Here is a 72,089-nt window from a genome sequence, read left to right as displayed (position 1 = left end):
GTCCAAGACTGTATAAAATTTAAGATTAAATTATCAACATCAGTAGCGTGATCAAAAGTCATCTGTTGTTACCAGACATCGTTAGGAACTGTTGTCCTACACAAGCAGTCCAGATTATTATTAGCAATTTATGCATTTCGTAGTGTCAGACTTAATTTAGCCACACTAGTTGTGGTCAGAACTTACAAAATTTAAAATTGTGTATCAGTGCACTGGCATTGGCTTCCTACAGGCACCATTTTTTTGTTTCTTTATTGTTTAGTGCAGAGTGCAGATGCTAATACCTGCTTGATAATTGTAATCTTCTTATTGCTTTCTCTTCTTTCATTGAATAATTATTATTATTTATTATGTATATTCAGTAGCCATGAGTTGTATACATTCTGGGCCATCCCACCCCTTCTATTCCTATACTACATTTACATGGATCAGAGTAGTTCTTTGGAACCACTGTACAGTTCCAACACTATCACAAACAAAAACCGACTGTGCGATGATGTCACTTTGTCCTTTATCTTGAAGGTTATAATGTTATTCTTTTGATGAAGTTTGTAGATTGCAAGTACAGGGGCAGTACAAGGTTTAAAATGCATTTTATGCAGACATATGCACCAAAGTTCTTACCTGTGCTGTCAGTTTTGCATCCTTCCACAATTATTGAAACAATTTAGACTCTACTGCAGAACAAGAGCCTCATTAATGATGAGATTTACCTCCATGCCATGATGAGAGGTCTGCAGCATCCAATGGCTATGTCTTCTCCAGTTACCAAACACTAATGAACCCACTGCAGCATAGGGTTGATGCCCTTATATTCCTTTTTATAGAATTAACATACTCAGCTCTCATTTTAACTTTCTTGTTGTTTGTACTGCTTGGTGATCCTAAATGTTGGGAGCTTTTGTGTTGCAGTTAGCTAGTACACAGGAAAAATCTATCCACTTGAGCATAATTCTAGAGGTTAAACCTATGTAATGGTGTTTCATGACAGTTGCTGAAATTCACATATAACTTTGTGTGATTGAGGAATGGTGCCAGAAACTGACTCAAAACTCAGGAACCTGGATTTCTCTGTGCATAGTCAGGCATTTCTGGGAGAATTCATTTGGTTGGTTGCTGTTTGGCAATTCCCTGGGAAAATGTGTAATTCAAGAGATGCAATTTATGTGAAGTGTGGTTTGTGAAAGTTCACATCTACTATTGTAGCTGTGTACTTTGCAGCTGCAATTTAGGGCAGAATGCCTAGAAATGAGAGACAGTCTTAAGTCAAAAGGAATGGTCCCTAATGCAAAGCAAAATAAGAAAAAGAAAATTTTGAAGAAAACTCAATTGTAGCATCTGTGAACCTTATGGCTTAGTTGCATTGGTCAGGTTTTAATACAAAATCTCGGGAAACATTCTGAAATGAAATGAACAAACACATTGTATGAACTGTGAGGCATGCAAAAGAATGCTTCAGTTCACTAGACAAGTTCTGGGAAATGCAGCACATTTGTGAAGCACATAGTAAGTTTTGTTTAGTAATTTGCATGTCCCATGGATCAAAATTGCACCCTTTCATTATCATGTAGACTGAGTCAGTTTCACAATTGTAACTGAAACATAAAAGCTCATTTTTCACATGATTTCAAAGCTAATTTGGATTGCATCATTAACTGTTATGTCATTAGGTAGGATCCATGTATGTAATTCCACTTTTGAGCTCTGCAATGTGATTTTCAACTACTTCATGTCAAAGTATTCACTGATAGTACATCCATCCTTTGGTAGGCACATAATCATAGATTCGTTTAGTTGCAGTTGGCACTATTCATGTACAAGCAATTGGATAACACAAAAGGCACCAAATATACTTTGTTAAATTATATTTGAAATCTGAACAATTCTGTTTGTCACACTGTCAACTTGCTACATTATTGTTTAACATAATAACATCTAATTATTTCATTGTTGTTGTTGTTGTGGTCTTCAGTCCTGAGACTGGTTTGATGCAGCTCTCCATGCTACTCTATCCTGTGCAAGCTTCTTCATCTCCCAGTATCTACTGCAACCTACATCCTTCTGAATCTGCTTAGTGTATTCATCTCTTGGTCTCCCTCTACGATTTTTACCCTCCACACTGCCCTCCAATGCTAAATTTGTGATCCCTTGATGCCTCAAAACATGTCCTACCAACCGATCCCTTCTTCTAGTCAAGTTGTGCCACAAACTTCTCTTCTCCCCAATCCTGTTCAATACCTCCTCATTAGTTACGTGATCTACCCATCTAATCTTCAGCATTCTTCTGTAGCACCACATTTCGAAAGCTTCTATTCTCTTCTTGTCCAAACTAGTTATCGTCCATGTTTCACTTCCATACATGGCTACACTCCATACAAATACTTTCAGAAACGACTTCCTGACACTTAAATCTATACTCGATGTTAACAAATTCCTTTTCTTGAGAAACGCTTTCCTTGCCATTGCCAGTCTACATTTTATATCCTCTCTACTTCGACCATCATTGGTTATTTTACTCCCTAAATAGCAAAACTCCTTTACTACTTTAAGTGTCTCATTTCCTAATCTAATTCCCTCAGCATCACCCGACTTAATTTGACTACATTCCATTATCCTCGTTTTGCTTTTGTTGATGTTCATCTTATATCCTCCTTTCAAGACACTGTCCATTCCGTTCAACTGCTCTTCCAAGTCCTTTGCTGTCTCTGACAGAATTACAATGTCATCGGCGAACCTCAAAGTTTTTACTTCTTCTCCATGAATTTTAATACCTACTCCGAATTTTTCTTTTGTTTCCTTTACTGCTTGCTCAATATACAGATTGAATAACATCGGGGAGAGGCTACAACCCTGTCTTACTCCTTTCCCAACCACTGCTTCCCTTTCATGCCCCTCGACTCTTATAACTGCCATCTGGTTTCTGTACAAACTGTAAATAGCCTTTCGCTCCCTGTATTTTACCCCTGCCACCTTTAGAATTTGAAAGAGAGTATTCCAGTTAACATTGTCAAAAGCTTTCTCTAAGTCTACAAATGCTAGAAACGTAGGTTTGCCTTTTCTTAATCTTTTTTCCAAGATAAGTCGTAAGGTCAGTATTGCCTCACGTGTTCCAACATTTCTACGGAATCCAAACTGATCTTCCCCGAGGTCGGCTTCTACCAGTTTTTCCATTCGTCTGTAAAGAATTCGCGTTAGTATTTTGCAGCTGTGACTTATTAAACTGATAGTTCGGTAATTTTCACATCTGTCAACACCTGCTTTCTTTGGGATTGGAATTATTATATTCTTCTTGAAGTCTGAGGGTATTTCGCCTGTCTCATACATCGTGCTCACCAGATGGTAGAGTTTTGTCATGACTGGCTCTCCCGAGGCCATCAGTAGTTCAAATGGAATGTTGTCTACTCCCGGGGCCTTGTTTCGACTCAGCTCTTTCAGTGCTCTGTCAAACTCTTCACGCAGTATCTTATCTCCCATTTCGTCTTCATCTACATCCTCTTCCATTTCCATAATATTGTCCTCAAGTACATCGCCCTTGTATAAACTCTCTATATACTCCTTCCACCTTTCTGCCTTCCCTTCTTTGCTTAGAACTGGGTTGCCATCTGAGCTCTTGATATTCATACAAGTGGTTCTCTTCTCTCCAAAGGTCTCTTTAATTTTCCTGTAGGCAGTATCTATCTTACCCCTAGTGAGACAAGCCTCTACATCCTTACATTTGTCCTCTAGCCATCCCTGCTTAGCCATTTTGCACTTCCTGTCGATATCATTTTTGAGACGTCTGTATTCCTTTTTGCCTGCTTCATTTACTGCATTTTTGTATTTTCTCCTTTCATCAATTAAATTCAATATTTCTTCTGTTACCCAAGGATTTCTATTAGCCCTCGTCTTTTTACCTACTTGATCCTCTGCTGCCTTCACTACTTCATCCCTCAGAGCTACCCATTCTTCTTCTACTGTATTTCTTTCCCCCATTCCTGTCAATTGTTCCCTTATGCTCTCCCTGAAACTCTCTACAACCTCTGGTTCTTTCAGTTTATCCAGGTCCCATCTCCTTAAATTCCCACCTTTTTGCAGTTTCTTCAGTTTCAATCTGCAGTTCATAACCAATAGATTGTGGTCAGAATCCACATCTGCCCCAGGAAATGTCTTACAATTTAAAACCTGGTTCCTAAATCTCTGTCTTACCATTATATAATCTATCTGATACCTACTAGTATCTCCAGGATTCTTCCAGGTATACAACCTTCTTTTATGATTCTTGAACCAAGTGTTGGCTATGATTAAGTTATGCTCTGTGCAAAATTCTACAAGGCGGCTTCCTCTTTCATTCCTTCCCCCCAATCCATATTCACCTACTATGTTTCCTTCTCTCCCTTTTCCTACTGACGAATTCCAGTCACCCATGACTATTAAATTTTCGTCTCCTTTCACTACCTGAATAATTTCTTTTATCTCGTCATACATTTCATCAATTTCTTCATCATCTGCAGAGGTAGTTGGCATATAAACTTGTACTACTGTAGTAGGCATGGGCTTTGTGTCTATCTTGGCCACAATAATGCGTTCACTATGCTGTTTGTAGTAGCTAACCCGCACTCCTATTTTTTTATTCATTATTAAACCTACTCCTGCATTACCCCTATTTGATTTTGTATTTATAACCCTGTAATCACCTGACCAAAAGTCTTGTTCCTCCTGCCACCGAACTTCACTAATTCCCACTATATCTAACTTCAACCTATCCATTTCCCTTTTTAAATTTTCTAACCTACCTGCCCGATTAAGGGATCTGACATTCCACGCTCCGATCCGTAGAACGCCAGTTTTCTTTCTCCTGATAACGACGTCCTCCTGAGTAGTCCCCGCCCGGAGATCCGAATGGGGGACTATTTTACCTCCGGAATATTTTACCCAAGAGGACGCCATCATCATTTAACCATACAGTAGAGCTGCATGTCCTCGGGAAAAATTACGGCTGTAGTTTCCCCTTGCTTTCAGCCGTTCGCAGTACCAGCACAGCAAGGCCGTTTTGGTTAATGTTACAAGGCCAGATCAGTCAATCATCCAGACTGTTGCCCCTGCAACTACTGAAAAGGCTGCTGCCCCTCTTCAGGAACCACATGTTTGTCTGGCCTCTCAACAGATACCCCTCCGTTGTGGTTGTACCTACGGTACGGCTATCTGTATCGCTGAGGCACGCAAGCCTCCCCACCAGCGGCAAGGTCCATGGTTCATAATTACTGTAATTCATAATATGGATATAAATTGGGAATGGAAGCAAAGTGTTTATTTGGGCAGCTGGATTATCTGTTGAAATTCTATCTACACTAAAAAAATAACATACTCATGTCTGAAGTAGGAAACATGGTAGGAATACTTAGGATAACGTAGTTTCAGCGCAGTTAGCAAAATTGTGATTAGCATTGTTTATTTGAATAATTTCATTTACTTCTGCATGGAAACGACATTTGTATTTAACCTCGTATCCTATTTCCTGCATTTCAACTGTAACCACTGAATGATGGCATTTTGTCTAATTTTGAACAACTTCCCTGATTGTAATTAATGAAATTACTATATGTAACGATGTTCTGATTGTCAGTGAATGTATATAAGACCCACAAGCAATCACATGAGGGTTCCATGGAAAGTGAGATTTTGAGCTGTACTGTGGGACATAACATAAAGTCAATAAATAAACAACATTCAGAGTTCTAAAGCTGAATACATCTGAATCATTTTTTGACCTTTCATGTTATTAGAGAACCATGGTGTTCTCTCGTCCACCATCACTTAAGAAATTTACTGGATGAAGTAGCTGCATTGTAGCAGTGAAAAGAAGTTAAGATCACACAATTTTTTTAACAATGTGTGTTACACCTGCCCAACTTCAAAACTTTTATTTCCGCTACTTTCTCCAAGATTAATATTTGCAAAGACTTTTTCTTCAATTTGTTTATTGTTTCAACAGTTACTACACCCAGAAAAGTGGTTACACCACATAACACATTTACTCAATGAAAAATATGTCAACATGCCCACCATTTACATTATAGTATTAAGTTTTTTTCTATGGGCAATGATAAGTACTTCTCTGTGTTCTGAAATTCTTCTACAGCACAGAAGAGCTGTCTAACAGATACAATTTCAGTTAGAGTTTTTAGTTACTTTCATTGTTGTTGTAGTAGTAGTCTTCAGTCCTGAGACTGGTTTGATGCAGCTCTCCATGCTACTCTATCCTGTGCAAGCTTCTTCATCTCCCAGTACCTACTGCAACCTACATCCTTCTGAATCAGCTTAGTGTATTCATCTCTTGGTCTCCCCCTATGATTTTTACCCTCCACGCTGCCCTCCAATACTAAATTTGTGATCCCTTCATGCCTCAGAACATGTCCTACCAACCGATCCCTTCTTCTGGTCAAGTTGTGCCACAAACTTCTCTTCTCCCCAATCCTATTCAATACTTCCTCATTAGTTATGTGATCTACCCATCTAATCTTCAGCATTCTTCTGTAGCACCACATTTCAAAAGCTTCTATTCTCTTCTTGTCCAAACTATTTACCGTCCATGTTTCACTTCCGTACATGGCTACACTCCATACAAATACTTTCAGAAATGACTTCCTGACACTTAAATCTATACTCGATGTTAACAAATTTCTCTTCTTCAGAAACGCTTTCCTTGCCATTGCCAGTCTACATTTTATATCCTCTCTACTTCGACCATCATCAGTTATTTTGCTCCCCAAATAGCAAAACTCCTTTACTACTTTAAGTGTCTCATTTCCTAATCTAATACCCTCAACATCACCCGACTTAATTCGACTACATTCCATTATCCTCGTTTTGCTTTTGTTGATGTTCATCTTATATCCTCCCTTCAAGACACCATCCATTCCGTTCAACTGCTCTTCCAAGTCCTTTGCTGTCTCTGACAGAATTACAATGTCATCGGCGAACCTCAAAGTTTTTATTTCTTCTCCATGGATTTTAATACCTACTCCAAATTTTTCTTTTGTTTCCTTTACTGCTTGCTCAATATAGAGATTGAATAACATCGGGGAGAGGCTACAACCCTGTCTTACTCCCTTCCCAACCACTGCTTCCCTTTCATGTCCCTCGACTCTTAGAACTGCCATCTGGTTTCTGTACAAATTGTAAATAGCCTTTCGCTCCCTGTATTTTACCCCTGCCACCTTTAGAATTTGAAAGAGTGTATTCCAGTCAACATTGTCAAAAGCTTTCTCTAAGTCTACAAATGCTAGAAATGTAGCTTTGCCTTTCCTTAATCTTTCTTCTAAGATAAGTCGTAACGTCAGTATTGCCTCACGTGTTCCAGTATTTCTACAGAATCCAAACTGATCTTCCCCAAGGTCAGCTTCTACTAGTTTTTCCATTCGTCTGTAAAGAATTCGTGTTAGTACTTTGCAGCTGTGGCTTATTAAACTGATTGTTCGGTAATTTTCACATCTGTCAACACCTGCTTTCTTTGGGATTGGAATTATTATATTCTTCTTGAAGTCTGAGGGTATTTCGCCTGTTTCATACATCTTGCTCACCAGATGGTAGAGTTTTGTCAGGACTGGCTCTCCCAAGGCCATCAGTAGTTCCAATGGAATGTTGTCTACTCCGGGGGCCTTGTTTCGACTCAGGTCTTTCAGTGCTCTGTCAAACTCTTCACGCAGTATCGTATCTCCCATTTCATCTTCATCTACATCCTCTTCCATTTCCATAATATTGTCCTCAAGTGCATCGCCCTTGTATAGACCCTCTATATACTCCTTCCACCTTTCTGCTTTCCCTTCTTTGCTTAGAACTGGGTTTCCATCTGAGCTCTTGATGTTCATACAAGTGGTTCTCTTATCTCCAAAGGTCTCTTTAATTTTTCTGTAGGCAGTATCTATCTTACCCCTAGTGAGATAAGCCTCTACATCCTTACATTTGTCCTCTAGCCATCCCTGCTTAGCCATTTTGCACTTCCTGTCGATCTCATTTTTGAGACGTTTGTATTCTTTTTTGCCTGCTTCATTTACTGCATTTTTATATTTTCTCCTTTCATCAATTAAATTCAATATTTCTTCTGTTACCCAAGGATTTCTACTAGCCCTCGTCTTTTTACCTACTTGATCCTCTGCTGCCTTCACTACTTCATCCCTCAAAGCTACCCATTCTTCTTCTACTGTATTTCTTTCCCCCATTCCTGTCAATTGTTCCCTTATGCTCTCCCTGAAACTCTCTACAACCTCTGGTTCTTTCAGTTTATCCAGGTCCCATCTCCTTAAATTCCCACCTTTTTGCAGTTTCTTCAGTTTTAATCTACAGGTCATAACCAATAGATTGTGGTCAGAGTCCACATCTGCCCCTGGAAATGTCTTACAATTTAAAACCTGGTTCCTAAATCTCTGTCTTACCATTATATAATCGATTTGATATCTTTTTGTTTCTCCAGGGTTCTTCCATGTATACAACCTTCTATCATGATTCTTAAACCAAGTGTTAGCTATGATTAAGTTGTGCTCTGTGCAAAATTCTATCAGGCGGCTTCCTCTTTCATTTCTTAGCCCCAATCCATATTCACCTACTATGTTTCCTTCTCTCCCTTTTCCTACACTCGAATTCCAGTCACCCATGACTATTAAATTTTCGTCTCCTTTCACTATCTGAATAATTTCTTTTATTTCATCATACATTTCTTCAATTTCTTCGTCATCTGCAGAGCTAGTTGGCATATAAACTTGTACTACTGTAGTAGGTGTGGGCTTCGTATCTATCTTGGCCACAATGATGCGTTCACTATGCTGTTTGTAGTAGCTTACCCGCATTCCTATTTTCCTATTCATTATTAGACCTACTCCTGCATTACCCCTATTTGACTTTGTGTTTATAACCCTGTAGTCACCTGACCAGAAGTCTTGTTCCTCCTGCCACCGAACTTCACTAATTCCCACTATATCTAACTTTAACCTGTCCATTTCCCTTTTTAAATTTTCTAACCTACCTGCCCGATTAAGGGATCTGACATTCCACGCTCCGATCCGTAGAACGCCAGTTTTCTTTCTCCTGATAACGACATCCTCTTGAGTAGTCCCCGCCCGGAGATCCGAATGGGGGACTATTTTACCTCCGGAATATTTTACCCAAGAGGACGCCATCATCATTTAATCATACAGTAAAGCTGCATGCCCTCGGGAAAAATTACGGCCGTAGTTTCCCCTTGCTTTCAGCCGTTTGCAGTACCAGCACAGCAAGGCCGTTTTGGTTATTGTTACAAGGCCAGATCAGTCAATCATCCAGACTGTTGCCCTTGCAACTACTGAAAAGGCTGCTGCCCCTCTTCAGGAACCACACGTTTGTCTGGCCTCTCAACAGATACCCCTCCGTTGTGGTTGTACCTACAGTACGGCTATCTGTATCGCTGAGGCACGCAAGCCTCCCCACCAACGGCAAGGTCCATGGTTCATGGGGGGGGGGGGGGGGGGTTACTTTCATTATCCGTAAGGAATTTTAAATCACTGCGTAGATGGTCAAAGATTTTTATGGCTCAATACTTCACCTCATTACATAGAGTTTTCAAATTACTTGATTTTACATGTAGGACACACATCAAGATTTGCAATAAGAACATCTGTCAAGAAAATGTTTAAACTTTTTATATACAAGTCTGAAATACAGCTATGAAATACTTACTACAGTTACTTGTATACAAAAAATTAAATGTGTAAGTTCTTTGTTCAAACTCTGAAACTGTCCTCAATGAATTCTTCAATAGAGTAGTAACACTTTTCCACCAGAAGAGTAAAGAGCAATCTTTTCAGTGAACCTCACTCTATGTTAAATATAAAAAGAAAGGAGCAATTAGGGGGACAATGAAACAACCTAATAAATGCAGGTATGGACTCAGTACATGAATCCATTATAACAGAGTCCCTGAGGATCCAAACTACTGAGACAACTTGAGGGCAAACACATTATAGTAAGTGTTCCACAATGGCCACCATTCGCTCCTCATTAATGCCGGTACACACACACAAAAATCCTACACACATTCCGAATGTGTTGGCAGCCGCCCTCAATGCATTCTTGAGTTTCATCAATACTGTTGACGGGGTTGGAATACACCAAAGCCTCTAATTATTCCCACATAAAAAAATCCAACAGATTCTAGTCGGGGGTCCATGAGGCCACAGTACTGGCAAGCCACGACCAATACATTTGTCACCGAAGATTCATCCTATGCATTCCCAGTCACGTGAACATGTGGTGGTGCACCACCGTGCATATACCACATACACATCCTTTCACCATAAGGAGCATCATCCAAACAGTTGATTATCTTCGTGTTGCAGGAAATGCAGGTACAAAGAACCAGTCGTTCGGTCAGCAAGGAACTGTGGCCCAGTCAACCAGTCACCAATGACATCGACCCAGACATTAACTGAAAATCTCCACTGATGTGCCATCCCAGAGGTGGTGTATGGGCTCTCATAAGTCCAAATGTGTTTATTGTGGATGTTCATAATACCATGTCAGGTAAAGCATGTTTCATATGAAATAACATGTGCACAAGAAGCTACGGATCATTCTCACATACTACAAGGATCCATTGGTGGGAGGCAAGCCAGGCTGGGGAGTCAGGTGTGGCCAGGGCTCGCATACTTTGTACACGACGTGGGTACAACTGTGTCTTATGTAGTATCCATCGTACGTTGTAGGGTGAAACACGTTCTGCTATAGCAATCCTTCTGGTACTTGTGCCTTGCATTGCATCCACTTATAATACAAACTCCTCTGTTCACGGTATCAACACATTTCTTCAACTGCTTGCACTTTGGGTTTAAATGAACTGGTCTTGTGCATGTACTAATACACACTCTACCGTCTGGCCATCATCTCCGAGTACTCACTTTGTGATACAATTGGTTTCAGTGCATTGACATCAGCACACCTGTACAAGAAGTGGATGTCATCCATTTGTTTGTTTTAAAATGTGTGTGGAGCCATAGCAACCACTTCAAATGCTACACATACATACTGTGGTTGCTGCTCTCTGTGGGAACTCGTTTACAATGCAGCTTCACTGCTTGCCTATCACAGGCACGGCCCAAGCTGTAATTGGTTCCTTCGAGGTCACGCTTCTCACTAACAAAAGTAACATACTCAACTAACTGACAGTGAACTGGCAGCAGTGAAGCTGTGGCATAAACACAGTCTTAAGACATTAACAGTGTTTGAACACTGGCACGACTGCACACGTGCATATATCTTATCTTATTGTTTTCTGGACCTAAGGGTATTAGGATTATTTGTTTGTTTCATTTTCTTTACCTGGCCCTTTCATCTGCATCTGTAACAGTGAAACATGCTGCGTTACTGTCTTTTATTTTAATGTAAATTTTTAACCTCATACATTCAGGCGTTTGGGAGTGGAGTTTTGATGATGATGATGTTTGGTTTGTGGGGCGCTCAACAGCGTGGTTATCAGCGCCCGTACAATTACCCAATCTTTGCTCAGTCCAATTGCGCCACTTTCCTGGATGATGATGAAATGATGAGGACAACACAAACACCCAGTCATCTCGAGGCAGGTGAAAATCCCTGACCCCGCCGGGAATCGAACCCGGGACCCCGTGCTCGGGAAGCGAGAACGCTACCGCGAGACCACGAGCGGCGGACAGTGGAGTTTTAAACACCATGTCAGAAGATTCAAATTCTCTCTGTGTTCATTGCTGTGGTTGTGGCAGAAACAGAAAGTGTCAAGCATATGTTGGTCTTTTTATGTTAATACAAGTAACTCAGCATCGGGAGGGAATGAACGGCATTTTAAGATTTTTTAACAGTGGTTGACAGGATACCCATTGTTTGGCAACACATATGTTTCTAATTATCTTCCATCTCTAATTATCTCATTGTCAATGGGATGTTGAACCATAATCTTCCTTCCTTTTTCCTTCCTAATTATTTGCTTCTGTAATACTGGGAGCCTCATAAAATTTGCTCATTTTCCCAACAAGATTATGCTATAACAAATAACTTACTCAAAGTAGCAGTGATACACTATCTTTCTGGCTTCTATGTTTGTGGTACCTGACAAAACACAAATAGCAAAACTATACAGTTTATTTCCTAAGCAGCATACATGTACGTTGCAATTTATCAAGATTTAGGCCTAATAACTTTACCCCTAGTGTCTTCCGAGCTGCTGCACTGATATTTTGTGGCTCATTACAATTGCTAACACACACATTGAGAGATGGTAATGAATAATTACACAGAATATTGTGTGTCACCATTTTATAAATTACAATTAACCTTGCAAATTGCACTAGTTGAACAGCATACACAGAAAAAAGTAGTTGTTATTATTCGAAAGAGTTGTAAAAGAAGCTGGGTTACATAAGCCACATGGGAAGTATGCTGACTGCACTGTTCAATCTGCTGCAGTATTGGAAAACACCTCCACCTAATTATATTGACGTTTGCCACAGTAGCTTATGGAAATAAAGCCCCATAGGAAGTAGCCCTTGTGAAATACCACAAAATGAAAGAGAGGATTCTCATTCACATCCATATCTGCAAACCACTGATCTCTTCTGTTCCATTTGAGTATAGGCTGCAGTAAGAATAACTGCTTAATGCTTCTGTGGAAACTATATTTAGTCCGATCCTGTCTTCATCAAATCTATGTGAGTGTGTGAGTGATGTGTAGGAGGCAGTAAGATATTGGTTCTTGAAATTTTGTAACTCTCTCTCTCTCTCTCTCTCTCTCTCTCTCTCTCTGTGTGTGTGTGTGTGTGTGTGTGTGTGTGTGTGTGTGTGTGTGTGTGTGCGTGTGTGTGTGTGTCCACTGTAACTGTAGTGAAGGAGACATTTTGATCAGCCATGAAAGTGCTGGGATAAGAGAACCTCTTGTTGAATCAGTTCACTCGGAGCAATAGTTGGGTGTGCACAGACTTTTCTTTGTTTCACAGAGAGTTGGTAATAAAGTGTGTATTATTTACATTAGCTGCCTTACTTATTTTGCTACGAGTATTCCTACCCTGAAACATCTCTTGGTGCGCCCCTTCCACAATGACTTGTTTAATGTTTCAAACTAGTAGGAATAGCCACTATTGTGTGTTATATGCTTTTGGTCACAGATGTCAGAGAACCTGTCTTGAGTGCAGAGTTATTTCCTGCTTCCGTCTCTCTCCATGTATAACAGATGGAACCTTCACACACCACAGCAACAGATAATCTGTGACAGGCATCATCAATGCTCCACCATAATATGCACAGCAGCCATCAACAGATACCAACTCACTGGTATCAAATACTATTACTGCTTATAATAACCATCTGTGACACCTCTGTGACTGCCAGATGATGGAATTAGAGTTATGACAGATCGTGCAGTGTTATGAAAAAGTCAGAAAGGAAGGATGTGCCTACATGAGGAGAATTGTGAACTGCATGCTAAAATTCTTTCGTGCGCAGATCTCAATGCTGCATGTTCTTATCTACACCTCAGTACAGAGATGTTTCTCAGAGTGCCTGAGCATTTCCATGTGTGACTCCCCATCCCTGCTCCTCACAACCCATGTGTGACATTGCAACAGATGCTATCTGACTCAGATCATGCACGCAAGATTAATACTATGCCCGGTTCTCTGGTCTGCCCCAAAGCACAGCCAAGTCGGCTATAAACAAATTACTGCAATTCAGAATCATCAGACAGTGTGGATGTCACATATCAACTATGAGGCAATTATCAGGCACTCAATACTTCTATAATCCCCAATAGCTATCCAATCCCAATCATTCCAGACTTCACTCATACATTAGCAGGTGCTCCTCTGTTCAACACTTTAGGTTGCAGAAAAGCTTACTTGAAATAACTATGGACAAGCATGGACAGCAACTGACTCACCATTTATGAATTTCTGCTTGTGCCCTATAGCCTGAAAAATATGGCACAAACTTGGGCAGCATTTCATAGACAATATTTTCTTCAAGTTTGCTTTCTGCTACACACATCCAGACGATATGGTCTTTCCTTACACAAACATAAGGAGCACCTCATGATCATTTTCAAAGCACTGAAGGACTTTGGCATTGTGAACAATGACAACAAATGCCAACCAAAAAAAACTGAAGTGACCTTCATTGAGCATTCCATTTGAAACAATGGCATCTGACCAACTATGCAACATAAGGAACTCACCAGTCAGCTGCCATGGCTTCAGAACTACCACCAATTATGCCAATTTCTCAGCATTTCAACTTATACCGACTGCACTTACTACATGTGACTACCATTCAGGTTCCACTGATGAATGCACTTGCAGGCAAACGTGTGGCAAAATAAATCTTTTATGGACCCCACAAATGTGACAAGCGTTTGATCAGATTAAAGACAACCTATCTCGTGCTATGACGTTGGCACACCTGCTGCAGGCCATTCCCCTCTCACTCATACCAGAGGTGAGTGATACAGGGACCAGAGCAATTGCACCTTCCCCCACCTACATAGAAACTATCCGAGTTCCATTGCAAGTAGTCAGCATATGACAGGGAGTTGCTGGTGCTTTATGGAGCTGTGCATCATTCAGAGATGACATAATATCAGACAACTTACCATTTACACACCTGTCACTGGCCACTGGCACATTCCATTTGCAACCCATCGAGGGACTGCTCTCCACATCTGGATTATATTGTGAAATTTACAACTGACATTCAGCACCTCCATGGGGCAGACGATGTTGTTACAGACTACCTCTCCTGGTCAAACACACTCTCGATGGATACCGACTACAATGAGCAAGCCAAAGTACAATAACAGGACAAAAAATATACAATCTTCTAGATAACACCACAAATTGGTTGATAATAGTATGTCACACTGAGCCTGAGTCATCTGCACAAGTTTGGTGCAACATACCATGAAACTGCACTTGACCTTTTCTCCAACTCAAAATGTCAACGACTATTTTTGACCGACTGCATGGACTGCCACACTCAGAAGTACATCCAATAACAAAACTAATAATGGCCTGTTCTATATAGTCAAACATCAAATGAAATGGCAGAAATTGGATACAAACTTGTACACTGTCAGATAGGATGGAGTACACAGCCAAAACATGCTCAATTGGCAATACCAAAGGGCTGCTTTCAACTTAACTTAGTTTGACCCCTCCCAGAATCATGAGGTTTCTGGTACATTCTCTATACAGCTGACCATGTCACCCACTTGCTCAGAGCCATACCTCTCCCTAATACCATCGTAAAACTATGGAAAGAGCATTCATACAGTTATGGATCTCACATTTTGGTTAGCCGGCCCCAATCATGACTAATTGAGGTCGTCAGCATTGTTTATAAAAGTCTGTAATCTCTGTGGTATGCAGCACTTCCACATCACAGCATATCACTCTCAAAGCAATGTAGTGGTGGAGCACTGGCATCGCACAGCAAAAATGGCATTCACGTGTCATTGTGGCAACTGGACAGATTCCTTGCAGTGGGTGCTTCCTGGCAGATTAAAACTGTGTGCCAGACCGAGACTCGAACTTGGGACCTTTGCCTTTTACGGGCAAGTGCTCTGCCATCTGAGCTACCGAAGCACGACTCACGCCCCGTCCTCACAGCAAATTTCATATCAGTGCACACTCTGCTGCAGAGTGAAAATCTCATTCTGGAAACATCCCCCAGGCTGTGGCTCTGCCATGTCTCTTCAATATCCTTTCTTTCCGGAGTGCTAGTTCTGCAAGGTTCGCAGAAGAGTTCTGTAAAGTTTGGAAGGTAGGAGACGAGATACTGGCAGAAGTAAAGCTGTGAGGACGGGGTGTGAGTTGTGCTTGGGTAGCTCAGATGGTAGAGCACTTGCCCATGAAAGGCAAAGATCCTGAGTTCGAGTTGTTATAACGTCAAGTTTAACACATATATTTCAGAACGACACAACACATATAAGTCACAATGTAAGCTGACAAGCAAGGCATGTTAGCATTCGAATGAGCACTGAGTCCCAGTCTAGCGGCCGCTGCTCGGCTGGCCGCTTAGGTGGCGCAGCTGCTGCATGGCTGGCAGACAGCGCAGCACGTAGAGGATGCGCGTAATTGCGCTTTGAATGATCGGTGAGTCACAACACTTTTCCCCCCTTTGAAATTGTTGCACTGGTCTTGATGGAGGTGTCCTGGAAATGGCTAAAGTCCATAGGCGTTGTTTGACTCACCGTAAAGTCTTGAGGAGGAGGCTTCCCGTACGGACGGAAGTGTCCCCGGGTCGAGATGACAGGAGACGTAGGGGTCGAATCTGCTGGGGCCCCATGCACCAATCTGCCCGCTGCGGCGAGTCCAGTTGATATGACAGGAGACATGGGCGATGTGTCGGCGTCCGTTGGAGGAGAAGGCGGCGAGTAGATTTGCTCTGACAGAGGATGGTCATCCGGTTCCTGCATGAGCACGTCTCCTGGTGCTGTCCATTCTTGAGCTGGCATCGCGACGATGGTGAGAGGGCTGCGTTGTGAGTATTGAGAGATGCCAAGATCCCGGGCGTCAGGTAGAGCCAAATGTGGTGTAGCGGCATTCGGAACAGGCGTTGCTGGCACACGAGGCCGAAGCTGGTCCGAATGACGCACTGCAACACCCGTGCCCGTCTGGATTTCATACAGGCGTCTGCCACGGTGTCTTAAGATGTGGCCCGGGCTCCATTTTCGCTGCCTGCCATATCCCCGTACCTAGACGAGGTAGTCGGCAGTGAACCGGCCAAGTGAAGGCACCCGCAGCCATGAGGTGGAAGGCCGCAGAAGATGAAGTAGCGTGCGGGGCTGTCGGCCATGTAAGAGCTCAGCAGGGCTGTGGTCCCCGTATTGAGAGGCGTCTATGGCAAGAACAAGATGTTGGCCAGGTCGATAAGTAGCCAGGCATGGGGCCTGTTTCAGCATAGTCTTCAATTTCTGGAAAGCCACTTCGCATGACGCGGACCAGTGAAAAGGCACGTTTTTATGCAACTGCCGATGCAACGGCTGAGCCACCATAGCCGCAGATGGTAAAAACTTGTGATAGTATGCTATTTTCCCCAAGAATGCCTACAGTTCCTTAACAGATGTAGGGCGAGGAAGGGCATCTATCGCAGTGACAGTTTGCTGAAGCGGACGAATACCATCCCGAGAGAGTTGAAACCCCAAGTACGTGATAGATGCCTGAAAAAATTGTGATTTCTGAAGATTACACTTAAGACCAGCAGTCTGTAAGAGATGAAAAAGTGTGCAGAGATTTTGAAGACGTTCTTCAGTGGTGGAGCCAGTGACAACAATGTCATCCATGTAATTGATACACCCAGGGACAGAGAGCAATAATTGTTCCAAGAATCGCTGAAAGAGAGCAGGGGTGCTAGCAACCCCGAATGGCAAGCGTTGGTATTGATAGAGGCCGAAAGGCGTGTTAAGGACCAGAAACTGCCGGGAAGCAGTGTCGAGAGGAAGTTGATGATAAGCTTCTGACAGGTCAATTTTAGAAAAATACTGGCCTCCAGAAAGTTTAGTGAACAGTTCTTCAGGACGGGGCATAGGGTAAGTGTCGATGAGGCATTGAGCATTTACAGTGGCTTTGAAATCACCACAGAGACAAATATCACCATTTGGCTTAGCAACGACAATGACAGGAGAGGACCACTCACTGGAAGTGACAGGAAGCAAGACCCCTGAAGTAGTGAGACGATCCAACTCCGGTTTTACCCGATCACAAAGGGCCACAGGAATGGGCCAAGCCCGAAATAACGTAGGCCGAGCAGTGGGTTTGAGCGTGATATGAGCTTCAAAGTCGTTTGCACGGCCTAACCCAGGAGAAAAAAGGGACAAAAATGTCGTTGACAAGGAATCCAGTTGAGCGTAAGGAATAGCATCAGAGACAATATTGATAGAGTCATCTATGGAGAACCCAAAAACGCGAAAGGCATCGAAACCAAAAAGATTTTCTGCATTGCTCTGGTCGACCACAAATATGGGAACAGTGCGAACGACGGATTTGTAAGATACCTCAGCATTAAACTGTCCCAAGAGAGAAATCTTCTGTTTATTGTACGTCCATAATTGCCGAGTGACAGGTGACAGGAGTGGAGAACCCAACCGAAGATACATCTGAGAATTAATTATAGTGGCAGCAGAACCGGTATCCACTTGCATGCGAACATCTCGACCAAGGATTTGGACAGTGAGGAATGACTTCCCTGAAAGGGAAGAAGTGCAATTGACAGACAACACAGAATCAGAATCAGCGTCATGTTCATGAACATCTTGTATGCAGTCGGATTTGCAAACGGAAGACATATGACCTTTCTTTTGCAATTGTGACACACAGCCCAACGTTGGGGACAATCCTCGCGTGAATGTTTCGTAAAACATCGCGGACATGAAGGAAGTTGCTGGGGGTTTTGCTGCAGTTTCTTAGCGGGTTGTTTACTGCTAGGCCGAGGCTGCGCGTGAGAGCGCACTGCGGCCACGTCGGCCGGCGGGGATGCGCCGCACGCGTCGTCAACAGCGCACAGAGGTTGTATTTCCCCGACATCACCCCACGCCTCTATTTGCGCCCCAGCGATGCAAGAAATTTCAAAAGACTGCGCAATGGAGAGAACATCATCTAGAGTCGGATTCGCCAACTGAAGGGCACGTTGCCGAACTTCTTTGTCGGGCGCCGACCAGATAATAGCATCCCGTATCACGGAATCGGCATAGGATTCTTTGTGAACATCAGTAACAAATTGACACTTTCGACTGAGGCCGTGAAGTTCAGCAGCCCAAGCGCGATAGGATTGATGTGGCTGTTTTTGACAATGATAAAAGGCAACACGAGAGGCTACCACATGCGTTTGCTTTTGAAAATAGACAGACAGAAGTGAGTACATTTCAGCAAAGGACAAAGACGCAGGATCCTTCAAAGGAGCCAATTGCGACAACAACCGATACATTTGAGGTGAAATCCAGGAAAGGAACAGAGACTTACATGGTTGTTCGTCTGTGACATGAAATGCCAAGAAGTGCTGTCGAAGACGTTTTTCATAATCAGACCAGTCTTCCGCCGTCTTGTCGTAAGGAGGAAAAGGATGTATAGCCTACGACGAGAAACGCCCCGCATTTGATGCCACGACGAAATCATGGATCGCCGCTGTTAGAAGCATTTGCTGTTCAAGGAGATTTTGCAATAGTTGCTCGACAGTAGCCATGGGTCAACGGTGAAAAGGAAAAATCCACTACCTCTTCGTCAAGTAACGTCAAGTTTAACACATATATTTCAGAATGACACATCACATATAAGTCACAGAGTAAGTTGACAAGCAAGACGTGTGTACACGTTAGCATTCGAATGAGCACTGAGTCCCAGTCTAGCGGCCGCTGCTCGCCTGGCCACTTAGGTGGCGCAGCCGCTGCATGGCTGGCAGCCAGCGCCGCATGTAGAGGACGCATGTAATTGTGCAGCGGCGCTTTGAATGATCGGCGAGTCACAACAAATCTCAAAGTAACTAAAAATGAATACAAAACAGGAAACTACTTGGACTAATCATAGACCAAAAGCTCTCATGGGTAGGACACACCAATTATCTATGTAGTAAACTAGCATGAGTACTTTTCTTATTGTGTAAACTAAGAAACAATGTGAGCAAGCAATTGCTACTCCACTCATACTATGCTTTTTTTCATTTCCAACTGCAATATGGAATATTGCTTTGGGGTAACTCCCCAGGGGCTGAATGTATTTTCAGATGGCAGAATAAAGCAATCAGGTGCATGGAGGGGTTACCACCCAGAGAGTCCTGCAGAAATTATTTTAAACCTCTTGGCGTAATGACAGTGCCAAGCATGTACATATATAACTGTCTAATATATGCCAGAGAAAATCTGAAAAAATTGAACGTGAGATGTGATGTGCATGCACACAGTACAAGAAACAGTCACCTGCTGGACTTGCCTTCCACAAGACTTGCTGTAGTCCATAATAACTACAAGTACCTCAGCATAAAATTTTTCAATAAGTTACCATGCTCAGCTCGTACCGTACCACTAAGTAAATATAAGAATACATTGCAAACCTGGCTAAAAAACAACGAATTCTATAGACCTGAAGAATTCTTAGAAACTAATCACCAAAATATATGTTTTACCTAAGTTATGAAGAAATTGTTTTGATATTATATAAGCTAGTTATTTACTGTAATTCTTTTCTTATGTGTGTATTTAATTACTGTATAAAACATTGTTTTACATAATGCTGAAGAAAAGGTCTTTAGTTCCTTTTCTCCCCTTTCTGTAACTATTTGAATATCGTACTGAAACTAAAACCCTCTGTAAACTTTGACGAAGCCAATTGTATGAAAAATACTGAAAGGCTAATAAAAAAATATTCTATTCTATTCTATTCATAAAGTCTGGAGTAATCAGTTTAGAAAATAAGTTATTGTTGTAAAACAATACCATCTTCTGTTGGGCATCATCACTTACTTCTGTTCCAGTATTGTGTAACATTCTTTTTCTTATCACTAATAGTGGCATGATATGACAGGTTTTACGGTAGAAGTACAGGTAAGTCTACTTGTATGAAGGTGAATAACCAGCTTGTGTGATGTCTATTTAGCCACCATTATGGCTATCTCACTGAGATTGTTACGAATTGCAGCAATTATTCAGGACCCATTTCCTATTTAATGTTTGAGGTCTGATTTGCTTGCGTGAGCAATATTGGCACACTTGAGATATTCAAAGCTGACACAGTTGCAAAATAAGAAGCCAAGCCAGTTATTCTCAAAGCATATAATATTTCACGCGAACTGGGATTTTCTATTCATTATGAATTTAACTCTCCAGTAGAGTTAAACTGGCAACCGTGTCAAAACTAGTAAAATTGATCATTAATATGCTGTATATGTAATTTTATTTCAAAACATGTGTGTTTCATGATTGTCTGTTTCTTTTTTCACGTATGCCACTGACATTTACATACAGTATTATTATGATCTGTGAGTTTTAAAAGGTTTAAAAACCAATTTAAAAAGAGAATTAAATTCATTTAAAACCAATAAAATCAAAGAAAAAAGGCATGAAATAAAGAGAAATTCTAATCAATAAATTTTCATGAAGACACCGCTGTTAGTGGCTACAATGTAAACTAAGGCAGTATACAGCACTCATTCATTCATAGTAATAGTCCAGGCTTCTGTAGCAGCAAAATCAATTTATCTGAGGTTTATAGCTTGAAAATTTTAGTCAACTGCAAAATTTGAAAATATTATGAAATTGTTCCACATATTGTAAGGAAGACTGCAAGATAGTGTATAATCATAATTAGGCACACACAGCTTGTAGTAAAATCACCATTTGTGTTCCAAAGAAACATTTTATAGTGTTGAACTGCACACAAATACCACCAGTCAGCTGTTAGCTGCAATATGGTAAGTAATAGATTCATCAACTGTATTGTACGGTAGTATAATTAAAACTCATCAGCAATTTAGAAAGATGGCTTCTTAATAGCAGAAACTGAGTCTAATCATATACCAGAAGATGAATTCACCACTGAAAATTCAAATCATATGACAGCTGTGCTGAGTGAAATTATGTCACTGGCTACAGTGACTGAGGTTGCTAGTCAAGTGGCCAAGCTGATGTAGAAACTACAACATGCGAAATTAAAGCTTAATACAGGTTTGAAAAACACCATTACAGGTTTTATGAAACTGTAGAGAAACTGACTGAAAGCCTTAGTACTTTGCAACTAGAGCAAAAAACTTTGAAATCCACCCTACAACAGGTAGTAACCCAAGTAGAAGATCTCTCAAGTGGTCACAGAAGGAAATTAGATGAATTTTTAAAGGAAAAGGATGAACACATTATAGAAAGCTGTGCTGTAAACTATTACCAAAGTGTATTCTGAACAGAGCACTTCATCACAAGCTGTTAGGCATGAATTGGGACACATACAGAAAGCCTTGACACAATATCTGCCTAAATTTCAAGAAGAGATCCAAAGTGACTTTAATGATCAGCTGGGTAACGGGTAGATAAAGAATTGAACACAGTAATGAGACTTGTTAGGAATGACACGTCTCAGGCAGCTAAGGTAGCTGTGACTTGTAATGTTTATCATAATCCCGTACCCAATGAAAATAATTATGTTGATGAAATGCACTGTAGTAATCTATCACCACAGAATCATACAAGTAGGGTTATAGGAGAGTCTATTCAAACAGAGGCAATTTCAGATGTTCATACCTGTTATTTTCATTAAATTTTTAAAGGTGTTTTGTCTAAGTCATGGTTTGATATTTAAGAGAGATTTCAGAAAGAATTATTCACTCCAGAACCATATACTATCAAACAAGGAAGCTTAAGAAAGTATTTTGTGAAGTATCTAGATAAAACTGACTTCTGGGAGGTGAAGTATTGTGCTTTTTGAAAGGTAAATTGCCACACAACATCACAGAAAAGCTAGTCCAAGTCCTTGACTCCTTTCTTGTCTGTGTTGGGCTCAGTTGATTTAATAAATGAAGATGTTAGGGCTAGAAATAAGAATAATAATTACCGAAATTGAAATGGCACAAATCAGGCTGTACCAAACAACAGCAACAAACACAGGAGACTAGCTGACAGTCAATTTGTCTTTGTCACTCCACCAACGGCTCTTTAAAGATTTAATAGTAGTTGATACATGAACAGAAGTTCTCGAACAACAAAAAGAGGAGGAGACCTGATGATAGATATCAACCAGGCTATCCAAATAGAGAAGCAGAGCCTGTCCCTGGAATAACCACAATAGTAATAGTCAGTGGATATTCTGGTACACAAAATCACAGCTTAAGTAACTCATGACAACTAGAGTAACCAGTGGCATCCTAATCAGAGTAGTCAACCATCTCTTAATGAAAATCAACTTATCAACAATACCGGGTCAAACCACGAAGTTGACACAGAGTGATGAAATCAGAATGCAGCGGCCAACATTGTTGAAGTCACAGATGAGACTTGTCCTGTGACTACAGGTCCAACAGACTTGACTTGGCCTCATTAGCTACTCAATGATGGCCATGGAATGTCAATCCGTTAAGATACAATGATGATACAGATACTCAAAAATAATTGACAGATACCTTATGAGGGCAGATTTTGCTGGCATATCATACTGCCAAAATGATTAAAGGACTCTATACCCACAGAAACATCAAGAAATACTTTCACCCAGTCCGGAAGCGGAAAGTGAACAACAGGCTCAGAAATTACATTTTTGTATATGAGATCATATTTATTTCTTGTTCAGTTAGGTACTGTTGTATAATTTCAAATTATGACTGAACTAAGACAAAATAAAAGAGAACAGGTATTATCCTGCTCATATGGAATGAATAATGTCTTAGGTTGCTTCTAATATGCTTTACCTATGTTCTACTAAACAAATCTTAATACTATTTTGAAAGTAACTAGAATACATCGGTGGCTAGCTGCTGTTATTCAGTACGTGCATACTTGTGGTGAGTAAGGATAGGTATACGACCAATGTAATTTTTAGGATGAGTTTGTAAATGGGAAATGAAGTAAAACAACATGGCCAAAATAAAGTGGGTCAAGAGTATGGATGGACAAATGCATTGAACTCCCACAAGAAACAGAATTTTAACAAACAAACATGTACACAGGTGTGTAAGGATTTTTATGAGGCAGATATGTAATAAAACAGACATTGTCTCACATGTGTTAGCTAAGATACTAATACTAGCAGTCTCAGAGGTCTGAATGATTAAGTAAAATATATACTGAGGTATGTTTAACTATGTCACCTGTTGAAATAAAATTAAATAGTCTAGTCTGAAGCCCTGGTCAGAAAAGTTCATGTAGTTTTCATTTATAGCCATTTTTCAAAGCCATTCCATTTCTACACTGTAGATTCAAGCTAGTTTCTCACAACATAATGCTAAAAATGTAGAACTAAGGGTAAAGTGAGGTTAACTGGACATGGAGGTTAACTGAACCACTCTACTAAAAAATGAACACGTAGAGAAATTTTAATCATAAGAGAATTTAGTAATCTTAAATTCACAGCCCTTCATCATCTGATATTATGCTTTGGTGGCTGAAATAGATCATTCAGAGTAACCTAAATTTTTTGATCTTTTTGTTTTCATTCTGTCTTTAGTCACTATCAATTATACAGGGCATTTGAAAAATCCATTACAAACTTCAAAGACTTGTAGAAAGGAGTCAGTACATAATATTTTGCATAGGAACCCATACCCAGAAACCTACCATTTCCAATCTATGGTGGTTTCAGTTCAGATGTTTAACTCTTTCACTTCTCCAGGAACTGCAGTATAATTATTAGGTAATAATTTGAAAGGAAACATACACATCCATTTATCACTTAAGCACAATTTTTTGTATCAACACTTAAACATTATGTGTTTACATCATTCCACAAGAACTCAGCATACTGTACGTGCAGAACAGTAATGATGCATTACAACAGTGGCACGATGTGGCGACCACCAATATGTTACAGACATTGTACTTATGAAGCGTGTTCTGGACTCTTCAATTTCTAGTGCAGTGATGACAACTTGGGCCAGCAGACCTTCCTCTGCCTCTATTGTAGTCTCATAAATTAAACTTTGCGTTAAGCCCCATAAGAACTGGTCCATAGGAGTTAAATTTGGTGATCACGGTGGCCTTACAGTTTGACTACCTTTGCCTATCCATCTTTCACCATTTCCTCTGTTGAGATGGCCCCGAACTGCATGTGAGAAGTGAGGTGGTTCACCATCATGCTAAAACCGCATTTCCTAACGGATACTCAGTGGCACGGATTCCAATAGGGCCAGAAGATTAGGTAGACAGGACCATTTAGCTTAAGTGGAATGAGATCTGGCCCAATCACATGACTATCCAGCAGGAACGCGTATGTGAAGTGACATCAGGTGACTGTCTGACTTAGTACACAGCATCCTATCTACCCTCTGCAAACTGGGACAGCCAACTCTGAGAATTTTTCTCTTTCCCTCAGCAGACGTGGATGTTCTACACTTCTGAATGGAAACCATTGTAGAACAGAAACGGTACATTTCTGGACAAGGGTTGCTATTCAAAATATTACGTACTCACACTGCTCTATAAGTCCTAGAAATTTGTAATGGGAAATTCTGAACACACAGAACTTGTGATTATGTTCTTCAAATACATGTTTTTAAACATTTCATAACACACCTCATTTTCAAATTTTCTATTGGTTTAGGTTCTGCTTTTGCACAATATATTTCATGAGTGCATACGGGGTTAAGTGAACTGCACATTTTGGTCTTAACTAGTCAGTGGTTCAGTTAACCCCACAAAAACATGCCTTGTACATACTCTTATATTCACTGTTATATACCAACCATTGCATTATTATGCATAATGATTAGCCATATACCAACCATTGACTTATTAAGTATAATGACTAGCCATGCTGCGAATGCCAAGAACAAGACAGCCAAACATTGATGTTATCCACCAGACAGCTGAAAGACACCGTCAATCGAGATATCCATAAATAAGTTTCTTTATGGAAATTAGAAAGAATTGAGGGCATTCCTATGTCAACTCTTAAATGATACACAAAAAAAGATTTTATTCTAGAAGCTGATAACACCAACACTAGGGCATAAAATCAATACTTAAAAATTTTCACAAAAGTAAAAGAAAAACAGTTCTGCACACAACAGTCATTAAGGCTTAATCACAAAAACCAAAAGAATCCTGTCATATATATTTTCTAAGGGGAATGGAAAATCTGTATCACAGACCTGGTTAAGCAGAGAACATAACAGGACTGGAATGGCTTGGGGCATCATTAAAGAAAACAGACTTTCAGAATCTGCGCCAGAACAGACAAGTATATCGAGGGCCACTAACTTTCCAGAGTCAATTGTAGAACTGTTGTTGACCAATCTGGTTTTCCTCAAAGAAAACTAAAAGTTTGAGTTGCAAGACGTATACAGTCTGGATGAGTCAACATCAGCCACTTTACAGATGCCAATGACCATACTGGCCCAGTCTGGCTGCAGAGCAATTGCACAAGTTACATCGTCTGGAAGTAGTTGCATCGATTACTGCCAGTCGCACATTACTCATGTTTCCTCAGGTGCAGCTGAAAGGTCAGACATGCAGTGTGCCCCTCATGTCTCTGGGGATGGAGCCACTGTCTCAGGCTGAATAAACAGTGGATTACTTTTACCAGTTCTACAGCACTTTGTCAAATGTGAAAGGTCTGCAAAAGAACACCCAGAACTCACGATTCTGGACAATCACGAAATCCACACAAGCACAGCAGCGGTATCAGACGTCGAGGACAATAGTAATTTTTTCCCCCTTACTCTCTGATCTCACACAAACCGTAAGCTACATCCTCTCAGTTTGGGAACTTTGCTTCTTTCAGGAAATTTCATAATGTAGGATGTTGTGATCTTACAACCAGCACAGAGGTATCAGTTACAGTCTACGGTGTCAGAGAGCTAGTTGGCAGAGCTTTTCTCTTTGCCATCACCAATGGAAATATATCCAGCATGTTAAGGGATTTGGTATTGAATCACAGAACAAATATATTTTTGGATGTTTGTTTGTTTTATTTTAGGGCACAAAAACAACTAGGGTCAAACTCGCCCGTGTCAGAACCGTACAACACAAAGACAAAAAAAAAAAAGAGTTAAAAACGGCTACGCATTAATCCCAATCGACGGAAGGAAAGACAGCTAACAACAGAGACTCGGAGAAGGGTCCCGAACTAAAGATATTGTCCTGAGCCGTATTGCTACGACGGATAAAAAGTGAAACATGATCGACAGCACATGTGTCCTTCACTAAAACAACCAGTAACTCAGATGGCAGGAAATAGTGAACCGTCAAAGGTTGAGGGCAACGAGCACAAAGTGGTGGGGGAGCATCACTTAACAGTCACGGCTAAAAAGATGGTGCCTCATACGCAACCTAGCTAAAATGATTTCCTCAAGGCGGGATGGCTGCTCGGAGAGACATAATTCCCTGTTCCCTGGAGCTCGTTCCCACGAAGGGAGGACAAGCTGTGACACGAAAGTGACACCAGCTGCTAACAGACGGCAACACAGAGATTGTCGGAGGGAATGGAAGAACTAGTGGAGCAGAGTACAAGGACTGCATCAGCAACCTCGTTTCCCATCAGACTTGCACGACCGGGAACCCACACGAACATCACAGTGGCTCCACCAAGAGCGAGCAAGTGACAGCTTTCCCGGACCCGTTGCAACAAGCGATGGAGGGGTACAGCACACAGAGGCTCTGAAGAGCACTGAGAGCCAGAGCAGAAGTTGCAATTGTAAAGCCTGTGATGCCGGATGTATGCAGGGCCTGATACAGTGTGAAGGGCTCTGCTGTGAATACTGAACAGTGTTCCGGAAACTGATACCGTAAATCGTCAGTGCCAATGACGAAGGCACACCCGACACCACAGTCAATCTAAGAGCCAAGAGTGTACACCGAGGGTAGTATTCCGATGCGAAGGTCACAAAACTTACAGTGATGGAGCGTGGCTGGAGTAGTGTCCCGAGGAAGCGATCGAAGGCTGAGGTGAACATGGGCTGCCACACGAAGCAGAGGTGGTGACGGGTTCACACCCTTCGGGAAAGTGGCAGGTAGCGTGAAGTTAAGTTGCCTTAGCAAGAGCTGAGAGCGAACTCCATACAGTAACAGAGAAGAGCGGCATGCCCCATACTCGCGATCAGAGGAGTCATTGAAGGAGGAGGTATAGGTTGGGTGGCCTGGCATAGCAAACAAATTGCATGCGTATATGCTGAGGAGAAAGTCACAGTGGTATGACAGTGGTAGATTGGCAGCTCCTGTGTAGAGACTCTCAACTGGGCTAGCGTAAAAGGCGCCAGTGGCCACACGGATGCCACGATGGTGGATAGTATTGAGATGGCAGAACAGGGACAGACGTGCAGATGCATAAACTTAACAACAGTAGTCTAGTTTCGATCAGGCGAGGGACCGGTACAAATGGAGGAGGGTGGTCAGATCCACTCCCCAGGGAGTACCACTGAGAAACACAGGACATTGAGGGACCACATACAGCAGGTGGCCAGGTAAGACGTATGGGACGACAAAGAAAGTTTCCTATTGAACGTGAGCCCCAGGAATTTCGTAGTTTCAATGAATGGAAAAGCAAAAGGCCCAAGATGTAAAGACAGTGGAATAAACCTATTGTGCCACCAGAAATTCATACAAAGAGTTTTGTGAGTGGAAAAGCGAAAGCCACTGTTGATGCTCCACGAATAAAGACGATCGAGACAACACTCGAGATGCCGCTTGAGGAGGCAAGTCTATGGTGAACTGCAATGGATCACAAAATCGTCAATGAAAAGGGAGCCAGACATGCCTGTCAGGAGACAGACCATTATACGGTTAATGGCAATAGCAAACAGGACAACACTCAGGATGGAATCCAGAGGCACACTGTGTTCCTGGATAAAGGTGCCCAACAAGGCAGAATCCACGTGTACCTCGAAAACTTGGTCTTTTAAAAATTTCTGAAGGAAACAGGGCATGCAGCCGTGAAGCCCCACAGGTAGACAGTCCTCCAGCAGGAGTCACAGGCTTTTTCCAAATTGAAAAACGTGGCCACAGTCTGGTATTTCCGCAGAAAACCATTCGTGACGTGGGTAGACAAAGTGATGAGATGGTCGACTGCAGTACGGCGCACTCAAAATTCACACTGTGCAGTTCTTAGTAAATTGTGAGACTCGAGCCACCGTACTGGCCGGGCATGAATCGTACATACCATCAACTTGTAAACACAGGTGGTGAGAGAAATAGAAGGATAACTAGAAGGAAGGTGTTTGTCCTTACTGGGCTTAGCTATGGATATGACAGTGGCTTCATGCCAGTGCCTGGGAAATGTGCCCTCTGCCCAGATGCGATTGTACGTATGAAGGAGAAAGTGCTTGTGTGCAGATCATGATCTAGCTCCCTCTTAGTAAAGGTGACATGGTAGCACTCAAGATTTTAAAGGCCGCATTGTAGCACTCAAGACTGTAAAGGCCGCATTGTAGCACTCAAGATTCTGAGAAGACAAGGGTATCACTCAGGGCTCCTGCACTCGTTTCTGACGGAGGAAGGCAAGGTGACAGTAGGCGGAGCTCGAAATCTCTGCAAAATTGCGGTCCAAGGTGTTGGAGATAGCAGTAGCGTCCATTATGACATCACCTACTAATGTCTGGCAGGAAATTAAGGAATGGACCTTGATCCAAGAGAGCAGTTGGAGTTTGGCCCATACAATGGAAGAGGGAATGGAACTGTTAAAAGAACTAGTAAAGGAAATCCAGCTAGCTTTTTTCTTACCCCAAAGAACGCGATAACACTGTGCGTGCAACTGCATATAACGAATGCAGTTTGCCATTGTAGGATGACAGTTAAAAATGCAGAGAGCACATCTCTGCACACAAATAGCGTTGCCGCATGCGTCATTCGACTGAGAGACCAGGATACGGTACGGTAAAGAGGAAGTGCGAGGAATGGAACATTCTGCAATGTTAAGGATAATGTTTGTAAGATGTTCTACCTGGTCATCACAACTCAGGAAATGGTGTTCATCAAAGGTCGCCTGGGAGCATTAAAGCCTCCAATTGGCCTTAGAAAGCTGCCTTTTGGGTGTGCACATAGATGGAGTAGGAGTCAGCAAAAGGATAGCACACAGAAAATGGTTGCTTGAGTAAGTGTCAGAGAGAATGGATCACTCGAGATGATGGGCAAGCTGGGCAGTGCAGAATCAGAGGTCCAAATGCGAATAGGTGTGCATGGAGTCTGAAAGGAACATGGGTGCTCCCATGTTGAGGGAAATGAGATTAAGTTGATTGAGAAGATCAGCATAGAGGGCACCTTTCGGGCAGGTTCTGGGAGAGCCCCAAAAGGGATGGTGCACATTAAAGTCACAGAGCAACAAAAAGGGGTGAGGGAATTGCCCAATAAGCTGAAGGAAGTCTGCCCTGGTGACACTGAAGGAAGGAGGGATGTAGATGTTACAAAGAGAAAAGGTCAAATGAGGAAGGAAAATGTGGACTGCAACAGCTTGAAGTAGTCAGGGAGGTGGGTTGACTATGAACATCATACCAGAAGAGTAGCATGGCTCCTCCTTGAGAGGGAATGCCATACTTGGAGGAAAAGAAAAAAACAGACCGGAAAGAAATGCAAGAGATCAGAGCAGTCATGAGGACACAATTTTGTTTGTTGGATGCAGAGAACAAGTGGACACGGCAATTCCAAGAGGATGGTGGACTGAAGGCAGTGAATGTTCCGTTGGAGGAGAGGAATGATGAGGAAAAGGGGGAGGGAAAAAATGGAGGGGTCTTACCTCAGCAGCTGCCACGTGCTGGCCTTCAACGACTCACTGCTACAGGTCGCAGAAGCTAGAGGCTCCTGCTTCACAAGACCTACAGAGGTGTTGGCAATCTCCTTCTGTTGGTCTGTGGAGTCCAGGGCAGAAAAATGGTTGGCACACCGGTGACACGGAGGTCAGCCGCACGAGAGTATCAAGTGACAACATCGCTGAAGAGGATATCCGAGTTGGCGAAGGAGAAGACCGTTTGCCTTTGTTTGATTTCTTCGAGCCTTTCTGGTTGGCAGAGGAAGGCTCAGATGTTTGTTGACTGGAGGGATATAAGAAGTCTCCACAGCCATATCCCTTCTGACCTTTTCATCCCTTCCCTGGTTGTGTAGCAGATGACCTCGCTCCATGAGGGAAAGTTTGGCGGCTTGTTGTACAGCTGGAGGAAGAGACAGGGATGCTACCAAGATGCTGGGCGACTTTACAACCATGGTGCATGGTGCATTTGAGGTTGCATGTCTGCATGGCCATGTCCTTTGTGGAGTGAGATGTAGCAAGAGCAGTACTGTAAGTGCCAGAAGATAGAACACAGAGTTTCTGACTATCCAAAAACTTGTGAGTGACCAGGTAAGACACTTTTTCCTTCACCTGGATCTCCTGCTCATCAAGATACATGGGACAATCTTGGGAGGAAGCAGCGTGGTCGCTGTTGCAATTGATACAGTTGGGTAAGGAGGTGGACAATCGTCCTCATGAGCATCCTTACCACAGGTTACACATTTGGCAGATGTCGACAGGACATTCAAGTGTGGTTGTAACAATGACACTGGTAGTAGCACATGGGGTTTGGATTGTACAGTCGGACTGTGATAGCTTCATAGCTTGCTTTGATCCTTGACGGAAGCACCTCACTCTCAAAAATGAGAAAGAGTGTGTGCAGGCACTAAGGATGCATCTACCTTTTCCATTACCCAACGGACTGCAATGACACGCTCATCAGAGAGCTTGCAATCGTGTGTGAAGTCCATGCACAGCAGCTAAATTGTCAGTGTTTTTCATCTCATCTTTAGAGCTTTTATCATCAAAGTGAATATAGTGAATATGGCACAGTAACTCCGAATACGTCGGGCCCATATTCTATATGTCTCTGAAACAGAGATGGGAAGTTCCTATGTATAGCAGCTCCAAATGATTTGTGCCTTGTGTGTCACGAGTTCTGTGACTCACGCCACGAATGATCATTTTGCATATTAGCATACATAACAATGTCATTCATCAATTTATCATCAAAATAAAGAGAAAAGATCTCTGTTGAAGTCTTTGATCCTATAACAAGTACTAAAGTGCCTGCTTATGAGAAATGATGTTATGGCTTTTGGACCTTTCCCTGTGAGTGACAGGTTTCATACGCCATTTAATTTGTCCATCTTTACTCATACAGCAATATTTACCAACAAATCAATTTGAAGATTCATCACTTGAGGAGGCAACCGCATCTGGATCCATATCGTGCTCCTTTATTTCAGTGTTGTCCTCTCCATCTTCTGAATTTTCCTCAGAGACTGTTTGTCTTCATTTCATAGAAGCTCTGACATAGCACCTGTGACAAACTTGGACATTTTCTGAAAGGAAGCGGGGAACAACACTGGAACGTTCTGTGTATTTAATTAACACTTCCTGGACATATATCTGGTCAGAAAACTTACGACAAAAAACTTACTCACAAGCTGATGCACATGAAGACAATGACAGTGATTAGGAATCAACTATCACATCGGGTCGCTTCATTGAAATACTGAATAGCACATGTGGCCACATCAGGTCACTTAACTGAATTATGGAGCAACACAGGCAGTTGCGTTGGGCCAAACCCACATAACAGCGAAACAATAAGGGTAGCAATGCTATTAAGCACAGCTCAAGAGACCACCACACAACAGAGAAATTTACATGGGACTGGCTACCTTTTTTTCTCTACACATCAAAGATCAGACACAAAAGAAAAAACTCATACTGACCCAATGCAAGCTGTTAAGTGTTAATCATATATTGTCAGTTTACTCAAATATGCTAATTACTTCACAAGATTTTGGACATGATGAACTGTAGTATTAAATTCAATTAATAGTGTATCTGTTAATTAGCAATGAACTAATGAAAACAATGTACAGTTATGAAATCAGGATGATCAAAATATTAATCTGGATAATAAATTCAAGTATGGGGAATCTCACTTAACCATAAGAAACACTTATGTACTTGTCACATGCTATGTAGGCATCGAAACTAGGATAAAATTTAGAAAAAAAATAGTTATTGAAGGGAGTTAAAGACATAATGGGTGACGAGTTTCCAACTTGCTACATCTCAAGTTATGGATGAAAACAGTGAGTAACAAATTCCTACCTGGAATCTAAATTGTGTGTGTTTACAGTAGTAAGATTATCAAAAAGAATAATTTCATAACTCCATTATCTGCTACTGAATGGCAACAAATAATCGAAGACAATGGCACCAAGTGACACATTCAGTTGCTTGTTCCAGACCTTAAAAAAAATTGGTGGGATGTTCCCACTGAAACTTAAGAAAAATCCTGTAGGCAAATCAGAAAGGAAGCAAAAAACTGACAGAGAAAAGTTGTGGTACACCCTCAGACTGGCAAACATAAAATTTATTGTTCAGATACTGAATGATGAGGTGAAAGCAGCTATAGATACTGACTCTAAAAATTCAGTTACCTAGAGGCTAAACGGATTTACAGAAAGGAAGTGAAACTAGTAAAGAAATTGAACAATGTTAGATTCGTAGAAAAAACTCACAGTTTCTTCAAGACAGCATGGGACTTTCTCAATGAATACAGGACAAAACAACCTCTTGTTCAAATATCTGTAGTCCAAATGAATTTAATCAACAGTTTATAAAAATACTGGAAGGAGCTTGTACCTTAGCAGGGTGATTCTACCTACATCTGTTATGTTTTCAAGCCCTGCTAATACCATAATTATTTTTTTTTTTCCTTTCTCTAATTGTCTGCTATATTTTCATATATTATTTATATATGACCCAGTCACATTAATGTGACCCCATCAATGTTCAACACCAACATACACTTACCACCCACAGATGGCAGGTGGCAGCAATAGAAGTGGAGGGTATATAAAGCATGTCGGGTTGGATGCAGAAGACAGTATGGTCGTCGTCATAATGCAGAAATGGAACGATTTATCTGATGTCCAAATAGACACGCTCATTGGCTTTCGGACCGAGAGTGGAACTGTTTCCAAAATGGCTAAGTTTTTAAACTGTTCATGTGCCACAGCAGTTAAAATATACTGTAAATTGCAAAATGGTGCTATCCCAAAATGTCACCAAGGCAACTGCGGTGTGACACAGGCCATAGATGGCAGGAGTGAATGATGGCTGTGGAAATGTGCACAAGCCACTAGATGTGCAACTGCTGAGCAACTGATGACCCAAATAAACTGAGGGGCTGCCACCAGTGTCTCCTCAATGACAGTTCAGCGAATGTTGTTGCACACGGGCCTCTGCAGCAGCAACCTGCTTCACGCATCTGTGCTAACTGCTGCCTGTCAATGATGAAGGTTGGAATTTGTGAGCTAATACTGCAACTGTAAACCTACAGAGTGGTGACAGATCGCCTTTTCAGATGAATAATGTTTTATGGTCCATCATACAGATGGCCATTGGCATGTGTAGCCTTGCAACAATTGTTGGAAAGCTCCAGGCCAGAGGAGAAGTGTTACGGTCAGGGAAACGTTTTCGTGATTTTCACTGGGTGATCTCGTCATTCTGGAAGGCATAATGGAACAATGCAAGTATACTCCTGTACTTTGGAACCTTGTCCATCCCTACATGCAGCTTGTTTTTCCTTGGCATGATGGCATCTACCAGCAGGAGAATGTGACATGTCACACGGCTTGCAGTGCACGTGCATGGTTCAAAGAGCACCAGGATGAGTTTACTGTACTCTCCTGGTCACCATATACCCTGAATTTACATCCAATCCAGAACCTGTCGGACACCCCTCAATCGAGCTGTTCGTGCCGCGGATCCTCGGTTGTCAAACCTAGCACAGGTGGCCGAGACACTGAAGTCGGCATGGCTCTACATATCTGTCCGTACCTTCCAGAACCTCACTGACACTCCTCTTACACATCAGTGATGTAAAGGCGGTTTTTCAGGCTTTAGACTGGTAGTCACAGTAATGCAACTGGACTGTGTGTGGTGTTTGTACTGATATTCCAAAAGTGTAATTTAGCTTTCCCACATTTAAATTTATTGTTCACATATTCCTTTTGGCCAGGCCGATTCGAGAAGTAACGTTATTTTAGCTAAAGAGCATTTTAATTGAAAACTACTTTTATTTAAATTAGCACCATAGTTTGATACATGTAAAACTTTGTGAGCTAATCTGCATAATTCCATATGATGACACATACCACCGTAAAGCTAAGTACTCCAGTTTTCGAGTACCATATTTATTTAGCCTGAAACTACTTATCTTCCAAAATATATCTGAAGTTACAAGCTCCCTACTTACTTTTTATGCCCAGTAAAATGACCATCGTACCAACGAAAACAACTGACAGTGAATAAATGTGCATATCAGTGAAACTAAAATTGTCAACTCGTGTACGTTACTGAATGGAAATCTTGCAATAGTCATTAAGATTTCTGTAGTGCTATTTTTCCACAGATGGTTGATTGCTACCAAAGAAGCAACAAGTGGAGACAAACTGTGTCATATTAGTGACCTTACAAACGGTAGGTGAAGTACCTGACTTAGAAATAGAGCCTGAGATGTCTGTGAAACTTAAAACACAGTGTGTACGCAAAACTGATAAAATATTCTGCTGTGGCTGTCTACTTCAGACACTGTAGCGCCTACTGCCTCCCACCTCGTGTCCAACCAACACGGGATCCCTGCATCACAGGGCGTATATCCATCAGGAAAACCTACAACCTCTATGTTGTCAACACAAATATTTACCGGCAGCCACAACACAACACCAGGTCTACACCAACGGCCGCCAGGGAGTGCTAGCCATTTGCAGAGCCTGCAGAACAGCTTCACCAGAGATCGCAGCTAGCCCAGGAACTACTTTGATATGCCAACCACGGGACTGCGAATAGTTCCTGCAGATTCATCCACCAAACGGGCTTTATAGGGTGGCGCACTGCCGACAAAGGGCATTTCGACGCACCACTTCAAAGTATACAGAGCTGCCATCTGGCAGCCGTGGCCAGACGCCTCTTCTAGCTGGCCGATTTCTTGCGGATAGTCTCGGTATAATCAACTAACATCTTGACGCTGTAGAATTGTTTTATTGGGGTCTCTCCCTGTGAAGAGTCAGGTCTTTTCTGTTATTATATGTTATTGTATATTGGTGATGATCCGCACTTGGGATCGAGTCTGTTGTTCTTTTGGAGATTGTATTATTGCTTCGTTCTGGTGAGTCCAATAAATTGTTTTCGGACTTGTGTTTTCCACATTTCTATTCTGCTAGCACTGATGCTTCAGATTCATTCAAATGATGCTGTAAAACTGTACAGTTCATCAGTGAGTCCTGCTATTTATGGCATGTCCTACACTGTTCTAAAAAGGATAAGTGATGAAATTGTTCCACCACTAGCTAAGGTAATTAACAAATGCTTAACAACTGGAAAATGTTCAGACATCCTAAAATTAGCATGTAAAATACTTGTTTACAAGAAAGCAGAGTGCAATGAAGTCTAAAGCTGCAAGTGTACCTCCATGTCATAGTGCTGGCTAAGGTGATGGAATCTGTAATGACATGACAACTTGCAACATACTCTGAAAACAACAGCCTCTTTCATGATGTATAATACAGTTTCCAAAAGAACAAGTCAATGACAATAGCAGCTCTTGACCTGATTGTAAAAATGAATCGAGCATTTGAAGAGTCCACAGCACTGGTACTTTACGATCTTAGTAAGAACTTTGATTCCACTCCATATAAAGACCTGATTCCAAAGTCAAAATGCTGTGGAATTGGAGGCTCTGTCTTGGCAAGCCTTGAATTGTACCTGTCTAATAGATGTCAAGTCCAAGAAGCAGTCTTATGCAATGTTAGGTTGTGAGATGATGTACCGCATGGATCCATACTAGGACCTCAGTTATTTCTCATATAAGCTCAAATGGACACAGTCTACAGTTTTCAGATGATACATCATTGTTTGCTCATGGGAAGAGTAATATGTAGGCTGCACAACAAGCAGATGTTTTTCAATGAGGCTTTGGAGTGATTTAATGCAAAGAAACTAAAGAGCATTATAACATAACAGCACCCACTAACAGTCTACTAAGCTTTATTTCACAGCGACATCAGCTATGGACTGCTGCTGTGGGGCCACTCAGGAGGTTGCAGAAATAGGTTGTTGCTGCAGAAGGGAGCAATAAGGATTATTGCTTTGTTTTCTAAATTAGAATTTAAGACTGTTTACTGCCAATGTCTGTTCAACTGCCTCATACCCCTGAAGCTGAACCATCACACGTGCAGCAATTCCCCATCGCAACACCCAAAATTAGGACAATTTATACAAGACAAGTTCTCAACTGTAGTCCATTTCCCTAGCTGAGTGGTCAGTGTGGATGGCTGCTACACAAAAGACCTCTTTGATTCTCAGTACTGCCATGGATTTTTCCTCAGTGAGAGGACTGGTACAAGATGCACTCAGCCCTGTGATGCCAATTGAGAAGCTACGTGAATGAGAAGTAGCAGCTCCACAGTACAAAATGTTGGTGAATAACAGGAAGAGTAGCATGCTGATCAAATCGCCCTTCTGTCCTGCACGTACATGAAGCTTCAGGACAGGGGATAACATCGTGACCAGTTGACATCTCTTGTGCCTTCGAGGCCTGGACAAGTAGCTTATGAAAACATTTAGTACTCTACCGAACAGTGTTTTTTCTACCAACGGGAACTGTTTAAAGCAAAATCAAGTGACTTCAAAGAACATTCATTACATTCGGTAAATGAATTATTTTCTAGTGATAGAACAATGACAAACTAACATACTGTTCAGTGCTATGATATGTGCAACAATTTTGATATTATACTTTTAAATACATTATTATGCCTATTGTATTGTTGTAAACACTTCTGCATTAAGGAGACTGCTCACCAAGAAACAGGCACTTTCCAGACCCTTTCCCCTGAGTCCATCTCCCTCCTCACCCCAACGACACCCTGTACACCAACCTTCTACACATTCCCCAAAATCTACAAACCCAACAATCCTGGATGCCTCATCGTAGCTGCTATTGTGCTCTCACAACTGATTTTCCTTTGAAGAGAAGATATACATATAAATAGGCAACACAGCTGTGGGCACCTGCAATCTACATCTACATCTACATTTATACTCCGCAAGCCACCCAACGGTGTGTGGCGGAGGGCACTTTACGTGCCACTGTCATTATCTCCCTTTCCTGTTCCAGTCGCGTATGGTTCGCGGGAAGAACGACTGTCTGAAAGCCTCTGTGCGCGCTCTAATCTCTCTAATTTTACATTCGTGATCTCCTCGGGAGGTATAAGTAGGGGGAAGCAATATATTCGATACCTCATCGAGAAACGCACCCTCTCGAAACCTGGTGAGCAAGCTACACCGCGATGCAGAGCGCCTCTCTTGCAGAGTCTGCCACTTGAGTTTGTTAAACATCTCCGTAACGCTATCACGGTTACCAAATAACCCTGTGACGAAACGCGCCGCTCTTCTTTGGATCTTCTCTATCTCCTCCGTCAACCCGATCTGGTACGGATCCCACACTGATGAGCAATACTCAAGTATAGGTCGAACGAGTGTTTTGTAAGCCACCTCCTTTGTTGATGGACTACATTTTCTAAGGACTCTCCCAATGAATCTCAACCTGGTACCCGCCTTACCAACAATTAATTTTATATGATCATTCCACTTCAAATCGTTCCGCACGCATACTCCCAGATATTTTACAGAAGTAACTGCTACCAGTGTTTGTTCCGCTATCATATAATCATACAGTAAAGGATCCTTCTTTCTATGTATTCGCAATACATTACATTTGTCTATGTTAAGGGTCAGTTGCCACTCCCTGCACCACGTGCCTATCCGCTGCAGATCTTCCTGCATTTCGCTACAATTTTCTAATGCTGCAACTTCTCTGTATACTACAGCATCATCCGCGAAAAGCCGCATGGAACTTCCGACACTATCTACTAGGTCATTTATATATATTGTGAAAAGCAATGGTCCCATAACACTCCCCTGTGGCACGCCAGAGGTTACTTTAACGTCTGTAGATGTCTCTCCATTGAGAACAACATGCTGTGTTCTGTTTGCTAAAAACTCTTCAATCCAGCCACACAGCTGGTCTGATATTCCGTAGGCTCTTACTTTGTTTATCAGACGACAGTGCGGAACTGTATCGAACGCCTTCCGGAAGTCAAGGAAAATGGCATCTACCTGGGAGCCTGTATCTAATATTTTCTGGGTTTCATGAACAAATAACGCGAGTTGGGTTTCACACGATCGCTGTTTCCGGAATCCATGTTGATTCCTACATAGTAGATTCTGAGTTTCCAAAAACGACATGATACTCGAGCAAAAGACATGTTCTAAAATTCTACAACAGATCGACGTCAGAGAGATAGGTCTATAGTTTTGCGCATCTGCTCGACGACCCTTCTTGAAGACTGGGACTACCTGTGCTCTTTTCCAATCATTTGCACCCTTCTGTGCCAACCTGTTTATAGATCTAGAGGAAACCTTCCTAGCCTCCCAAAACTCCCAACACCTAGTCTAGATTAGATTTACTGATGGTGTGTTCACGATCTGGACTCAGGGCCAAGACATCCTATCCTTATTCCTTCATAACCTGAACACTTTCGCTCCCATCTGCTTCGGGTGGTCCTCCTCAAACCAACATGCCAACTACCTGGATGTTGCCTCCACTTCTCTGATGGCTCCCTCCACACGTCTGACCACATTAAACCCACAAACCACCAACAGTACCTGCATTCGACAGCTGCCATCCCTCCAAAACCAGAAACTCGCTTCGATACATCCTAGCCAACTGTGAATGACGTACCTGCAGCAACAGAATTCCCTTTCCAAATATGTTGAAGGTCTCATGAAGGCCTTCACAGACTGGCACTAACCCAAAAACCTTGCCCACAGACAGACTTCTCCTGCCATATCCTCATACACACCCTATCCTCCCACCACCCCCAAGCATAAGCTACGAAGGAGTGCCCCCTTTGTCACCCAGCATCATCTTGGACTGGAACAACTGGACCATATCCTTCACCTCATCTTTGATTAGCTCTCATCATGCACTGAAATGAGGGAAATCCTATCCAAGATCCTTCCCACTTCTCCTAAAATGGCGTTGCACTGCAAGCCAATTTACACAACGATAGTCCACCCCTATGCAATTTCCATTCCCAATCCCATGCCACAAGGATCATATCCCTATGGTAGATCAAGGTGCAAGATCTGCCCAGTCCACCAACACAGCATTGTCTACTCCAGTCATGTCACAAGCTTACTGTAACACATCACAGGCTGGGCCACCTGTGAAGGCAGCTTTGTGATAAGCCAACTCTGTTGGAAACACTGCACAAATTTTTATGTTGGTATGACTATAACCAGCTGCCCACCAGGATGAATGGCCACCACCAAACTGTTGCCAAGGACGAAGTTCATAACCCAGAGGCACACATACAGCTGAGTACAACATGCTAAATTTCAGTGGCTGCTTTACAACTGAGGCCATATGGCTCCTTTCCCCCACCACCTTCTCTCAACTAAGCAGGTGGGAACTAGCCTTACAACCCACCCTCTGCTCCCATACTTCCTCTTTTTCATCCCTGTCATGTCTCAATTCACATTATGCTCTGTGCAAAATTCTACGAGGCGGCTTCCTCTTTCATTCCTTACCCCCATTCCATATTCACCTACTACTTTTCCTTCTCTTCCTTTTCCTACTACCGAATTCCAGTTCCCCATGACTATTAAATTTTCATCTACTTTCACTATATGAATAATTTATTTTATTTCATCATACATTTCTTCAATCTCTACATCATCTGCAGAGCTAGGTGGCTTATAAACTTGTACTACTGTGGTAGCCATGGGCTTCACATCTATCTTGGCTACAATAATGCATTCACTATGCTGTTCATAGTAGCTTACCACAATCCTACTTTTTTTATTCATTATTAAACTTACTCATGCAACACTCTTATTTGATTTTTTATTTATAATCACCTGACCAGAAGTCTTGTTCCTCCTGCCACCGAACTTCAATAATTCCCTCTGTATCTAGCTTTAACCTATCCATTTCCCTTTCTAAATTTTCTAACCTACCTGCGATTAAGTGATCGGGCATTCCAAGCCTCGATCCATAGAACACCAGTTTCCAGATACAGTTGAATATGGACCAGTTTAACAAGAGGAATCTGATAACATAAAAGTAGCAAAATGTTATGAATTAAGTAATGTTGTGTGAGAATTGCACCTGTGTGTGTGTCTAAGAATACATAATGTTAAAATTTTAACAGTTTTTAAGCTGAATTTTCATTTTTTCACAATAGTGTAAAGTAGTCAAAGGACATGAAGCATAGTTGCTACTCACCATTTAGCAGAGACACTGAGTCACAGATAAGCACAACAAAAAGACTGTCACAAAATGAGCTTTCAGCCAACAAGGCCTTTGATGAAAATCAACAACTACCACAACCACAACCACAAGCACACACACACACACACACACACACACACACACACAGACAGAGAGAGAGAGAGAGAGAGAGAGAGAGAGAGAGAGAGACCACAGTCTCTGGTAACTGAAGTCAGACTATGAGCAGCAGCGTATGATAGGAGAGGCAACTGGGTGGGGGTAAGGAGAAGTCTGGGGTAGGGAAGGGAAGGATAGCAGGGAAAATGCTGCTAGTGGGTGCGTGCAGGGATGAGGTGGAGAGAGAATAGGGCAGCTAGGTGCAGTTGGGAGGTTAGACAGAGGGGGGGGGGGTGAGAGGGGCAGGGGGTAGTGGAAAAGGAGAGAAGAAAAAAGATTGGGTGCATTGGTGGAATAGAGGACTGTGTACTGCTAAATGGGAACAGGAAAGGGGATAGATGGGTAAGGACAATGGCTAACGAAAGGTTGACACCAGGAGGGTTATGGGAATGTAGGATATTTTGCAGGGAGAGTTTCCACCTGCGCAATTCAGGAAAGCTATTGTTGGTGGGAAGGATCCAGATGGCACATGCTCTGAAGCAGTCATTGAAATGAAGAATGTCGTGTTGGGCAGCTTGCTCAGCAACAGGGAGGTCAAGTTGTTTCTTGACCACAGTTTGTTAGTGGCCATTCATCCAGACAAAGAGCTAGTTCGTTGTCATGCCCACCTAGAACACAGCACAGTCATTGCACATTAGCTTATAGATCACATGACTGGTTTCACAGGTAGCCCCGCCTTTAATGGGAGAGGTTCTGTCTGTCACTGGACTGGAGTAGGTGGTAGTGGTGGGAGAATGTATGGGACAGACCTTGCACCTAGTTCTATTACAGTGATACGAGTCTTGAGGGAAAGGGTTGGGAGCACGTGTTGTGTAGGGGTGGACGACAATATTGTGTAGGTTCAGTGGGTGACAGAATACCACTGTGGGAGGGGTGGGAATGATAGTGGGTTGGACACTTCTCATTTCATGGCACAATGAGAGATAGTCTGCACCCTGGCAGAGAGTGTAATTCAGTTTCTCAAGTCCTGGGTGGTACCGAGTCAGAGGCAGAATGCTCATCTGTGGGACTGGGAGGGTGAGGGGTGACTGGAAAAATAATACATGGGCGATCTGTTTTTGTACAAGTTTGGGAGGGTAATTACGGTCTGTAAATGCCTCATTGAGACCCTTGGTATATTTCGAGATGGACTGCTCATCACTGTAGATGCAACGGCCAGGGGTGGCTGTATGGAAGGGACTTCTTGGTATAGAATGGATGGCAGCTATTGAAGTGCAGGTATTGCTGCTGGTTGGTAGGTCTGATATGGACACAGGTACTGTTGTAGCCATCTTTGAGGTGGAGGTCAACATTGAGGAAGGTGGCTTGTTTGACTGAGTAGAACCAGGTGAAGTGAATGGGGGAGAAGGTGTTTAGGTTTTTCAGAAATGTACATAGGGTGTCCTCACCCTCGATCCAGATCGCGACGATGTCATTAATGAAACTGAACCAGGTGAGCGGTTTGGAATTCTGGGTGTTTAGGAAGGATTCCTCTAGGTGGCCCGTGAATAGGTTGGCATACGTTGGTGCACTTAGTTGTACCCTGGATTTGTCTGTAGGTAATGCCTTCAAAGGAGAAGTAACTGCAGGTGACGGTATAGTTTGTTATGGCGACTAGGCAGGAGGATGTTAGCTTAGAATGGCTGTTGGGAAAGGTAGTGTTCAATAGCATTAAGGCCATGGGTATTAGGGATGTCAGTGTACAGGCTGGTGACATCAATAGTGAGGAACAGTGCACCATGTGGCGAAGTGACAGGAACTGTGGGGAGTCAGTGGAGGAAATGGTTGATATCTTTTATGTAGGAGAGTAGGTTGCAGGTAATAGGCTGAAGGTGTTGGTCTATGATGGCAGAGATTCTCTCAGTGATGGCGCAGTAACCGGCCAAAACGGTGTGTCCTGGGTGGTTGGGTCTATGGACTTTAGGAAGCATGTAGAAAGTAGGAGTGTGGGGAGTGTTAGTGGTAAGGAGAGAGATGGACTCCAGGGAGAGGTTCTGAAATTGGCCTAAGGATTTGAGGAGAGACTGGAGATTTTGCTGGATTTCTGGAACAGGGTCACAGTGGTGGGGCTTTTAGGTGGGTGAATCTGACAGCTGGTGGAGTCCTCCTGTAAGGTAATCCTTGTGGTTCAAAACAACAGTGGTGGAGCCTTTGTCAGCAGGTAGAATTATAAGATGAGGATCAGTTTTTAGGTGGTGGATTGTGGTTCTTTTTGTGGATGTAAGGTTAGTTTGCATGTTGAGGAATTTGGGGAATGATGGTGAGGTTCAGAAATTCTGGAAAGTTAACAGGGAGTGATTTGGTGGCAGTGATGGTGGATCGTGGTTGGATGGAGGAGTGAACTGAGTCAGGCAAGGTTCAGCATCGGTCTTTGGTTGTGTCTGATTGGTAGGGATGGTGGCGAAAAAGTTTTTCCACTGTAGGGATCGGGATAAGGAGAGAAGGTCTTTAACAAGTCCTGCATTATTGAATTTGGGAGTGGAGCAAAAGGTGAGGCATTAGGAAAGGACTGATATTTCTGCAGGTCTAAGGCTTTTGGAGGAATTGTTCATGACTGTGTTTTGGGTATGTCTGGTTCTGGATTCTGTGTGGTGGTGGGATGTAGTTTTGGAGGGTGGGGTATATGTTGCAGGTCTGAGAGACAGTGAGAAGTGAGCAGGGTGGAGATTTTTTTGAGGTGACATTGTGCATGTTGCTCTAGTTCCTGAAGGGCAAGAGTTTCAATGTGTGTTACGGGATCCAAGAATTTGGGATTGCATAGCAGGAGTCCAACACGCCGATCTTCATTTCAATGAATGCTTCACAGCTGGTGCCATCTGGTTCCTTGCTGCCAACGCTGCCTTTTACCCATCTAGCCCCTTCACTGTTCCCATTCCAGCACTATACATTCCTCTATTCCACCAATGCACCCAGCCTTTTTTCTTCTCTCCTGTTCCACGACCCCCTCCCCTTCTCTCCCCTGCCCTCGGCTAACCTCCTGACTGCACCTAGTTGTCCTACCCTCTCTCCACCTTGCCTCTGTGCGTTCCCACTAACAGCACTTTGCCATCCCCCACCCCTTCCCAGCTGCCCCCCCCCCCTTCCACAATAATCATTTTGCCAGGTTAGTATCTGTCCTTGTGTATTATAAATAAATAAAATAAAGAAATAAGACCAGATGAGAGGATGCATTTGTTCAGATTTATTGCAGTTTTTGGATTATGTATCTTTGGATGTTGAAGGTCAACCAATAAAATTTACCAGAAATGTCCAAACAAAGAATAATACAACAAGAACAGAATGTAAGTTGATCATTCCTCTTTTTCACACTCTTAATTAATATTTTTTTGTATGAAACTTCATCCAAAAATACAATATTCAAAAATATACAATGGAAACACAACAGTGAATCCTCTTGTTCACAGTTCTTTGCTTTATGCCTTCAGACATGGTATTCAATATTGTTGTAAAACTTGTTAACAAATTACCAATGACATATATATGTTATACATTACAAAGACTTTTCCGAGCATTAGAAGCAATATATATTTTTTAATATGCTAGATCTTCACTGTGATAATAGTCAGACTCAAAAATATCTCACACTGATAATGCAATACAAAGCACTAGTCTATGTTTCTAGTTAATAAAAAGTGACAACTGTAAATTGCTATTTGCACTGTGTCCTAAGGCACAAAAGTAGTGTGAATAACAAAAAAAACACAGATAATACAGATTACACATTTTTACTGGTATCTGGTGTTAGGGGTGTGTTTATAAAACATGCTAAATTTTACATATTTATTGAAGGTCCACTTACACCTTTAACTCCGAAACCGATACCTATTTACAAAACCATAATAATTGAAGAGCACCACAAAATGCTTAAGAATGCATAGAAAAGTACAGTAAGGTTAGCTTATTTCATCAGAATATCAGATGGAAGAGCTTTTGCGAGTTTGGAAAACTTTTGCAGCTCTGAAAACATAGACATCTGAGCACCACAAACACAGGGTTAGAAAAGTTAAACACAAGAAATTACACTATAGCATCTTACTCATGTTGAACTACTACAGAAGGAGGAGGATTTGTTACATATATTAAGGTAGAACACAAAGTTAAAAACATTGGATAAGCTGATTTGGCAGCAACAGTACATAGAAATGTGTGCTACCTGTGAATTAATAGTGAAAAATTGTGTAAGATCCCCACTGGGGAATTTTGAACTCTTTATAAGAGAGAAAGAAAGATTTCTTGCTATGCTATTTGTCAGACAGAAGCAAGCACTTCATAGTCTGTGGTGATTTCAGTGTGACTTTTCTAAAGGATTCTTATATGAAAAATGATCTGAAAACCTTATTTGGATCTCGCAACTTGATCCCAGTAAATAACATTCCAAGATGGGTGCATAAAGACAGTATGATCCAATTTGACAATGTTTCATTTAATAAAGCTCAAACGAAAAAAATAACTGTATACACAGTAACAAATGCTGTCTCTGACCATAATGCACTGATAGATAATGCCTTATGGTATAGATACTTCTGAGAGAAAATCAAGTTAGAAAACTAATTCAAGAAGTTCGAGCAAATTCAGAGGCTTACTGACAATCATTCTTCACTTGGACAATTCGTGAATGGAAGTGGGAAGGGGGACCAGTTAGTGGTACGAGAAGTACCCTCCAAAGTACTAGTGTGGATTAATGAACACAGAACAAATGTTTTAAACAATTGTTTAAAGAGATGACACGGGATGAAATTCATAATGAACCAAATGCTAACAAAAAATTTAATGTACGCACGATAAATTCATATTATTATTTGAAAATAGCTTCTCACATATGCTAATCAGAAAGGATGCCGTGTACAGAACCACAGATCATTAGGAGAGTTAAAGCATCTTGTGAAAGAAATAGTGGTCCAACATTTGCTTTTCTGTTTTTCATTCACTTCTCATGATAACAGTTACCATCATCATTCTCCAGAGAGTAAGAGAAAAAATCTATACAGTCACACAAACCGAGTCCTACGTACTCCAATAACAGACTAATGCATTTTAAAGCCTCTGTGTGCACGATTACAAGTTCGTTGATCATTTAGTCTTTGCTCTCTTCCTCTACCAAGCATTCTGTTTAAGCCATCCATGTCACTTAGCTGCCCAAATACCAAACCTCAGGCATCACTATTTAATTATTCACAGATATTATCACCACATCTTCACACCCAAAGGTTTGTATTGTACTTTAAATGAAAACATTCAGTCTAATTATAACAGAAAACTTCATATTTTGATTTTTTTTTTTTTTTTAATTGTGAACTGTGCCCGGATAACTAAAAAACTGGATAACCCACACCCGAATAATTGGAAGCTTGCTGTGTTTATGTATATGGAACGCATGCATTCTAAAATCTAATTATTTTTATATTAGGCAGCCTCAAAAGAATATTCTCTTTTTTGTGTGAACATATCAGTCCAATTGCTACGTGTTAAGTTTCCAGTAGTCTCTGATATGCAGTATCAACTAAAAGCAGTAGTACTTCAAATTTAACATTTATCTCAATTTTCAGGATGAGCCACTACCCAAGAATTTTATAACATTTGAGCATACTTCAAAGCAGATTAGTATTTTGCAGTATACAATAGCTTTTCTTGCTGAAGATTGTAGAGAAAAATGGACTATACCCCAAATCATCATTTCAACTTTTTGCAACTCACTACATCTAGTTCTCTGAGGCTCTAAAATCTTTTCCATCCCCCTGCTACCATGTGATGAACTTCTATCTTAGTTATAAAGCTATCACTCTTAAACCACGAGTAACAAAGAGGGTATAAAATAACTTAAGCACTCAGACTATAATATCTGTTGTATTTTTAAATTGAGAAGAATTTCGGCGCAAATACAAATTTCACAGACTACCACTAAATGGTTCCAACGATACATTAAACACATATAATCATTAAATGTTGAGCAAGTAATTGAAAAAACAAGAAACAAAGCTCAACAAAACCATCACATGGCTACTGACCAGAATGCTTGAAAGAGTTCATAAATCATATTAAATATTTCTTTTTGCAACTAAAAATCAGATAACTTATGAAGGCAACAAACTATGTAATTATCAATATGATATAATAAATTTATTCACATTTCTGAAATATCAGACAAATATGATGGCTCACAACTTCCACCATTCCAAGAAATGATGAAATGTTTCTTTGTAGAAACTGAAATTATAGTCTTTTTGACAGCAGTCATACCATTCTTTCAACTGACAGATTTGGCATCTGTAACTCAAGCTCATTCAGTGCTTCAATATCAACTTCCTCACAATATTTGAGATCAAGTTTTCGTAAAAATGGTAAATGTGTAGGAAAAGACCTGAATGGTAAACCTTTTACAGTGCATCCTGAAAGAATCAGTGATCTCAACTGATGAAGTGTCACCAACATTTGCATGCTGTATTCTGTAAGTTGTACACATCCAGCTATATTAAGATCTCTCAATGTCTGGCACTCTACAACGAATATAATGCCATCATCTGTAATACCTGAGCACCAATATAAGTCTAAAAATACAAGCTTTTTCAAGCTGCTTATAAATTTTAAGCCTTCGCCTGTTAGGAGACAGGAACAATGGAACGATAGCTGTTGTAATAAAGGGCATTTTATGCAAATAGTTTGTGCCAACCTGTCATCCAGTGACTCATAGTAACTCAGATCCAACATCACCAGATTGGAAAGACTGCCACCCTCGAACACTGGCATCAATTTCTGTACACTCAGGTTTTCTAGACCGTACATCCACAGCTTCTTCAAATGTACAAGAGAGACTAATGTATCAAGAGATTCTTGAACCATTACTTCCCTGTAGTCACAAATTTTAAGCGCCTCAATCTTTTCACAGCATACTTTTAGAACTGGTATTGTGCTCTTTCCTTCCTCAACACTCCATGGCAACACCACTGACACAATTGTATCACGTTTCTTGCGTAACACATACTCCAAATCTTCGTTCCTGTAATAGCCAGAATAGAGGCCAATATGCTTTAACGATGGGCACCCATCGCCGATTGGTCGAAGGGATAAGGGCTTCTTTGCTGCACCAACAATTTCAAGCTCTGTTAGCTTTTTCCATCTCGCTATCACATTTGAGAATTCGTCAAAAGTAACAAGAGTATCTGGTATACTGAGCATTTCTATATTTGGACAATGCACTACTAATTTGTAAAGTGTGGAATAGTTAATGGTCGGATAGGAACTTATTTCTAAGCAGCTGATGTCCAATTCTACAAGATTCTTGCAGCACGACGATAAAGTCTCCAGGATAACGTCTGTTGGTCTTCTATGCAAATGAAAAGCTCGTAAACTTGGCATTTTCTGCAAACGCACCAAAATCTCTGGTTCGGATTCGTCAGTAGGATTATACAGCTTATCTTGCCATAGTGCGTCGTCACGAGACACTCTTAACCAACGCCGACACACATATTGGGCGGAAAAAACCAGATCCTTCATATTAAGATACGAAAATATATGAAGCAATATCTCGTCTGGTAAGCTGTCCATGACAAACTGAAAAAGAAAAACGTGAATGCTAAAGCAATGAATGAAACTGTACCTGATGTGAACGTAGTTTTAAACAACTAGATAAGCGAATTTGATATTATATACTTGGGTAATTTTAAATATAATGAATACAATATCGTCCCTTCCTCCGACCTTTTAAAGTATTAAGGAAAGAAGTCATGAAATTTAACGTTACAAACGTGTCACCTTTTAAATATACGTACTATACTTCAATGACATTCCACCAGGCTTCGTCGCATGTGCTGCTGAAATAAACTTTCGTTGATATTTCTCGGTTTAGACGACAAGATCCGTACAAAAAAAAAGAAAAAAACGCTTCTCCTGTACACAACACAATTCACAGCAGAACATAAACACCACTTCATGCCCTCAACCAAAGACATTCAGCTTCGATGCAGTTTTACCCATCTGTATGTTTTTGCCTCAAGGAGATACTCTACCATCTTTGCTATCAACTCAGTCGCATATCGACAGACTGGAACGGGAACTATTGAACGGTGAAGCGTAGCCGATTTAATACTTAATAGTAACTTGAGTCATGTGAGGTGGTATCGCCGTCAGCGTGGCCCTTTTTTTTCTCTTTCTTTTTCTTTATTGAGTTTCGATTCCCGCCGAAGGGGACTTTGGAAAGACGAACAACATTGAACATTCACTTGAACAATGCACAAAAAAGTTGGCAAATATGACATACCACAGCCGAGGGCTGGTGGGGGGGAACATGGACGTATGACGGGAAAATAAAAAGGGGGAAGGAGCCGATGGAGGATGAGGACCCATAAGAGGGGGGGGGGGGGGGGGGTGCTGGGCAGACGCTACAGATAGTGGGGATAGGCAGAGGAGGGGAATATAAAAGGACTCGGGGGGGGGGGGGGGGAGGAGTGTGGCCTATTACCAATGCAGCCGTGAGGTGCATGGCAGAGGTTACGTCCCAGTGTACCAGTTAATAGGGTTTCTTCCTATTCCATTCACGTATGGAGCGTGGGAAGTGATATTGTTTGAATGCCTCTGCGCAGGCAGTAAATATCCTAATCTGATCCTCATGATTCCCCTGTGAGCGATACGTAGGGGGTTGTAGTATATCCCTAGTGTAATGGCTCAAAGCCAGTTCTTGAAACTTTGTTAATAGACTTTCTCGGAATAGTTTAAGCCTGCCCTCCAGAGACTGCCATTTCAGATTCTTCAGTATTTCTGTTACAGTCTCCCATGGATTAAACAAACCTGTGACAATTTGTGCTGTCCTTTGCTGTATACATGCAATATCCTCTGTTAGTCGTGTCTGGTACGGGCCTCACACACTTGAGCAATATTCTAATATGGGTCGCACGAGTGATTTGTAAGCAATCTCTTTTGTAGACTGACAGCAATTCCCCAGTATTCTACCAATAAACTGAAGTCAACCTTCTGCTTTACCCACGACTGAATGTACGTGATTATTGCGTTTCATATTCCTACAACGTGTTACATCCAGGTATTTGTAAGAGCTGGCTGATTCCTACAGAGACTCATTAATATTGTAGTCATAGAACACTAAATTTTTTCGTTTTGTGAAGTGCAAAATTTTACATTTCTGAACATTTAGAGCAAGTTACCAATCTCTGCACCATGTTGAAATCTTATCAAGATCTGACGGAATATTTATGCATCTTCTCTGAGATAGTGCTTCATTATAGGTAACTGAATCATCTGCAAGAAGCCTTATTTTACTATTAATATTGTCTGCAGAGCCATTAATATACAACATGAACAGCAAGAGTCCCACACACTTCCCTGTGGCACACCTGAAGTCACTTCTACATCTGACAATGACTCTCCAGCCAAGATAATGTACTGGCTCCTCCCTATCAAAAAGTTCCTCAATCTATTATCAATTTTACTTGATACCCCATATGATCGTGCTTTTGACAAGAGGTGCAGGTGTGGAAATCAAGGAATTTTAGGAAATCAAGGAAACTGTATATACCTGGTTGCCTTGATCTGAAGCTTTCAGTATGTCACATTAGAAAAGTGTGAGTTGCATTTCACATGATCGATATTTTAGAGAACCATGCTGGTTGGCATTAAAGAGATTTTGCTTTGCTACCCTCATTTCAGTTCCTGTTTCATTCGCTAGAGACTGGAGACTAACTTTGATGCCAGTAACAACTTTTACATATGACCAGAAAGTCTAATGATTTTGTGAAATGTCATTTGACGGTATTGTGTTATGGTAGTCATTGAAGCATCACGCATTGCTCTCATGTTGCATTCAGGATCTCTCTATCTATAGCCCTAGTTTACTTCAGTGAAACTAAACTTCTAATTGTTGTTGTTTATAGGTCCCCTAACTCTTGAATTCAGAGCATTTCTGCCTAAGCTAGAGAGAGTTCTTGATTCACTTTGTAGGAAGTACCAGTAATTAGTTAATGCGGTGACTTCAATATAAATTTTACATATGATGGTGCAAGAAAAGGGATTTTGGTAGATCTAAATTCATATGATCTGATGCAGACTGTTTTTCCCAACTAGGGTACAGGGGAACAGTAGCACAGCCATAAACAATATTTTTATTCATTCTTCATGACTAGATGGGCATTCTGTTAGTAAAAGGCCTTTCAGACCATGACATACAAATTTTAACACTAAAAGACTTTTGTACTCAAACAAATGTCTCATATAATTACAAACTATGTAGGAAAGTTAATCCAACAGCAATAAAGTTTTTTAAACCTTGTCAAGGAACAAAGGTGGCAGGATGTTTATAGTGCCGATAACACAGATGATAAATATAATGCTTTCCTTAACACATTTCTCATGTTCTTTGACAGTTGCTTTCCATTAGAACATTCTAAATGGGGTACTAGCAGTAATAGGCAGCCTGGGTGGCTGACTAGAGGGATAAGGCTATCATGTAGAACAAAGCGGGAATTATATCAAAATAGAAGTAGTCACAATCAAGCTACAGTAGCCCATTACAAACAGTACTGTAAGGTCCTTAAAAATGTTATTAGGAAGGAAACAAGTATGCAAATAGAATAGCTAAGTCACAGGATAAAAATAAAACCATATGGTCAGTTGTAAAGGAAGTGTCTGATTAGCAGCACAAGGCCGATGTTATAAAGCCAGTTTGTAGTAAAAATATTGCTGTTACTGATAAATCAGATATATGTACAGTATTTAACAATCATTTTCTGAGCATTGCTAGTGAATTAAATAAAAATTTAGTTTATATAGGGAATCGTATAACTTTCTTGGCAAATGCCTTTCTAGGATTGATGTCTGAAATTCTCCTCTGTGGTACAGGCAAGGGGGAGACTGAGTAAATAATTAAATCACTTAAGACTAAGGACTCTCATGGATATGATGGAGTGCCTAGCAGAATATTAAAGTACTGTGCTGCACATGTTAGCCCTGTATTTAGTCATATTTGTAATTTTTCCTTTAGGAGTGGTCAGTTTCCTAAACGATTAAAGTACTCAGTAGTAAAGCTGCTTTATAAAAAGGAAGAAAAGGATAATGTAGACAATTTTAGACCTATTTCTATGCCATCAATGTTTGCTAAAGTTACTGAAAAGGACATTATTCACGATGTTGAGAATGGCTGTGATGTGGGGTCTGAGTGCGGTACAGTCAAGTGGCGGGTGCCCAAGGGATCAGTGCTGGGGCCACTCCTGTTCCTTACTTATACAGGGTGTTACAAAAAGGTACAGTCAAACTTTCAGGAAACATTCCTCACACACAAATAAAGAAAAGATGTTATGTGGACATGTGTCCGGAAATGCTTAATTTCCATGTTAGAGCTCATTTTAGTTTCATCAGTATGTACTGTACTTCCTCGATTCACCGCCAGTTGGCCCAATTGAAGGAAGGTAATGTTGACTTCGGTGCTTGTGTTGACATGTGACTCATTGCTCTACAGTACTAGCATCAAGCGCATCAGTACGTGGCATCAACAGGTTAGTGTTCATTACGAACGTGGTTTTGCAGTCAGTGCAATGTTTACAAATGCGGAGTTGGCAGATGCCCATTTGATGTATGGATTAGCACGGGGCAATAGCTGTGGCGCGGTACATTTGTATCGAGACAGATTTCCAGAACGAAGGTGTCCCGACAGGAAGACGTTCGAAGCAATTGATCGGCGTCTTAGGGAGCACGGAACATTCCAGCCTATGACTCGTGACTTGGGAAGACCTAGTACGATGAGGACACCTGCAATGGACGAGGCAATTCTTCATGCAGTTGACGATAACCCTAATATCAGCGTCAGAGAAGTTGTACAAGGTAACATTGACCACGTCACTGTATGGAGAGTGCTACGGGAGAACCAGTTGTTTCTGTACCATGTACAGCGTGTGCAGGCACTATCAGCAGTTGATTGGCCTCCACGGGTACACTTCTGCGAATGGTTCATCCAACAATGTGTCAACCCTCATTTCAGTGCAAATGTTCTCTTTACGGATGAGGCTTCATTCCAACGTGATCAAATTGTAAATTTTCACAATCAACATGTGTGGGCTGACGAGAATCCGCATGCAATTTTGCAATCACGTCATCAACACAGATTTTCTGTGAACGCTTGGGCAGGCATTGTTGGTGATGTCTTGATTGGGCCCCATGTTCTTCCACTTACACTCAATGGAGCACGTTATCATGATTTCATACAGGATACTCTACCTGTGCTGCTAGAACATGTGCCTTTACAAGTACGACACAACATGTGGTTCAAACACGATGGAGCTCCTGCACATTTCAGTCGAAGTGTTCGTACGCTTCTCAGCAACAGATTCGGTGACCGATGGATTGGTAGAGGCGGGCCAATTCCATGGCCTCCACGCTCTCCTGACCTCAACCCTCTTGACTTTCATTTATGAGGGCATTTGAAAGCTCTTGTCTACGCAACCCCGGTACCAAATGTAGAGACTCTTCGTGCTCATATTGTGGACGGCTGTGATACAATACGCCATTCTCCAGGGCTGCATCAGCACATCAGGGATTCCATACCATGGAGGGGGGATGCATGTATCCTCGCTAATGGAGGACAGTTTTGAACATTTCCTGTAACAAAGTGATTGAAGTCACACTGGTACGTTCTGTTGCTGTGAGTTTCCATTCCATAATTAATGTGATTTGAAGAGAAGTAATAAAATGAGCTCTAACATGGAAAGTAAGTGTTTCTGGATGCATGTCCACATAACATATTTTCTTTCTTTGTGTGTGAGGAATGTTTCCTGAAAGTTTGGCCATACCTTTTTGTAACACCCTGCATAGGCCTAAATGATATGCCCTATAGTGTTATGGGTAAGTCTAAAATATTTCTGTTTGCTGATGACAGTAGATTGGTAGTAAAGGATATTGTGTGCAACATTGGCCTGGTTTAAAACAGTGCAGTTCATGACCTAAGTTCATTGCTTGTAGAAAATAAACTAATGCTAGATCACAGTAAGAATCAGTTTTTGCAGTTTTTTAACACACAATTCAACAAAACCTGATGTTTTAATTTCACAAAATGGGCATATGATTAGTGATACTGAACAGTTCAAATTTCTAGGTGTTCAGATAGATAGTAAATTGTCGTGGAAAGCCAATGTTCAGGATATTGTTCAAAGACTTAATGCTGCCATTTTTACTATTCAAATGGTATCTGAAGTGAGTGATTGTTCAACATGAAAATTAGTGTACTTTGCTTATTTTCATTCGCTTATGGTATTATATTTTGGAGTAACTCTTCACATTCTAAAAGGATATTTTTGGCTCAGAAACGGGTGGTTCGGGCAATAAGTGGTGTAAGTTCACGAACCTCCTGTCGACCCCTGTTCACGAGTCTGGGTATTGTAGTTTGTTGTGGAGTTCCTTGAAAAATTAAGCTGATTCTTGTAGTATTGTTGATTGTGTTTACTAAACTTATGGATTGACGTTTTTGGGTTCATAAACATTTTATTTTTTATCTGTTATTACTTTTATGTTTTAATTTCACGTACTGACATGTCCCATGACTTTGGAGATTTGCTCCTCAATTTGGTCCTATGGAACTTGATGTGTAAATAAATAAATAAAAATATGCTTTGTTTTACACCTATTATGCAGTAATCTCTTGTTTCTTTAGAAGTTTCTTTACAGTGGTTGTTTACTTTGGAGGTTGCCTTACATTATGAACTGTTCTACTGGATACATATCTGTCCAGTGCATGGTCAACTAGTCTTTTAGACCTGAGCCAGAGTTCCCCTACATGCTCCTGATGTGTGCTGAAAGTTTGAAGTTCCTCATTACTGATTACTGATTTTTTATCTAGTTATTGAACTCATATATATTCTTGTTTTGGTTGCCCTTTGTACTTTGATAATCAATGTTGCCACAGCCGCATCACGGTAACCGATACCAGTTTCAATGTGGATACCCTCAAAGAGGTAAGGTCTACTTGTTGCCATTAGATCCAATATATTTCCATCATGAGTAGGGTTCCTAACTGTCTGTCCTAGGCAGTTTTCAGAAAAGGCATTTAGTAAAGTTTCACAGGATGTCTTACCACGCCCACAACTAACAAAATTGTAATTTTTCCTATTAATTGTTGGGTGATGATTTAAGTCTTCACTGATGATTGGGGAACTTATGTACAAGTGAACTGAGATTTTCTCTGAAGTTTTCGGTTACATCACGAGATGAGTCTGGTGAGTGATAGAAGGATCCAATTATCGTTTTATGCCAAATTTATCATTTTATGCCCAGTCCTGATACTGAGTCTTGCCCAAACAATCTCAAATGCTGCTTCAATTTCTGTCTTGGTTGCGAATGCTTCAGCAGTTGTTATTAGGATTTTAATACTCTTACCTGTGGGAGGCATTTCTTTCAATCTCACACTGATGCTTGTGGTTTTCCTACAGCTATTGTCATCTGGATTGGATGGAGACTCGTCTAATCTAAAAAACCCACATGCAGCTAACTAGCTGAGTAACTGTTCAAGACGGTGCAAACTGAGAATGTTTTGACTTCGGTTGTTGTGGGTATACAACGTCTTGGACACTATTTTTTTAGACATCTAAAGACCACTGATCTGTCTATAAGGACCATTCGTTTACTGATTTGTTGTTACAGAGGTGTTAAATTATAAATGTAATGATTGTCAAGCGACATAATAAATTCCGTAGGTGTAACATGTTAGTAAGCAAAATTGTGCATTGTCTATAGTAATGTGTATTATTATTAACTGTGTTGTTGTAGCAACACACCAAAGTACTCTGGTTCTTCAAAATATAAGACACATGCACAGAACAATTCCAAGGCAAGGCTGGATGCTTTTTGAGAGATTTTTGCCTGTTCAGAGAATTTGGAAGGGAACATAAATAAATTTGATGCTTTAGATTCTGAAGTGAATGAACAGAGGTAGTATCCATATGGTAGAACAAAATCATCTCCAGGAGCAGAAAATATGATTAAAACCTGTACAGATGAGTGAAAAAATTTAGGTAGGATTGTAGGAAGTGACAAAGTGTAATAAGTGATTCAGTATGTTTCTGCATGTTATGAATGGAAGGACTTCCTAAAAATTCAGACTAAAGATTGACAATTATAATATTATTGCCTCCTTCCACATTTCAACTGAAAATAAGTCAGACAAGCCTACATCCAAATAATCTCATACTTTGTTCTCATATATCAGGTTGATTTTACTCATTGGTTTTTCTGATTAAAAAGCTGTGGTGATAAAATGGGTTAAGGTGTGTACTAGTTTCAGACACCACCATGCAAAAAGCTGTAGGGAGTATCAAACTACAGGTCAGTAGTAATACAGAATACAGTATGCAGCGTAATGCTTTATTAACATGAACTACCTCTAACACAGCCATATAATAGCATCGTCTGCTGTGTACTGCCCCTTCACTGTTTGTCAAAGACCCTCCTGTCTGCCTTGTTAGAGAGGTGCCCATAGTGGTTGAGGTTGATATCTCGACAGAGCCCCTGCCTGGGAGTACTGTGGTGGACAATGACAGGGAGTGTCGATGATCAAAGGTGCTCATTGACTGGTCACGGTGGCTGGTGCAAATACATAGCATGACCAGACCATTTCTCAGTGAGATGCGGGTGATAGCAGTGAGTGTCGACTCGCGCAGGTGTGCTGTGCTGGCTGTGTTGTGCGTTGTTTGAATGCGAGCAGGGACCAGCCAATTACTCGGTGATATGTGGGTGATGACAGGGAGTGTCAATGTGTGGATGTGCACATGACCGGCCTTGTCAAGGTTGGTGCAAATGCGAGATGTGACTGGACAGTTTCTCCGTAAAGTGTAGGTGTCGCCTGAATGCTGTACATCTGGTACTAATCCAAGAGTGTAGGAGAATGAAGAAAGTAGTCATACCATGATTCTGAGGTCTCAGCAAGTCCATTGTTTGTGGAAGAAGTTGCTTCATCATTCAGAATATCATGCAATGAATCAACAGCAGAACAGCGTGCAGAGGTCTTGTGCCAGTCATCCTGGACCTTCAGCAAAGCCTGATTAGCTGCCTGGGATAGAGCACGGTCATAATGTAGTATTCATGCCAGTTTCAGGCAGGCGGTGGAAACAGTTGTCAGTGTACTGCATAGCAGGATATCAAAAGTTTGCAGCCCATGGGTGGCAACTCTGTGTGGGCCCAAATATGGAGACTGCGGGGCAGCCCGTATAGTCATCCTACCACATGACATAATGACATTGTGCCAGATCCTTGTGTTGAAAGATGTTTGGTGTCAAATTCGGTGTTGGTGGTAGGACGTGAATTGTGTGAATGTACTGGTGTACGTGGCAAACCAGTGATGGGAAGTCTGCTCTTATGGGATGTGTAGAGGGTTGTGCGAAGTCTGCTGGCTGGGCGACAGGATCACTATACGGTATCTCTGCCAGCAATACCTGCATGTTGTCCTTGTATGCTGTATATACGCCTAGTAGACCTTTGGACATCAGGACTGCCTTGATGGTCCTTTACCACCTATCCATGAACCCATTACTTTCTGAGTGATAGCGGTGGTGTGCTTGTAAGATATTCCAGAGGTGGCACAGGGCATTATAGAGACCAGACTCAAACTGACAGCCCTGATCAGTGGGAATGAACGCTAGAGTCCCAAACTGTGTGATCCACAGGTTGACAAATGCACAAGCAGTAGACTCACCCATAATGTCACACAGAGGTGCTGCTTCGACCCACCGTGTGGTTCTTTTGACTGCTGAAAGGAGGTGGTGGTAACCGCCTGATTCTGGCAGGGAGCCAATGGTGTCAAGATGAATGTGGTTAAAGTGTGCTTTCACGATCACAAAGCATCCAAGATGCAGGCCAGGTGGCTGGCTACGATGGGTTGCCAATTGTGTGGCGTCCTCTTCATGAGCAGTTGTGACAGTCCGGGTGGGCTCGGGTGTACCTTCTCACCAGCAGGCTCAGTATCTTATTACTTATTAATCCTGTGATAGTGGCATATCACCAAAGATATGCTATTTGGTAACTTACTGGTCAAATGACCCACAGTGTGATGTCTGACATGAGAAACACAAGAGCTGCCCAGAGTTAGTGCCAGAGTTGTTGCTCGTACATGGCTTCCTGAAATTGCTGTTCTGTAGTACATGAAAGGTTCTGTAAGAGGGTGGCTTTCACTGCACCATACTTGTTCATATGTGGTGGGCTCAGGATAATGTCACTAATGAGTTCGGCCTGTGCTACTAGGTGGCAGAATAGTTACACATGTTTGGTGGCATTGTCAGAAATTCTGAGTCTCAAAAATACATTCTGTGGTCGCAAACCGTGAAACTGGCCGATTGGCATAGAATGGCTGTAGTTTTAAACGTGTGCCTGATCATTGCTATGAGAAAGGCAATTGAGCAGTCACATTGGTTGATGCATTATCCAACACAGCCGCCAGATCTGTGTAGCACACAACTGGTTGTGGCGAAACAGGTAGCAGTTACTCGAATCCGATGTACGACACGGAGAATGCTAAAGGCACGAATATGGAATAATGTATAGTTGTTGCCATTGCTGAACAAAGTCAGAGGTGGACATGGTATTGGCTTCAAAGTCTAATAAACGGTTCAGAGCAGTTGGCCATTGTTAAGGCATGACAAGGCTAGTATTAGCAACAGAAACGGTGCACTGTTGAATGTTGCACTCAGTTTTAATCAATTAGCATGCTGACAACATTGCACCTCCTGCACTGCAATCCTTGACCTCTCATCTGCAGGAATTGATGTGGTGGATGAAGTGATGTGGGACAGCCATATTGTTGCAACACAATAGTCCGGACCAGATTTTCGAGAATGCCGAATGGATGCACATTCCTCAGTTGACACAAGGTCACCGATGTAGGAAGTATCAAACTACAGGTCAGTAGGACACCACCAACACATATGGTATGCTATGTAGTATAACACAGACTATCATGTCCATACAATAATACTGTCTACGACACACTGTCCCTGCACTTTTTGTCAAAGACCTTCCTGTATGTCTCATCAGAGAAGTTCCCATAGTGGTTGAAGTTGATATCCTCACAAACTTATCCTGCAGGAAAATTTTTAAAACAGAATCTCCTGAGTCCACCTCTTTTCTCACCTCAACAACACCCCAAACATCCACCTTCTACATGCTCCCCAAAATCCAAAAAGCTAACAATCCTAGTCACCCCATTGTAGCTGGCTACAGCACTCCCACTGAAAGAATTACTGCTGTTGTTGATCAATACCTTCAACCAATTGCCTGACATCTAGCCTCCCACATCAAAGATACTAACAATTTCCTTCATCAACTCTCCTCCATACACACACCTTTACTTCCTGGACCCCTACTCATCACTGTTGATGCCTCCTCCCTGTACACTGACATCCCTCATCCCCCCCCTACCCCCCCCTACACCCCCCCCCCCCCCCCCCTCCACAGGCGGGCTCGCCACTCTTTGGCAGGTTCGTGCTTGGCTATCATGGGGCCACAGCCTTTGCAGCACTTTTTCCCTTCTGTGCTGTATGTCTATCCTCTTGCTATTCATTTCCCTTTCCCTTGGGGAACATATCTGGGGTATTATTGGGAAAGTTCTGCATTCTGTTGCTGACAACTGTCTCAACTTTCTTTTTGGCTCCCTTTTCCATTCTGTTTCCCTTCTCCTTTCATTCCTCTGCTTCGGCATTTGAGGATCCTCTTTTTTCTTCTTCCTCCCTGTGCGCTCCTGAATGCTGGCCCACGCATCTGATGCGTAAAAGGTGAATAGGTAATGCATAATTCCCAGCCCAGGGTCGACAGGTAGGGTTTGCATGTACCCCCAAGTACAGGCCAGGCCAAGGACTGAGCTGTAACCTTCCCAGATTGCGCATTGGTCCCTCTGTCAGGTGTTCAGGAGGTGTGACCTGAGGTGTGAACAATCACCCTTGTGTGGAGGGCCCCCAGTTGGAAGGAGCATGCCAAGAGAGACGCTGACAATCATGGGGGTCTCCTCATGATGAGCCAATCATCCTCTCCATCGACGTCGACGAAATGTAAACATAATGACGCTATTGATTCGAAGACCCCTCCCACTGCACTGCGGTTCCTTGTGGAATCACGTACTGAAGATGGTCAGTCCTTTGCCATGGTCAATCCGTTTATTATTCAGAAAGGTGTTGATGCCATTGCTGGCCCTGTGAAATCCTGCTCTCGTTTACAGAATGGCACTTTGCTTTTGAAAACGGCTTGTGATTCTCGAGCACAACTGCTACTTGCTGTCTCGCTTCTCCATGGCTACCGTGTTTGTGTTGAGGCACATAGAACTTTGAATTCTTCCCATGATGTAATTTACACCAGGCTGCTTGACAGCTTAACCGAGGCGGAAATACAATCTTACATCTCTGATCAGGTTGTCATTGCCGTCCATTGTGTAATGAAAAAGGTCGATTTCTCCTTGGTGCCCACATGCACTCTTTTCCTCACCTTTGATAGGGTGGTGCTGCCATCCAAGATTAAAGCAGGCTACGAAATCATCACAGTTCGGCCGTACATTCTGAATCCGGTGCACTGCTACCAGTGTCATTGGTTCAATCACACTAGAACATCTTGTTGACACCCATCCAAATGCGTAACCTGTGGCAGGGATGCACACGAGAGCGAATGTCTGCCTCCTTCTCCCGCTGTTACAACTGAAATGGCAGCCATGCTACCTCCTCCCAGGATTGTCCCATGTATCTAGATGAGCGGGCTGTTCAAGAGATTCGGGTAAAGGAAAAAGTGCCTTACCCAGTAGCTCGGAAGTTACTGGCTGGTCGCAAACCCTGTGTTTTCCCGTCTGGCACTTATAATTCAGTTCTTGGTATCCCTCGCTCCATGAAGAAGATGGCTACGCAGACATGCGACCTCAAATTTAGCTCTGAGGTTGTGAAGTCGCCTAGTGTCAAGGTAGCATCACCTTCCCCCCATTTGCTGTGCAACAAACTGTCAAACTCTCCCCTAAAGGGGCAAAGCTACCCACTACACAAATGGCAGGCAGGAAAGGACAGAAGGAGTACTCCCGAGAAGACTTCCTCCGTCCCTCCAACCAAACAACACCCAAGTCTTCCTCACACCAGAAGGGCTGAAGAAGTCCGCTAAAGACAAACGGTCTTTTCCTTCACCAACTCTAAGATCCTGCTCAACGGTATCACCATATGGTCACTTAGCCCGGCTGGCCTCTGTCTTGCCGGTGTGCACCACCAACCATTTTTGAATATTGGACTCCACAGACTGACTGCACAAGCTTCTGTGGACTCCGTGGAGCAGGATCCTCCTGCTTCTGTGCCCTGCAGTGGCGACTCTCCGCCAGCTGTCCCTCGGCGGCCACCGAGTTGACACCCCTACGTCTCTTCCTCCTCGTGACTGTCCTCCAATGGACTGTCCTGTGTTCGCTGCCTTTGGTCTCACAAAGAGGATTTGCGGCTGCTTCTAGTCCCCTTGTACTCTGCCTTCAGGAAACGAAATTGGCCCTCAAGAGCTTCCTCATTACTTACCGATTCATTTTCACGTTCCCCCTGAGGTCAGCATCCCATCTTGTGGGGGCCTCATGCTGCTTATATTGGATGACCTTCAGAGTCAGCCCATCTCCCTGACTACCCGTCTTCAAACTGTTGCCATTCACCTTTTCCTTCCCCACCTGACTTTCTCCCTCTGTACCATTTATGTACCTCCATCCTTCGATGTCACCAGAGCAGACTTCCTTAAGCATATTGGACAGCTGTCTCCACCATTTTTGCTACTCGATGACTTTAATGCGCATCATCCCCTTTGGGGTTCTCCCAGGACCTGCCAGAGAGGTGTTCTCTCGGCTGACATTCTTAACCAACTCATGCACCCACTTTCCTTTTTGACTCCTTGCACACCTATTACTATTTGGACCTATCCTTTTGCGCTGCCCAGCTTACCCATTGTCTTGAGTGGTCCATTCTTTCTGACGCCTACTCGAGCGACCATTTCCAATGTGCTCTTCGTCTGTTGACTCCTACCCCGTCCATATGCATGCCCAAATAGCAACTTACTAAGGCTAACTGGCAGCTTGTCTCCTTCCTGGCGACCTTCGCAGAACAAGATTTCCTCAGCTGTGATGACCAGGTGGACTATCTCACCAATGTTATCCTTACTGCTGGAGAACATTCCATTCCTTGCACTTCCTCTTTACTGCATCATGTCCCACCACCTACTTCTGGAGTACCATCCCCCCAACCATTGGGGACACTCATTCCCACTTATAAGCCGAAGAAGCATAAGTTTTCTTTGGCTTCTCTCGCTAGGAAGCAGTCCCTTGGGTCACTCCCTTCCCGGGTTTCTGCTAGTGGTTAAGATGACACCCACCAGTGGCTGAAGAGCTCAAAAGAAGCTGGTCATAGGGCTTCACGTTCATCCTCAGTCCCGGAGACTGAGCCAGTGAAGTCCTCCCAGCCAAGAAACCCGAGGAGCAGCGAGAGAAATCCAAAAAGAAAACCCCTAAGACCAAGGAAATTGCTGTGGCACCCACACCTCCGCTACCTACAAGCTCTGCAGCTGAGGATAGGGTAGAGATTTTGGCATCTTCTGAGGACCGAGATCTCGCCAGACACTCAGACACAATGGATATAGATTGCTCAGGCAATAAATCAGTGTCAGCAGGCGACTCTAAGCCTAAACTACCTCATTGAATGTTCCATGCTTCCCCAGTCTCACGATGTCATTCTCCAGTGGAATTGCGGCAGTTTTTTCCATCGTGTGGCTGAGCTACAGCAACTGTTAAGGTTTACTCCTGCTATCTGCATTGCCCTCCAGGAAACCTGGTTGCCGGCAATGCCGGCCCCTGTCCTCTGCGGCTATATGGGATATTACAGGAACCATAGCAACTACTCGGTATGTAGCGACAGTGTGCCTCTTCAAACCCCTCTTGAAGCAGTGGCTGTCAGAATAAGGATGACGCAGGAAATAACTGTCTGCAATGTATATCTTCCTCCAGATGGTGCAATACCCCTGAATGTATTAGCTGCACTGATTGATCAACTACCTAAACATTCCCTACTTTTCTGAGATTTTAATGCCAATAACCCCTTGTGGGATGGCATGCTTACTGGCCGAGGCAGAGGTGTCGAAACTTTACTGTCTCAGTTCGACCTCTGCCTCTTAAATATTGGGGCCACCACACATTACAGTGTGGCTTATGGTACTTACTCAGTCATTGATTTATCAATCTGCAGCCCAGGACTTCTCCCATCTATCCACTGGAGAGCACATGACGACCTGTGTGGTAGTGACCACTTCCCCATCTTCCTGTCGCTGCCCTGGCGTCAGGCCCATGGATGCCTTCCCAGATGGGCTTTAAACAAGGCAGACTGGGAAACTTTCACCTCTGTTATCACCGTTGAATCTCCCCCACTCGGTAATGTCGATGTCATTGTTGAGCAGGTGACTACAATAATTGTCTCTGCGGCAGAAAACGTGATCCCTCGCCACAAGTCGCTGAAGCAATTAAGAAGCGTCGGTGAGCCTACAGTGGCATAAGCAGCACCTTTCCCTAGAGCACCTCGTACCCTTTAAATGACTCCGTGTTTACATTCACAAACTTATCAAATGACGGAAGAAGGAGTGTTGGGAGAGACACATTCCCAAGTCTGGGAAAAGATCAAATGTCTTTTTGGGTACCAGATACCAACAGGTGTTCCCAGTGTTACCATAAATGGTGTGTTGTCTATTGATGCAAACAAGATTGCTAAGCACTTTGTGTTGTAACCTGTTGTGACCGCGGTCGGAATGGTCACGGGGTGGCCTAGAAAGCGTGGCGGGACCAAATGGAGAGTGGCCCACGAACAAACAAATGAACGGAAAGGATGGACACAGAACAATGACGGACGATGGAGGGAGAACTTACAACGACAACGTGCAAAGAACAACGGAGTGACAGAGACAACCAAACGAATCCAAGACGTCCACTAGTAATGAAAACAAAGAACGATAAACATGCTTTCTTTTGTCGAGGCGATGTGTGAGACTCAGACGATGATTAGACTCGCTGGCTGAGCGAGAGGCAGGCTCTTAAATACTCTATCGGGGGCGCCACTATTGGCCGCTGGAATCACGTGTTCCAATGTGCTGCCCTCACACTAAATGCGGGCCAGGACATGCACGCTGCCACAGCTTATGGCACGATGGTTCAGAGACCTCTAGGGGTCTTCGACATCCGTGACATCTTGCGGGTATTCAAATTCTGCAGTGCGCAGTCCTAAATCCCTCCCCCCTGAAACTTACGCGTAGGGGCAGAAATGCCCCGGACAGTGCCGAGGTGGGCGGCAGTGGGGAGAGGAGCAGGGCTCATGAACCACTATTGGCCGGGAGAAAGGGACACCCGAGGTATCCGTGACAGCTGATCCAGAGTTCAGGGCAGGGGAGGGAGCTGCCGATCCACCAGGAGGTGGAGATGGCCGGTGGCAGCCCCACGGGGAGACGGCAACCGTGGGCAGGGATGGTGACCCGAGGACCACGTCCACACCCGAAGGAGGTAGGGGAAGAGGTGGCGGCACGAGTCCCACGGGGCCACACGAGCAGAGCTGATTATGATGGCAGCGCTCCAACCCTTTCGAGGTCTGTGCCGCCCGTGGGCCGCAACGACCGTGGCGGGTATCCAACCCGCCTTGCGCCCTTACTCACGGGCCCACACGCCGTGCCAGGGGCATCCTGCTGCGAAGGCCGGGAGTGGGGGCAGGAGGGGGATGGTGTCAACAAATGGAGCAAGGTCCGCAGCTGTCACCCATGAAGGAGCTCTTCCGTACTGCATCCGTCAATTGGCGTAGTGCAATAGGTGCTCAAAAACAGGGTGTGGGCTGACACGGTTGGAGATGCGTTGACCGACTTTGTCAACTTCTGTTTAAAAGTGCAGCAAACCTCTCCGCTGCACCGTTGGAGGAAGGGTGGAAAGGGGGCCTACGGATATGTTTGATACTGTTGGCCTGACAGAAGTCGTGGAAGGAGGATGCCGTGAATTGGGGACCATTATCGGAGACCAACTTGTGTGGCAGGCCCTCAATGGCAAGAACCTGGGCCAGGGCCGTGAGTGTAGCCTCCGTGGTGGTGTATGCCGTGTGGACAACATATGGGTATTTGGAGTTGGCATCGACGATGAGTAACCACATGGACCCCAAAAACGGGCCCGAAAAATCAATACGGATGTGATCCCAGGGCCGGCGAGGCACAGGCCAGGGTGCAAACATCTGAGGGGGACTCGCCTGGTGATGCGCACGGACAGTGCACCCACGGACCAGGCACTCAATATCGCCATCGATGCCGGGCCAATACACATGCCGGCGAGCCAAAACTTTCATACGGGACATACCCCAGTACCTGCGGTGTAACAAACCGAGCACCCGAAGCCACAATTGCGGAGGGATAACCACTCGATGGGCATCCGACTCCGTGGCCAACAGGACATCGTCAACCACGGAGAGCCTGTGGGACAGGTGGCACCAGGGGCTGAAATCAGGCTGCATCTGACGAGTAACATAGGAGTACCACCCGTGGACCACGTAGTTGAGAACCTGCCACAAGACAGGGTCGTAACGGGTAGCTGCAGCAATGTGAGCAGCCATAAGAGGCAGACCGTCCAACACATCCTGTAGGCGGAATCAATGTGAAAGCAGAGGACCTCCTGTTGGTCAAAGGCAGGATTGGGGCCTGCTGGGAGATGTGACAAAGTGCCTGCATTAGCAAGGTTGGTGGTGGGCTTATACCGAATGGTGTAAGCCTGATTACGTAAAAACAATGCCCAGTGTTGGACGCATTGAGCTGTCCGCTCTATAAGGTGAGTGGGGTCCGGAAAGTGTAACCAAGGGTTTATGGTCCTTCAGGAGGGTGAACTTTGCCCCAATGAGATAGGTGTGAGATTTTTGGATGGCGAACACGATTGCCAGGGCCTCCTTTTCTGTCTGGGAGTAGTTCCGTTGTGCTGGGGTCAACGTCTTAAAGGCATAAGCAATGGGCTGTTCGGAGCCATCGGCATCCCGGTGCGCAAGGATGGCCCCAATGCCATATGCTGACACATCAGCCTCCACAACCGAGGGGCGGTCCAGAGAGAAGGGAGTAAGGCAAGGGGTGGACTTCAGCATCGCCTTTAAATAGAGAAACGCCTGGTCACAGGCAGGAGTCCAATCAAAACGTACCCCTTTGAGAGCAAGTGATTCAGGGGTTGAGCAAGGGAGGCGGGCTGGGGCAAGAACTTTAAGTAATAAGTAACCTAGCCCAAAAACACCTGGAGTTCAGGTAAGTCCTTGGGACGAGGAAGGGCCTCAATGGCCGCAACATTATGACCCGAAGGGTGAATGCCATCTTTGCTAAGCCAGTGGCCTAAGCATTCCACTTCCGGTTGAAAACAGCAATACCTGTCCAGCCGACAGCGTAAAGCATCAGACTGCAGAGCGTGAAATAAGGCGCTGAGGTTTTGCAAATGTTCCTGGCGGGAACGCCCAGTGATCTAGATAATTCACACAAGCGGGGATAGGCTGGGTAAGCTACTCCAGGAATCACTGGAAAATGGCTGGCGCCAAAGAGACACCAAAGGGAATGCGCTTGTACTTTTACAATCCGAAAGGCGTGTTGATAACTATGATGTTCTGAAATTCGGCATCCAAGGGCAACTGGTGGTATGCCTATGCCAGGTCGATCTTTGAAAAATACTCTCCCCTGGCAAGCTTGGCGAGAAGGTCTTCCTTTCAAGGAATTGAGTAGGTGTCAATGAGGGACTGAGCATTGACTGTAGCGCCAAAGTCCCCACACAGCCAAAGGGACCCATTGGGTTTCCGTATGACCACCAGTAGCGTCGCCCAGGCACTATAAGTTACAGGCTCCAGAACGCCAGCGGCCTGGAGCCGATCAAGTTCCTGCTTGACCGCCAGTTGTAAAGCCACCGGGAGGGGCTGGGCCCGGAAAAAGCGAGGCTGTTCATCCGGCCGTAGGGTGCTTTGTGCCTGAAAGCCGGAAGCACATCCGAGATCCGTTGCAAACTATGACGCAACAGGGGAGCACAGATCATCCAAATCCTGAAAAGGAACAGCAGTGGAAACGACCTTAACTTCGTCAGAAATTAAAAAGCTAAACAGTTGAAACACATCCAGGCCAAAAATATTCGAAGCCGACGGATGGTCGATGACAAAGAGGGTAAGGAGCCGGGGAACACGCTTGTACGTCACCTGGACGACGAACTGTCCATGAAGGGGAACGGAACTGTCTCCATAGGCGACCAAATGGCGAGAGGGAGGTGACAATGCAGGAGAGCCTAGCCGGGTATATGTCGCCATATTAGTCAGGTAGACAGTGGCCCCAGTGTCGACCTGAAAACTGATATCCTCAGTGAAAATGCGGAGCGTGAGGAAAAGCTTACATGCGGACGGGTCATCCTGTGGAACGACCGATTGCAGAGCATGGACTATATCTTGAGGCCCAGGAGCGGCAGGATTGGAGTGAGTCAAGTGACTATGACAAAGTGATCAGATGTGGCCCTCCTTGTTACACAGTGTGCACGTTTTCCAGCAGTGGAGACAATCAGCCCGCGAATCTGCAGTAAAGCACTGTGGGCAAGATGGAAGTGGGCCATGCGACCGGCGACGAGGGCCATAGAGACATCGGACAATGAGGAGTCCCGATGGCGCTGGCCTCTGTCGGTTGGGCCACGTTGACGTCGCGAGGGCAGAACCCGCCGTGATGCTGCAATTGCTGCCACCTGCGGTCACGCTATAAGATGCTCGTTAGCCGCTTGAGCAATTTCAAAGGAGTGGGCAATGTGGAGAATCTCTTCCAGTCGAGTTTCAACGCCGTAGTGCAAACCTCAGGATGGGGAAGCAGCTGAACCGCCACATCCCGGATCAAGGAGTCCGCATACGAAGCCTTACACTGCTGATTGGTGCACATAAAATCACATCGATGGCTGAGACCCTGCAAGTCTGTGAGCCAGGAAAGATACAGTTGACCAGGCTGTTTATGGTATTGGTGGAACTCCAGCCGAGAGGCGACCACATGATAGCATTGGGAATAATAGTTTGTCAGCAAAAGGCGTATCCCCTGGAAAGAGAGAGCCACAGGATCGGACAACGGTGCCAACTTGCAGAGAAGAAAGAACGTGTCTGGGGAGGCCCAAGACAAAAACAACGACTGCTGCAAGGAGTCATCCGTGAAATGTTGTTTCAGCCGATGTAAGTAGGTTTCCCAGTCCTCTTTAGCTTCATTAAAGGGTGGAAATGACGCCGCATGTGGGAAAGCATTGGACACCCGAGGACTCGGAAGCTGTTGTGGTAAAGCATCCCGGGCATCGACTGTGTCCGTCAGCAGCTGCAGCGACTTTTGTAAGGTGTCTAACTGGAGCTGCTGCTGCATGAGCTGCTGCTGTTGCTCCAGAAGACAGACCAATTTTGTCTCCATGCTAGCAACTACCACCATTTACGTCGTCACCAATGATGTTGTAACCTGTTGTGACCGTGACCAGAATGGTCGCGGGGTGGCCGAGAAAGCGCGTCGGGAACAAACGGAGAGTTGCCCGCGAACAAACAAATGAACGGAAAGGACAGACTCTAAAAAACGACGGAGCAATGGAGTGACAGAGACAACCAAACAAATCCAAGATGTCCACTAGTAATGAAAACAAAGAACGATAAAGATGCTGACTTTTATCGAGGCGATGTGTTGAGACTCACGCAATGATTAGACTCGCAGGCTGAGCGAGAGGCAGGCGCTTAAATACTCTATTGGGCCGCTGGAACCACATGTTCCACTGTGGTGCCCTCATACTAAATGCGGGCCAGGAAGTGCGTGCCGCCACAGCTTACGGCGTGATGGTGCATAGACCTCTAGGGGTCTCCGACGTCCGTGACGTCTTCCGGGGATTCAAATTCTGTGGCATGCGGTACCAGTCCTTGCTTGAGCCTCTGCGTCAGGGAATTACTCCCCAGCCTTTCACACTCTCAAATGGTGGCTGGAAGGGAAAGTTCTCTAATACACACCCCATTTACAGTGTGGGACCTCCTTAGTGCCCTTGCACATTGCCCGGACACAGCTCCTGGGCCTGATCGGATCCACAGCCAGATTATTAGACATCTCTCACCTGACTACAACCAATATATCCTCATCCTCTTCAACCGGATCTGGTGCGATGGCGCCTTTCCATCGCAATGGCAGGAGAGCACCACCGTTCCGCTGCTCAAACCCGGCAAAAACTCACTTGATGTGGATAGCTATCAGCCTCACCAACGTTCTTTGCAAGCTGCCGGAACGTGTGGTGTGTCGGCAGTTAGGCTGGGTCCTGGAGTCATGTGGCCTACTGGCTCCACGTCAAGGCGGCTTCCGCCAGGGTCACTCTACCACTGATAATCTTGTGTCCCTCGAGTCTGCCATCCAATCAGCCTTTTCCAGATTCCAACACCTGGTTGCCGTTGCTGTCTTTTTTTACTTACATAAAGCATACGAAACAACCTGGCATCATCATAACCTTGCCACATTGTACGAGTGGGTTCTCCAAGGCTCGGTCCCTATTTTTTGTCCAAAACCTCCTGTCGTTCTGTACTTCTCGTGCCTCCCATAGTTCCATCCATATCCAGGAGAATTGAGTCTCGCAGGGTTCTGTATAGAGTATCTTTGTATTTTTAGTTGCCATTAACAATCTAGCAGCAGCTGTCGGGCCCTCAATCTCACCTTGTCTGTATACAGATGACTTCTGCATTTCGTACTGGTGCTCCAGTACTGGTGTTGCTGAGTGCCGTCTACAGGGAGCCATCCACAAGGCGCAGTCACGGGCTCTAGCCCACGGCTTCCAATTTTCATCCACAAAGACGAACGTTACACATTTCTGTCAGCGTCGTACCGTTCATCCGGAACCGGCACTTAACCTTAATGACGATCCACTTACTGTAGTGGAGACGTATTGAGTCTTAGGTCTGGTTTTTGAGGGTCGTTTGACTCGGCTTCCTCATCTTCCTCAGCTTAAACGGAAGTGTTGGCAACACCTCAATGCCCTCCGCTGCCTGAGAAACACCAATGGACTGCAAATCGCCTCACGCTGCTGCAGCTCTATAGAGCCCTCGTTCAATCCCGTCTCGACTACGGGAGTGCAATTTACAGTTCAGCGGTGCCCTCAGTATTGCGTTTGCTCGACCCGTTGTACCATTGCGGTGTTTGACTAGCGACAGGTGCATTTAGGACAAGTCCAGTGACAAGCGTTCTGGTGGAGGCCGGAGTCCCTCCATCGAAGATCAGATGTGCACTACTGCTTGCCTGTTACATTGCACACATTCACGGCTTTCCTGAACAATCTAATTACTATCTTCTTTTCCCAATCATGGCAGTTCACCTCCCGCATAGGTGGCCCAGGTCAGGGCTAAAGATTGTGGTTCACATGTGATCATTTCTGTCTGAACTGGAGTCCTTCCCGTCACCATCTGTCCTCAAGGTCCATTCACGTACACCTCTGTGGTGTAGCTGTAGGCCGCAGCTTTGCCTGGCCCTGAGGACTCCGTTAACCCTGCAGCTCTCTGCTGTCACTTCCTCTAGATTCTTCAAGTGTTACGGGTCTCGGATGTGGTTTACACCGATGGCTAGATGGCTGATGGTAATGTTGGCTTCACCGTTGTCCACAGAGGCCATATTGAACAGCATTCCTTTCCCGATGGCTGCAGTGTATTCATTGCAAAGCTAGTGGCCATATCTTGTGCACCTCGGTATATCCGTTCGTGCTCCGAGGAATCGTTTCTTCTTTGTACCGACTCCTTGAGCAGCCTACAAGCTGTCGACCAGTGCTACCCTTGCCATCCTTTGGTGGCATCCATTCTGGAGTCCGTCTATGCCCCAGACAGGTCCCATCGTTCAGTGGTGTTTGTGTGGACCCCAGAACACGTCGTCATCCCAGGCAACAAATCTGCCAGCAGGCTGGCCGAACGGGCTAAGCGGAAACCGCTTCTGGAGATGGGCATCTCTGAACCTGACCTGCATTCTGACTTACACCGCAGGGTTTTTAGGCTTCGGGAGACGGAATAGCGTAACAGTATGAACTACAAAGTGCGTGTCATTAAGTAGACTGCGAATGTGTGCAAGTCTTACACGCAGGCCTGTTGCAGGCAATCGGGTGTCCTCTGCCGACTCTGCACTGGCCACGCTATGGCGACCCGCGGTTACCTCTTGCACCGTGAAGACTCGCCTCAGTGTCGATGTGGTGCCCGGTTGACAGAGGCCTGTATTCTGGTGCACTGCCCCACTTTGACTGCCCAGTGATGAAATCTTGGGTTACCGTACTCGTCGATGCTCATTTTATCTGACAACGCCTCGTCAGCTGATTTTGTTTTGCATTTTATCCTCGGTGGTGGGTTTTATGATTTGATATAAGTTTTAGCACATGTCCTTTGTCCCTCTGTGTCCTCCACCCTAGCGCTTTTAGGGTGGAGGTTTTAATGTATTGCAGAGTGGCTGACTTTCCCTTTTTATTCTCACGGTTGGCCAGCCACTGTAATCTGCTTTCTTGTTTTACTCTCTTCTGTTTCTAGCATCTCTCTGTTGTTTTCTTGTCCTCTTTTGTTCCTTTTAGTGTTCGCTGTCTTTCCTTCGTTCTCGTGGTTTTCCCTTTCTTTCCGTTTTGTGTTATATGTCTCATTTGTTTTATTCTTGCACTTGTGGCATTATTTTATTAGGAACGAGGGACTGATGACCTTGTAGTTTGGTCCCTTCCCCCTCTCTTTTAAACCAACTGACCAACTAACTTTGCTTGTGTAGGATAGTGAAGTGGTAGCCATTGTAGTTAGTTGTTTTATGTAAGGGTGCTTGACTGTAAGTACTGACTTGGGTGCAGTTGTACTATGTTACTTGTCATGTTCTGCACAGTTCCCTAGCATTGGTTATGCTAAAATCTGTTTGGTGTTTGCCCTTGCTGGCATGGTCGTGTTCAGTTCTGGTTAAGTTTATTGGCATCTGTAGCTGATTTT

General features: G+C 43.3%; 1 protein-coding gene across 2 annotated transcripts; it reads right to left on the bottom strand.

Moving 5' to 3' along the window:
• Positions 1–44,300: 44,300 nt before the first annotated feature.
• LOC126187912 (F-box/LRR-repeat protein fbxl-1-like) lies at positions 44,301–49,104 on the bottom strand. Of its 2 annotated transcripts, none has more exons than XM_049929269.1 (2): positions 48,892–49,104; positions 44,301–48,690 (listed from the first exon to the last, which is right to left on the bottom strand). In XM_049929269.1, the coding sequence occupies exon 2, from the start codon at positions 48,682–48,684 to the stop codon at positions 47,374–47,376; it is 1,311 nt and encodes a 436-aa protein (XP_049785226.1). In that variant the 5' UTR covers positions 48,685–48,690; positions 48,892–49,104; the 3' UTR covers positions 44,301–47,373. The 2 variants fall into 2 exon arrangements, with proteins under 2 accessions (XP_049785226.1, XP_049785225.1); XM_049929268.1 differs by having other exon boundaries at positions 48,909–49,104.
• Between the last annotated feature and the right edge of the window lie 22,985 nt (positions 49,105–72,089).

The sequence above is a fragment of the Schistocerca cancellata genome, chromosome 5 (genome assembly GCF_023864275.1).
Source record: "Schistocerca cancellata isolate TAMUIC-IGC-003103 chromosome 5, iqSchCanc2.1, whole genome shotgun sequence".
Lineage (NCBI taxonomy): Eukaryota > Metazoa > Arthropoda > Insecta > Orthoptera > Acrididae > Schistocerca > Schistocerca cancellata.
This window is presented reverse-complemented; position numbering and strand designations above follow the sequence as displayed.

Coding starts and splice junctions, on each gene's coding strand:
- LOC126187912 (XM_049929269.1), bottom strand. CDS start 48,684: ATGGACAGCTTACCAGACGAGATATTGCTTCATATATTTTCGTATCTT.